At 47.8% G+C, this 51,411-nt stretch overlaps 3 protein-coding genes across 7 annotated transcripts in view; 2 read left to right on the forward strand and 1 right to left on the reverse strand.

Moving 5' to 3' along the window:
• Positions 1-1,083, reverse strand: part of LOC138635689 (dedicator of cytokinesis protein 9-like) — a 41,524-nt gene extending 40,441 nt beyond the window's left edge. For all 5 annotated transcript variants that reach the window (XM_069723288.1, XM_069723287.1, XM_069723286.1 and 2 more), the window contains exon 1: positions 887-1,083. In XM_069723288.1, coding sequence (XP_069579389.1) covers positions 887-1,057 — 171 coding nt within the window. In that variant the 5' untranslated portion in view covers positions 1,058-1,083. The remainder of the gene's footprint in view (positions 1-886) is intronic.
• Positions 1,084-11,352: 10,269 nt separating this feature from the next.
• On the forward strand, positions 11,353-41,787 carry LOC138635692 (bone morphogenetic protein receptor type-2-like). The gene is made up of 13 exons (XM_069723297.1): positions 11,353-11,471; positions 23,973-24,158; positions 24,832-25,011; positions 28,570-28,677; positions 28,930-29,021; positions 31,627-31,857; positions 33,583-33,697; positions 34,801-34,961; positions 36,275-36,422; positions 36,592-36,728; positions 37,679-37,851; positions 37,970-39,279; positions 40,514-41,787. The coding sequence occupies exons 1-13, from the start codon at positions 11,393-11,395 to the stop codon at positions 40,756-40,758; spliced, it is 3,165 nt and encodes a 1,054-aa protein (XP_069579398.1). The 5' UTR covers positions 11,353-11,392; the 3' UTR covers positions 40,759-41,787.
• Positions 41,788-44,180: 2,393 nt separating this feature from the next.
• On the forward strand, positions 44,181-51,170 carry fam117ba (family with sequence similarity 117 member Ba). The gene is made up of 8 exons (XM_069723303.1): positions 44,181-44,880; positions 47,450-47,676; positions 48,427-48,510; positions 48,672-48,782; positions 49,536-49,679; positions 49,815-50,025; positions 50,114-50,234; positions 50,893-51,170. Exons 2-8 carry the CDS (start codon positions 47,656-47,658, stop codon positions 51,116-51,118), a joined length of 918 nt encoding a protein of 305 aa, XP_069579404.1. The 5' UTR covers positions 44,181-44,880; positions 47,450-47,655; the 3' UTR covers positions 51,119-51,170.
• Positions 51,171-51,411: the final 241 nt, after the last annotated feature.

A 51,411-nucleotide genomic window follows, 5' to 3' on the forward strand; every position in this document is an offset into this window, starting at 1 on the left:
AAGTACGAAGAGATCAAAGTCAAACGACTTCTTTTTTTTCTCGATTCCCGGGGAAAGACAGAATTTGGATATTTATATTCAGCTGCCACCGTTTTATTTATTTTTTTTTTTTTTTTTTTTTAAGGTTTCAGGAGACCGACAGCGTCCGTCAGTGATAACGGCTCCGAGTCCACGTCCTCGACTTACACAACCCTATCCATTAATCCGCGTCAGTATCGATCGCCCATTAAACCTCTTCGACTTAACACCGGACGGGCCGAAGGCTAATGGAAGCAGAGACAACAAAATACATTAAAAACATTTTTTTTTTTTTCAAAATCACTTTCTACGTTCATTCGAGACTCGTCTTATTTTTTTTTTTTTTCTCGCGGCCAAATGTTAACCGTTTGAAGTTTTGTAAAGCTCGGCGGCGCTTCTGCACCGGGTTCCTCGGGGGAGTCTATTAGGAGAGGTTATTAGCCAAAATTCTGCTGATCTGTGCGGTGACTCCCGTCTCCGGGTGAATTATTCATTCTTTTTTTGCTTGTCTTTTTTTTTTTTTTTCGGTCCTCCGCCACCTCCCTCCTCGAGGAAAATATCACACGTTATAACGGAAAAATCTCAACTTCGACCTTCCAAGTTGGGAACCGAACCCATGTCTTTCTGTCGCGCCGCAACAGAAACGCCGGGCGGGTTGAGCTCGGAGATCCAAATGAAAGAGTGTGAACTTCCACGTACCTGCCGAGTTACGCACACGTTGGGTTGACGTTTAACTAAACACGCAACTTATTGCAAAAATAATTGGAGATGAAAACAAAACAAAAAAAAAGAAAAACAGCAGTGAGTGATGTGTGTGTTTTTTTTTTTTTTTTTTCTTTCCCGGTGGGTGGTGGTGGGGGGGCTTTACCAGAGCGGTGGTGGGCATCCAGAGCTGCGACCCCCTCAGACTCGCCGCCGCCTCCTCCTCCCCCTCCTCCTCCGGCGACCCCGGCTCCGGCGCCCCCTTGACGTAGCCACAGTTCCTCTCCAGGACGGAGCGCAGCCCCTCCAGCAGGACCACGCTGGCGGTGCCGCCCATGGCGGCGCCCGCCGAGGGGGGGGGGGGGGGGGTCGGATGCGGTGAAGTTGTGGGGTGGGGGTGGGTGGGGAGAAGGGGAGGGTGTGGGAGGGGTGGTGGGGGGGGGGGGGGGGTTCAAACTCTCCTCCACATCAATAAAAAAAATTCCCCCCCCCCCCAAAAAAAAAAAAAAATAAATCAGCTGCTTCTCTTCTTCCGAGGAGGATCGTTCCGCTTGAAAACTCGCCCGCTGGTGTTTTTTTTTTTTTTTTTTTTTTGTCTTTCCCTCCGGCTGCCGAGTCGGATCCTCCCGATGAAGCCGCTCTCGTTCGGTTCGGAGCAGGGCGTCGACTCTCAGACTCCTCTTCCTTTCCTTCCTTCTGCTCGGAGAGGATGAGGATGCTCGGGCGCTCTTCTTCTCTCCTCGTCCTCCTCCTCCTTCTCTTCCTCCTCCTCCTCCTCCTTCTTCCCTCTCTCTCTCTCTTTCCTCTTCCTCCGGTTTCTCACTCGTTGCCACTCTCTCCTCTTCCTCCCCTTCACACTCGCGAGCTTAGTCATTTCTCTGACTCGGCATGCCGCCGTCAACACACACACACACACACACACGCGCACACACACACACACACACACACACACACACACACACACACACACACACACACAGTCTTTCCCTCCTTTTTTTTTCTCTCTCTCTTTCACCCACAGATGGTGAAATCTCGTCTGATGTCATTTAAATGCTTCTTGAGGACATTTAAAAAAATAAATAAAAAATAAAAATAATAAATAAATAAATGAGGAACGATTAAACTTCCCTCGACCCGGTGTTTCCGCGTCGCCGGGCCGGTCCGTCCTTGACGGGCCGCGAATCGCCGCACGAATTGGCATCTCCGGCGTCCTCACTTTGGAAACGAGGACGTCGAGCCGGAGTCGTTCACGCGAGAGCGATCTAAGCGCACGCGCGAAAAAAAAACCGATCTGCCGACGGCTTCGCTCTGCCGTGAATATTTCATCGGCGGCCGACGCGCTCGCCTACTTTCAGGCGCGCGACGCGGCGAAACGAGGAACAGAGCCGGCGAGTCGTTAAAATACAGAAGAGATGTCCGTGAATCGCGGGAACGGTGACACGCGAAGTCTTGTTACTTCGCAAGGTTTCGCGTTAACTCGCAATATATTTTGTGTTACCTCGAGAGACAAAGACAAATCTTTGCAGCTGACCTACAACAACGAGAGAACGTATTGGTAAAAAAAAAAAAAAAAAAAATGTTCGTAGCTTCCGCGTCTGAAAAATGAGGCCCGGTGCAGGACATGCCTTAAACTGCAATACCACCGAGGGCCACTAGGGGCCGGCTCCGTTAAAAAAAAACTCCGTTGACTCACGTTCAACTTCTCGAATTGGAAACGAAGCCTCAAATAGCGGTTTGTTTGGGGGCGTGTCTATTTGATTGACAGGCCTGCGGTGCAGTCAGGTTTCCAAGTATGGGTGGGCGCGGCGCGGCGCCCCTCTGGGGTTTCCCACCAGATCCGAGTCGCAGGCCCGCTCGCTCGCTCGCCCAAATATGGTCACGTCCGGCTCGAAAACCGCGTCAAAACCCGCGGGCTGCCGGCTTGTCCGCGATCTTAACTCCCACGTCGTACTTTAAGAAGCTCCCTTCAGAACCGCGGAGGATTTTCACGTCTAAAATTGTCGCGTCGGTCAGAGAAAGCCTCAGCAGCATTCTGCCAACGGCGTCATCAGATCGGTCCGTTGCTCGGAGGATCCATTAATCGAATGAAATCAAACTGCGCCCTATAATGCACCCGACGACCTTTAGATGTCCGCGAACCGAAGGAGCCGCCGCACCGTCGGAACCAACAGGAGTCTTTTATTCTGAAAAACCGAGGCCACGGTTAAATACGAGAGATGGGGTTAAGCCTGGTCGCCCGGCAACGAGACCCTGTATTCAGTAAAGCTGGGAGAATTATTATTATTTTTGTTTTTGTATTGTCAGGCCAATGCATGTTTTTCTCATCACACAAGAGGCATAAACCGAATAAATCAAAACAGACTCGTAGCTGTATGAAAGTAAACGATGTTTGAGGTCAAACTATTTCAAAATAAAACCAATAAAGCACACACACACACGATAAACTCTTCTTCTGCAGTGATCTAAGAAAGTCTTTGTCTTTACATGTTTAAATTCCTGCAACAGGATTACGTCTAACTCCAGCAACCTCGCCGGCTGCCAAGACCCGACCACGATGCGTCACTGCTGCCCCCTACAGGCTGCTTCCAGCACTGCAGCAACACTGAGGCCTCCATGACTCACTGGAAAAAAAAAAAAAAAAAGAAAAGCCAGAAGATGTGCTTCTTCTTCTCATAGTTTTTCTAACAGATTCTGGAGAAAATAAATAAATCAAATAAAACTCCGTCTAGTGAGTTATTGCCAGGCACACTGCAAGCCCAAGCAAAAAAAAAAAAAAAAATAAAGACTTTTTTTGCAGACTAATATTTTGATGGATTTTGCCTTTTTTACGGGACCGGCAGCATCGCGTGATCGTAGTGATTGGAAAAAAAAAAAAAACACGTTTACTATTTAGTTAGAAAGAAGCCAAATTCTCAAGTTGATATTTTTCAATTTAAACTGTACACGAGAAGGATTATTAAACAAAAGAACAAAGTGAATTTTTTTTTTTTTTTACGACAGTTTTCATTGAACTTTAAGCATTCAGCTTGTTGTTGTTGTTTTTTAGCATAGTCGGCATTTTTAGTTTAGCACGTTAGCATAGTAGCTACTTGGTCACAAACCACAGAATGAGATAAACACATTTGATTTGATTTGGGTTTTTTTTTCAAACGCATAAAAGTAAAACTAAGAACTAACAGGAAGATAAACGCGGTAGAGTTACTGAATGAGTACGACGCACGGCGTTAAACTCCACCGGGGCTCGGGTGGCGTTGAGCGTAAATCGGATTTCCTTTCTTCACCGGCAAGTGTGCCAACGGTTTCATCGGGGGACCTAAATGGAGGCCGACGATAATGAACGCTTCAGTTGAATCTGGGTTAAGCTCATGATTTGGGGGGGGAGGGGTATCGAGTTTCTCGTGAAAGGCCTGCAGGTATTCATCTAATTTTAAAGACCACCCCCCCCAAAAAAAAAAAGAAAGGAAAAATTAGACACAGTTTCAGCACTTTTTAAAAAAATATATATATATATATATATATATATATATATATATATATATATTTTTTAAAATATATTTTATATATATATATAAATATATATATTTATATATATAAATATTTATATATATTTATATTTATATATAAATATATATATATATATATATATAAATATATATTTATAAAATATAAATAAAAATATAATATAATATAATATAATATAAATATATATTTATATATATAAATATATATATATTTATATATATATATATTTATATATATATATTTATATATATATATATATATATATATATATATATATATATATCTTAACCAACCGCTGGGGGAAAAAAAAACGGCTTCCCTACAGCAGCTTGCGTTTATCGAACTCTACTAACATGCTCTAATTCTACTTCTGTCCTAACTTTGGCTTGGAGGGATTCTCAGGCAGCCAAAAAATGCGTGAATGTTTTCCACACTAACCGCCTATTTTTTTTTTTTTTTTACACATGCTTACGCAGAGCTGGATTGTGCGACTGTGTCAACTGGGTCAGAGGAAATTTTCATGGTCGCTGCCCATTTTTTTTTTTTTTTTTTTTTTTTTTGCAGACCGAGCCCTGAGCAACGAGTAAAAAAAAAAATAACAAAACAAAAACAAAAACCCAACTGTTTTGTTAATCGTGTTTTTTCCATTGAGTGACACAGTTAAAGGATCATTCCACCAGTTTTACACACACACACACACACACACACACACACACACACACACACACACACACACACACACACACACACACACACACACGTTCGACTCAGCCAATGAAAACTGCTGTACAAAGACTACCGTGGCAAATCTTGAGGACGTAACCCTGATGATGTCATAGGGATTGGATGATGTCACGGGGGGAGAGGGGGTTATTTCGGCTTCAGGTGACTAGTAAAAAAAAAAAAAAAAAAAAAAAAAGAAGCAGCGATGAGAATAAGAAAGCTGTCTGAAACACGTGAATTTATCAGGCGACGAGGGGTCGAAACGAACACGCAGTGAGTTGCATCCTGGGTAACGTAGTTTCCAGTGTTTTTTTTTTATAATAACAGCCTCTGCTGTCAACTTAACCCTTTCAAAGGATTAGCTAACCGTAACGCAAGACGCTTTTACTAATACTAATGCTCGTTTCCATTCAGAGAATAGTTGTATTAGACTACGACTACTGATGCACGGCTAAACACGGGTTCAAATGCGAGGATTTAATATTCAGCTGAAGCCCACGTTGGTTTAGTGACGCTGTACGTACGTATGTAAAAAAAAAAAAAAAGCCGGATCCAAGGAGGGTCTTCGTCCCGGTCGTGAAATCTTTTACAGGCAGGTCCATGAAATCAAAATGATGGAAGACTTTTTTTTGTTGTTGTTGTTCCCCCCCCCCCCCGTTGGAAGTGAACGTGTGGTTTTTGGATGAACTAAAAATGTGGCCTTCGAGATCGACGGCAGCTCAAAACTTTTTATCTTCTGTATTTTATTTTGTTCGAGAGTCAGTTGACTTACTTGTGTGATTAGAAAACGTTGGAAACACCCGGTGGGAGAAGTTCTCCAGAGATTTTCCATCCAGTAGACAAAAGATAGCTGATAGCTGAACCCCCCCCCCCCCCATCCAACGTCACTTAAACCAACGCCGCGGGGCCGTGTAGGCAGCAACGGGAAAAACATGCACCGACGAGCCGACACTGAAAAATGATGCGCCGCTCGAACAAGAACAGGCTTCTTTTTTTTTCTCTCTTTTTTTCTTTCGCGAGGAGCAATCACGTCACGGAGAAGGAATTTTTGGATCGATGCAACGTCGGAAAAAAGTTCGCGATCAATCCCTAAAAGAAGGGAAGGAAAAAACAGTCTGCGGGGCCGTTGGACGGCGTTGGAAACCACACGGCTGGAAATAAACCGGAACGAGCGCTAAAGCATCTGCAGAAAAAAAAAAAAAAAAAAAAAAAAAAAAAGCTGCAGATTAACTCTGCCAGTTTTTTTTTTTTTAGTTTTTTTTTTTAATTTATGCTCTAATCAGACCAAATCCTCGGGAGTGGAGTTGAGAGTTCCGCTGGTTTGAACTAAATAAAACGTGGGAGGTGGTGTTTGGCTATTTTAGGAGCGAGGAGTTAGCCGGCCGACGCGAGACAAACAACCGGAGGCCCAAAAAAAAAAAGCGATATTGGACGGCCACCACGTTCGGGCTGCAATAAAAAACAAAAAACAGACGCGAATCTGGAGCGGAAATCGCTGCGTGGGCTCAGGAACCATCGTCCGAACCATCGTCCGTGTCCACGGTTGATCCACAGAGGTCAAATATATATATATATATATAAACACACATGTAGCTCGACGGACTGACTCCCGACTTTTTCTGGAAAATGGCAAAAGTCTCCAGTTTGGCATCTTCCAGGCTAAATAGGAGAGGGACCACCCGGCCTTTTATCGGCACGCGGTTTAAAAAGCCGGCATCCACGATGGTACAGGGATGCGTCACTGCGCGTGGCGTGGTCAGCTTGCGCATCTGGGAAGGCGCCATCAAATGCCGAGCGATACAAAGAAGGGTTTTCAACAAATTTGCCGCGTCGTGAGACGAAAAATACCACAAAAGAAGCCCCCCCTTCCCCCTCCGCCTCCTCCCTCTCCTCCCCCGAACTGTTGAGCAGCTGAAATCCGAGAACGGGACGACATTTCGCTTTCAAAACTCCACCAACTTCCGCTCCCTTCAGTTCCCTGACGTTCTACAAGAGAGTTGTTAAAAGCAGGAGGTCACTTTTTGTTCTTTTTTGTAACGTGTCAAATTCAATCTCTCCGTTTCTACATTTTTCATATTAAATACGTTTTTTTTTGTTTTTTTTTACGTGACTTGCAACACGTCGCGTTCCGTTTGCGATCGACGCGACATTTTTGGGGAAACGGTAAGAAACGAGCAAAGATAATCTCAGAAAAAAAGGGCAGGAGAGAAAAAAAAAAAGGATTAAAAACCTGGTAAGCGAGCGTTTCCCACAGTCGGAAGTGGTTGTTAAACCTGCAGGGTTTCAGTTTATTACTTTATTTACTTGTTTACTTATTTACTTCACTTCATTTCACTGCTCTGCCGCTAACCACGCGTCCGACCCGGGTCCCAGGAGCTCGGCCCTCGCTCCCCGAGCCCGGATGACTTCGTGGCGCGTATTCATAATTGATGGCCGCTTTTTAGCGTGACGCCGAGTCACGGCGGTGAAAGAGGGCACGTTTAAAAATAGCCAGGACAACCTGCCGTCGTCCCATCCATTATTTAAGACCACCCGGAGATCTGATCTGGCAGCCGTTATGCTCCACACACACACTGGGGGTGGGGGGTGGGGGGGCTCGGGCAGAATTAATGGGGCTACTGTGACATAATTACCAAGAGGTGAAGATTAAGGCTTAAATAATGGATTGTTTTCCATAAATATGGGTACGCTGTATTTACCGACTCCCGTTGTCTTCCGAAAAATGTTTACAAACTCATCGTCGGACGGTCGGTGGCTTGGACCCACATTTCAGCCGCAAGAAGCTCATTTCGAAAATCAATTCTGTGTATTAATATAATAACAATAATAATAATAATAACAAGCGGATGTGCTGGCGGAAAAACATGGGCCCTTAATTGACAGCCGAAGGCCATCAGCAGCCGACAAATTGCCGCAATCGATCACCATTACGCGACGGGACTGGACGCGGACGAGTCTCCGGGGGACGGGACTGGACGCGGACGAGTCTCCGGGGGACGGGACGGGACGTAAACCCGAACGACGGCGCGTCCTGATGAATCCACACGTTCCCACGTGCTGTCAAATTTGCACCTTTGTCACTACTCAGCTGTTTCTGTCCACCCTCATCAGGCCGCAAGGTGCACATGCCGTGGAGGGGGGGGGAGGGGGTCAGGTGACCTAATGTACTAAGAGGCATGCATTTGTATTCCCGTGCGTGTGGTCTTTCATCCCTTCAGAGCTGGCGGTGTACATTTCGGTTACCTGGCAACCCCCCCCCAGTCTCTCTTCTCCCCCCCCCCCCTTTGAGAAAGTTGTAACGGGAGTCTGCTGCAGGGAGCGACTGTACAAATGGACCGATGCTTTTTAACATTTCACGAAACAGAACCTGCTTCTTCAGGGCGGGTAGCTGCCCTCGAGCAAGGCGTTAAAAATGTCGACTTAAATTTTTTTTTTTGTGGCTGACCTCTGACCTCCTTCTGAAAAGCCTCTTTTAAAAAAAATTAAAAAAAACGGTTTTAAGATGTGGTGCAAAACAGATGAGTCGATTTTTTTTTGTTGTTGTTGTTGTTTTTTTTGTTGCTCCCTTACCATCAACACTGAGGTCCTCACGGCCTCGGACACGCTCCGCCTCGCCTCCGCGGCGGTGCCCGGCTTGTTGAGCCCCCTCGTGAACTTCCTCGCCTCAGGTGGAGCAGAAGCCATAGCGTGGCGCACCTTTTCATCAGACGGCCAGGTTACCGGAGAAGGAAAGAACAACAAACAACAACAACAAAAAATAATTTAAAAAAATATAAATAAAAGCAACGCGCGCGGTGATTCTCTCGGCTGTCCGACGTGCGTAAAAGGTTCAACTTTGACACCCACCCAGCTCCGTCACCGACTACCAGGACACCCGACGAGGACTTCCCGAGCCGGAGAGCAACATCCAGAAAGTGCTGCTCGCGGTCTTGTCCCATCAGCGGCTCCCCCCCCTTTGCGCAAACTGACACGCCCCCCTCCATCTCCCCTCCTCGCCCATTGGGACAACACTGCCAACTAATTCAGCCATCATATTCAGAGCCAATAAGCTCTACTTTATATACCATGACGGCATTATTATTATATATATATATATATATATATTTTTTTTTAAGTATACGCTGTATGGGACACTTTAACTTGATTTTATTTGTATTTTTATTTTGCTTCCATAACAGATTCCGTTATATTTAAACGAATTTATAAAGCAATTTATGTCGTTATTGTTGTAAAAAAACAACAACAACAACCCAGGATGCATAAAGCAACTGAGCACCGCACTAAGTCGTATTTTTGCAGGTTATATAACCACAAACCTGCACACCGTCCCTGACACGCGCCTCGGGCTGACGTCGCCCCCTGCTGGACGCGTTGTAGCGCTGCAACTTACACAGCGTGTGCTTTTTTTATTTTATTTTTTTTTTTTTTTCTAGGGCTTTGAAGCCATCTGACCGCACAGAGGCAGTGCAGTAACGCTAATAATTATTGATGCGTTTAATGCCAGTAGGAAATATTAATTGGGCCCTTATAAGTAGCCTGGATGAGTAAAAATAAATAAATAAATAAATAACGGGAAGTATGGTAAAGAAATAAAGATGCATGTTAATTACGGTGGGTTATGACGCAACAGTTTTGTCAGTGGAAAATTAACATAAACAATACGAATCACTCTTATTGCTGAATGAGCAGAAAATGTCGATCACTTTAATGGGAGCCTGCGGGTCAGCAATGCAAGAGGAGTTATACCAACGCTCAATCACCTTCACTCACGGTGCCACGTTTGTCCTTTCACAACAACAACAACAACAACAACAACTGTACAGCTCTAGAAACACCGTATAATTAGTGTGAGGACCAGTAGCGACGGTCGGCTGCTGTTTGGCCACATAACATCATGTATTATACGTATATTACGTGGTGTCGTACACAGTTGTACGTAAACGAAAACACATTAGGGCTCAGTGCATGCTGGGAAATTCCATTCCCCTTTTCCCCCCAACTCACTACAGCGGTATTTCTTGTAGATAATTACCAACCGTGTCTCTTGCTCTTTGCTATAATAATGTCATTAATGGGATGATTATTATTATTATTATTATTATTCATGATGTGAATGCGGGTGGATACACCAACTAAACCACATCGCGTGTCTTTGAACGCAGCAGCGTGTTTTCCAGGCTGCTGTATCCACAGTCTGCGGCACAGCGGCGCTGCACCCCCCCCCTCGGCCCCCCTCCCTCCCTCCCTCCCTCCATGGCTGTGTAGGACTGGTCCTCCTCCTCCTCCCCACCAACACCAACCCCACAACAGCAACCTGATACCGGAGACGAGCGGTCCAGACAAGCCTGCGGGGGAAAAAAAAAAACTAAAAGCGCCGAGGCGTTCCCAGCCGCCCCGGATCACCGACAGATATCCATCTCTTCCTCCCCCTCCGCTGCGCTCCGCTCCGCCGCCGGTCTGTGAAGCGCGACCCCCCGGGGGAGGAACGATCCTCCCGTCTGACGATCGCCCGAGGAGAGGAGCTGACTTGTGAATTATTTCTCGGGTGTGTGTGTGTTTTTTTTTTTTTCTTCTTCTTCTTCCCTGCCCCTCTCCGCGACGACGCGGTCGCGGAATGAGACCGGACCCCGGGACGACTCCCGGGCTAAGCGTCGTGTTCGCTCCCATCGCGGAGGTGGACGGGGGGGGGGGGGGTGAGCGGAGCTAACCCCGAGCTAGTCGGCTAAAACCGCTTTTTATACGCCCGAAATTCTCCGGCTGCGATGTCGAAAGAGGGGACGTCCTTACAAACCGTGCGGCTGAAAACGGTTCGTGTGTAGGCGGGGGAGGGGGGGAAAGAGCTTCTTCAAGCCGCGTTTGGACTCTTCTTTTGGGGAAGTTTTTTTTTTTTTTTTTTTTTTCTTTCGGTAGTGCCAGACGGCAGCTAGCGATGCTAGGCTAGGCTAGCAGACATGGACGCTGTCCGCTGGCTGAGACGGAGCTGGAAGACCCGCCGAACAAGTTAGCTGCTCCGGCGGCGGAGCCCGGAGACCTCGGGCCGAAACTTGGGAACTTTTGTTGTTGGTTTTTTTTTTTTTTTCCTTCTTCTTTTTTTTTTTTTTTTAAATAAATAAATAAATCGGAGCTCGTTAATGTTAGTTTACCGAAATCACGTCCCCCCCCTCTTTTGGTTTTCTTCGTGTGTGTTGGTGGTTGTGGTTTTTTTTTTTTTGCATCGTTTTCTCCGACGCCTGCGAGAGCAGTTCAGGTTACCGAGCTGACGTGAGGAGGAAGAAGGGGACAGATTACGTGTGGAAGCTGCAGGAGAAAAAAAAAAAAAAAAAAAACACTAGTTTTTTTTTTGTGTGTGTTTTTTTTGGAGGAGCTCCAACAACAAGACCTCCTGCCTCACCCCCCCCACCCCCCAATAAAAAAAGAAAACGCTGTCATGGCTGGGGGTCGCATCACGATGAAATCCCTCGCTAAATTCGGGTTTTGCCTGGCGATCCTCCTGACTTCAGTGGCCGGTGAGTTGGTCCTTATTATTATTATTATTATTATTATTATTAATTTATTTGGAGAGAGAATATGTGCTTGTCATTCAACATGTGATGCTTTCCCTCATCTTCTGCTTGATTTCCGTGCTCACTTTTTTTTTTTTTTTTTTTGGGTGGGGGGGTGGGGGTGTTTGCAGATGTTGTCTCTCCTCATTTTCTTTAAGTGTGTTGTGTTTATGGTTTATGTCCCCTCCCCCCCCCCAATCGTTGTCGATGTGTCATTATCTCTGGACTGGATCTGAGGAGTTAAAAGTCGGAGCATCACATGTTTTTTTTGTTTTTTTTTAAATCATTCTGTGTACAAAAGGCCTGGAAAAACACAAGCCAAACATACCGCAGTCCTTGTCTGCCAAGTTGTGTGTGTGTGTGTGTGTGTGTGTGTGTGTGTGTGCGTGCATCCCCACCACCACCACCACCACCACCACCACCACCACCCTTCTGTTCGAGACTTTCTGGGCCTCGGCCAGGCTTCTGGGAGACCTTGGGCACGATAAGATAGTAAAAGCCGAAGGGGAGGAAGGAGGGCAGGTGGAATGTGTGGGAAGACCGGGACGGTATTTTTACAAGACCGGGGGTAGTTTTCTCATCGCCAGAAGTTCAGGTCTCGTTTTACAGCCCGGTTGTTGTTGTTGTTGTTGTTTTTTTTTGCGAATGCGTGTATAAACAGCTTAATAACAACGTATTATCGTTTCTCCTCCGCCCATTCACAGGAAGGGGGGAAAAAAAAAATAAGAAGCCCCGAATAATGAGAACTGCCGTCATTTGAATACACAGCGTTCGTGGTTGTACCGCTTTGCATTTATATTTGAATGTATAACAGACGAGCGGCGGACCGCCCAGCGTTGTTTGTTTTGAATTCTTACTTTGTGAGTACGAAGCCGGTACGTGACCCGAGTCGAGGAGGAACTTTGAATCGGGCGGCGGCGGAGGCCGATGACGCGTTCACGGAACGGGACGAAATGTCCGATTGGGACTTTGTTGTTGGGTTTGTTTTACCGTTGATCGCCACCTTGTGGCCGCAAAACCAATCGCGAGCGGCGACGAGGTCGACACGGCGGATAAAGGTTTGCCCCGCTGGTGGTACGTAGCGACGGGCGTTTCAAGAGAAAGTAAAAAAATAAATAGAAAATATTAATCAAATATGCCTTTTATCTTCTCTTTATGTTGTTTCAATGGCGCATTACCGCCACCTTCAGACAGGAGTAAGTCATGACAACTACGGGAAATAAGGAAGAACGATAGTACGCATACATTTTTTATTTTTATTTATAATCTCGTGCTGACGTCCATCGCCGCTGTCCCTCGAGGCTCGCCGTGAGCTACCACAGGCTACCGTTAGTCGAGCCACCGTAGCCAGCCCGGCTAGCTGTTATCAGAAATTTAGACCGAACCGCACGTGTGAATTTTTTTTTTTTGGGGGGGGGGGGGGGGCGTTTTAACCTTCTATTCAACGGCACGTCGTGGAGCATTAGCGAGGCGTACGTACGGCAGTCGGAACATGAAAAGATGTAAAGTCGGACATAAGACCTTCTAGCGCGAGTCGCTGTTCGGAAATAGGAATAAAAGGCCAGGTGGGACGGTCGTATAGTCCTCCAGACGCTTCCACGATCTCGGCGTCTTTTTAAACATAAGAAATAAAAATCCGTCTTCTTACCGGACTGTTTTGCCGTTGGCGGCCATCCCGTCGGAAAAATGAGACGTTAAAGCGTCCCGTTGGTTTGTCGAGTGTCCATTAAACCTTCAAACCGGAAGAAGAAGAAGACGCGACAACGATGCGGAAACCCGACCGTTGTCGCGCAAAAATTGTCCGCGGGCAGCTTAAATCATCGCGATCACGGGGTTATGTAATAACTGTGGTGGTGGTGGGACGGGGTAAAGGGGGGGGGGGGCGCTTCACATCACCATGAATTATTTGCGCCTCCGTTAGCGATCGCCGCCGAGACGATCGGCCCGATGGGCGATCAATCGACGCTCGATTTTTTTAAAAAAAATGTAAAAAAATAAATGAATGAATGAGGGCGGCAGTCAGACTTTGTTTTGGCGTAACGACTGCAAAGAGACGGGAGACAAAGCGTCTCTCTGTCTCTGTCTCGGTGCTGCTGCCGCCGCCGCCGCTCTCGTGAATGCAAAGCAGAAGAGATCCCGGTGCCTCGGGATCGTACTCGCAACGTCGAGGCGGAGCGGAGGAGCCTAATAGCCTGAGGTGGTGTCGGGGGGAGGAGGGGAAGGGGGGGGGGTAGCTAGTCATCTTCTCTGACCCAGCGTCCCCCCCCCCCGCCCCCACACACACACTTTAATGTCGCCCCTATTGCAACCCGACTCCACCTCTGGCTTTCAAATATTATTATTATTTTATTTATTTTTTTGCCCGGTTTTCCCACCCGCCGCGCCGTTTAACCCGTTTTTGCAGCCGGGCCGCCCGTCCGTAACCAGGGCGACCGATCGGCGGCGCGTCCGCGCGTTTAAAAACGCCTGCCGCTTCGAAATCTGGAGCGGGATAACACGGATCCGGAGACTCCACCTGGCAGGTGTTCTGCTCGTGTCGGCGTATTTAGTCAAGCCCCCATCCCACCCTCACCCCCTCCCTTTTGTTTTGGTGGTGGTGGTGGTGGGGGCGGTGGAGGGGGGGGGGTGTTCCCAAAGAAGGATTAAGGGGCAGCGGTTGTATACGAAAGCGTAAGAAAAAAAGGGGGCGAGCTCATTCGCTACGCTCATCCAAAACCCCTGAAACTGTCCCCCTGACAGACCTTACTGCCCCCCCCCCCACCACCACCACCCACCCAACCACCACGCCACTTTTTTACGCGAGATTACGACGTCTGAATGTCTTACGAAGTCACACAACAACAACAAAAAACTCCTCCCCCTCCCCCCCCCTTTTAATGGCACGTTTTAGTCGGAAGGAACGAACTCGCCAAACGGGAACTTCTTAAATGCCACGTTCGGAGGGGAAATGCCGCCTCGGTGACACATGCGCGCACAAATTGCAGCCGAGACAATTTTTTTTGGGGGGGGGTAAACAAAAGGCAGAAGGAGTCTCGGGGCGAGTTTTTAGTCGCACCGCAGGATGCCACGCTGAAATATTTTTGCGAGTAGTAATACGTGGGGGAGGGAAACTCCACCAACATGACGCGTTAAAGCGCTTTCTTCAGTCATTCATTCTGTCTCGGAACGGAGGAAGTAAAAAAAAAAAAAAAACCTCAAGTTTTAGGATTCCAGACGCTTCAGACGAAGAAAAACTTTCGATATGTTTGCTTAAGAAGTGACGGAAAGAATTAAGAAATGTCGGCGCCTCCACCGATTATATTCTATCGGCCGTATTGGTATATACGTTGGCCGATACGATGACTTTCAGCCGGTCGTAATGCAGAAACCGATAACCCTCGTAAGATGTACTTCTTTTACATACGTTTCGTCGCAAGAAACATATATAAGTATCTTTACTTCCTCGTATCGGTTCCAAAAATCCAGTGTCGGTCTACAATATGCCGTGTATAAATACTCGTGACACCAGTATTGGGGCGGCGCGGTGGTTGGCACTGTCGCCTCGCAGCAAAAAGGTTCCGGGTTCGAATCCGGTCCTGGGCCCCTTCCGTGCGGAGTTTGCAGGTTCTCCCTGCGCTTGCGTGGGTTCTCTCCGGGTTCTCCGTCTTCCTCCCATCACCCAAAAACATGCACCTCAGGTTGGTTGGTTGGCGCCGCGGTCGTGGCAGCCTGCTGCAGCAGCTCCCCCTCGGGGATTAATAGAGTACAATAAAATTATTAATAATCGGCCCCAAACTCCAGTATCGGTCGGGCTCGAATATATACTGCGTATAAATATTTGGAATTTCAAACCACATATCGACTCCCCGTTACGGTATCGGCATTTGACCGGGGGGGGGGGTCCAGTATCGTTCCGAGTTCGACGAAATATTTTCTGCAAAATTTTCTTCAGATTGATCGTTTCATTCTTTTACAATTTGAATCTCACCGGACGTCCCCACCGCGAGATGAGCGAAGTCTCGAATTGGAGAGCGGCGCGACGACACGCGGCAGCCGTTTTTATTTGGGGCCGGAGATGTGAAACCGCTGCAGCCCCGCTTTGATTCCATGACATCTGGCACGCCGTCCGCATCATTATTTTCGGTGGGAAGAGAAAGACACCGGGCTGCAGATAGAAACAGACCAATGGAGGCGCGAGGCCCTTTTCTTTTTTTTCTTTTTATAACTGTTCAGATGAAATGAGCATGTTTCTTTACTACATTTTTTTTTTTTTTTAGTTTCTGAATCGGAGGTAAAAGCAAAAAAAAAAAAACATCTGACACAATAGAACAGTGTTCAGCCAACCTACCGGTTTGGCCAAAAAAAAAAAAAAAAAAAAGGAGAAATTAGTGGATGTTTGGGGAAAACAAAAGGTGCAGCCTTGAGATGGTAACTCGGAGTGACAGCGTATGATTAGCACGAAGCGTTCTCCTTGACCGGCAGAGACAATAAGTCTAGAGCGCGCAAAAAATGTTGGACGAGCTGGGGTTTTTATTTTATTTTTTTTTGCTTTGTTTTGGTTTTTGTATCCGAATGGACAGAAGCTTTAAAAAAAAAAAAAAAAAAAGGCAGCTACTTGTCTTTTTAGGGAGTCTTGTTTATTTCTCGCTGCTGCTCCATTATCCCACAAGTGTCATATAGCAGTGAATAAAAGAGTGTTAACGGTGCAGAGACTAGATAATATGTGCTTTATGTATCACTGATGGTAAATTATAACAATGATAATTAAAGGCAGAATGATACTGGATTTTTTTTTTTTTTTTTTTTTTTTTGGGGGGGGGGGCGATTACAGAAAGAAAAAAAATATTGGTGGATTATTTTTTTTTCAAAGTATCGTGAGACAAAAACACATTTTTGTCTTTGCAACGGCCCCTCAAAAGTGGTTATTGAATACTTTTGACACTTGACGGGATATTTTTCCGTTTCCTGTCCACGCTGACGTCCAACTGCCGATATTTAAAAAAAAAAAAAAGGAGATCAATTTTCGGTTTTCTTTTGTTCTGTTTTCTTGACTTGTCTGTAAAATATCGAATCTAAAAAAATAAAAAAAAAACGTGACGGAAAAAAAGAAAAACAGCTGGAAAAATTTGAATTTTACTGTTTACTAATTATTATTTTTTTTTAAATAGAAACAAAAAGAATCAAATCTATGGATTATCTAGATGTTTCAGCTCTACGCTTGTGTGTGTGTGTGTGTGTTTTTTTTTTTAAATAAGCGACAACATGCCCGCATAGCTCTCTCAGAGTAGAACCAAACCACAGGCCCCTACCGGCGGAACGGCCGGATGCCCCCCCCCCCCACCCACCCACCCCACGGTCGAGTCGAGCCTGAACTTGCCGCAAGTCCGACGAGCGAAACGACGTCGTCGCTGAACTAAGACTCAAATTTGGACGGGAGCCTAAAACCGAACTTTAAACTCGTTCCATAAATAATCCTGGATTATACCCCCCCCCCCCCCCCCCGCCGTGCCGTGGCAAACACCATTTATTTATTTTTTTTAGTCGTACCCGTGTTTTCACGACATATTCGGGAAAGTTAAGGTATACATGGGGGGAGGTGGAAACGGGGGGGGGGGGGGATTTTGGTATAAATGCACGGTGGTCAATAATGGAGGCCTCTAAAGCTTTGAGGGTAGTATATAAGCTCCCCCCGCCCCCCCAACCCAGGATCCAGGATTAGCATAACTGTACCAGACCCAGACAGACACAGGCTTGAGTGGTGGTCATGATGGTGTTTTTGAGGGGGGCGGGGCGGGGGGGGGGGGTCAACAGATGGGACAGATTAAAGAACACCAACACCACCCACCTCCATCCTTAAACTCAACCCCGAGGCGGGGGGGGGGGGGGGGCTTTGGGGAAAATTGGGGGTGTCAGCAAATCCCACCGGTCCTACCTCAGCAACAAGCGTCGCACCCAAACAAACAAACAACAGCAGCAGGTAGGAGGCGGGCGCCGCTGACGACTGTCGCCGTGGCGACGAGAGATAAAAAAAATAAATAAAGCCCGCGATCACCTGCGTGGAGACGGGATTGCGTCTTTGCATTTCAAAGGCATTTTTTTCCCGTAAAGCACGACGACCCGCCGGACGACGGCGCCTTCGGTTACAGAAGAGCCACCTTTGCTTCTTTTCGTTTCAGTCCCCCCCCCCCCCCCCTCACACACACACACACACACCTCCTCCCCCATTCCCTCCCCTTTGCTGTAGTTTTTCTGTCTCTAATCTCGGACGTGAACTCTCGGAGCGGTGGGGGGGGGGGGGGGGGGGGGGAGACAGCGGCTCGGGGGTCGACTTTTAATCAAGTCTCAGAAAGAAAAGGAACGAAGGGCCCCGTGCCTCGCGTCGCTCCCTTCGGGCCTTGGCGGCAGGAGAAGGAGAGAGAGACAGATTAGATCGCTGTTGTGTTTTAGCAGCGAGGCTCAGAGAGGGGAGGAGGAGGAGGAGGGAGGGTGCACCGAAGGCCAGTTGGGGGAGGAGGTTTTTTTTGGATGGAGGAGGAGGAGGAGGGGAGATTAGCAAATAACTGGGCCATGGGTAAACACTCAGCGGTGCCCGCCATCATCCAATGGAGAGGCTCGGAGCAGCAAAACTACTCCGGAGCCTTTTGATATGACTCGCCCCTCTCTCTCTCTCTCTCTCTCTCTCTCTCTCTCTCTCTCGCTCGCTCCACTGGCCTTGCCTGCGTACTCTGACCCACAATCCAATACTGCAGGAGAAGCCAAGATTACATAGCGAGCGCCGCAAGAGCGGAGCGGCGTGCGGAGCCTGCAGCGGCCAATCAGAGAGCGAAGAAAAACAACACCAGAGATTTGGCATCCAACCAGAAATGCCAAAGGAATATACAAGTCAACGGAACCAACTTTGCCTCCATCTGACCGGAAACCCGACGATGCTACGTCCCCGCCCACCGGTAGCCGTAACCTGACTGCACCGCGGGCCTGTCAATCAAACAAGACACGCCTCCCCCGTTGTATAAACTCCCGGTTCAGTTTAACATCTAAACTTCCTTGTGTGCTCCCGATTCCTTTTATATATATATATATATATATATATATATATATATATATATATATATATATATACATATATTTCGAGTGCCAATTGGATTTCTGCATTTCAGCTGTCGCCGAAAGAAAAAGTTCTTTGAGTGCAGTTCTGTAATACAAAGCAAAGACCAATGCTTCTTATGATCACCACTAAGTGTGGTGGTGGGGGGTGGGGGGGATTATCAAGTTTCCAGACGCTAATGTACGTTAAGAGCTCCGTGCCCCTTTTTTTTTTTTTTTTTTTTTTTTAACCCTCGTCCCGCCAAGAAACATGCCTACACAGTGCTGCTGTAAACCCCCCCCCCCCCCACGCCTGACTGCAACCCCGTGACCGGCTGTCTTTGACTGAAATAACATTGTGACACGGCGGCTGACGCGCGACACGTTAAATAGTTTCATTGTGCGCATAACAAGCGCCGGCGCCAGATCAAGAGAGAGCGCCGCCTGATCGCATCACAAGAGGCTCCTTTTTATAATTCCTTCTCACCTCCGGCGTCTTGAGACCAAAACGGGGGGTGGAGGGGGAGGTGGGGGGGGCCCCTATTATTCACGCTCCGTAAGTATGGCGTTCAGGATTTAGTGGCTTGATATTTGAAAAGAAAAGAAGACAGGACAGGGATGCAGTTTCGCGGTAAAGCGGCGAACCCCTACGTACTCGTAGAACTGAAGTTACGTCCCGGTAACCTACCAAACTAGCCAAGATGGCGACGGCCAAAGAAAACCCAAAGACCATTTGGTCTCCCGCTTGGTCGTAACGCTCGTTTGTAACTTTCGCGGTGAAGCACATTCATAACAACAATTGATAACCAAACGTTTGCACCGTTGGAGTGTCCAAGGTCACTTAGGCGTGCGGACCGGGGGGAGGAGGAATCGGGGATCGAACCAACAACCCTCCCGACTAGTAGGCGACCGACATCGGTCCCTTATTTTTTTTTGTTTTTTTGGGGGGGGGCGCTATGAATCTTTAAAAGAAATGAAATACCGGGACACCTCCGAGCTACAACTTTTCGGAAACACGTACCCGCAAAAAACACGTGCGCCGTATTCCGAAGACGAGGACGAAGCCTCGCGCGTTGTCCTGGAAACGCAGACGGGCTTTTTAATTTGAAAAAGGGAAAACGGGAGGTTGCGGCATTTCGACCCGGCCGATGGCGTCCGCTCGCTCACTCAAGTCGGTGAAGTGGCCGGAGGGGCGTTCATACACGTGATGTTGCCGTCAAGCAAAAAAAGCCCCCAAAAAAAACGGTCCATCTGCCGAGCTTTTATTTTGAAACGGCTATACAGGAAGTGCCACGTTTTGTCTCGTATTCGGCTGATAACGCCGATTTTTTTTTCTTTTTTACTGTAACTTGTGGATAAAGGCCCCGCAAAAAAATTATTTCTAGGTTAATTCTCAGGCCGCAACCCCCCCCCCCCACCTCTTCCCCCCCACACTCCTCCTCCACACCCAAGAGATCTAGCATCCTTACGGCGGATTCATTTTCATAAGCTTCGAACTTTAGAAGGAAAAAAAAAGAATGAATAATTAATGCGGGTGAGCGGTTTATCTATCCCGGCTATTTTTATTTATTTATTTTTTGCCGGAGAGACGAGGAGATGCTCGGCTCGGCGGGTTTCTACTTCCTGCCGGCGCTGGCGTGCGAGGTCGCCGTTTGTCCGGCCGTCTGTGGGTGTTGTCTCAGGCTCCGCAATTCCTGCCATTGTTCCTTTATGTTTTCTCCACTTGATGCGAGAGTTCCTCCTGTACAGTAAGTGTCGTCCCTTTCCACCCCCCCGCCAACGCCCCCCCCCCCTCCCCCCCCACCACCACCACCACCTCATCGCCGGGTTTTTAGGGCGAGTATTGAGAACGGAGAAACAAAACGCATTCGAGACTGAAAGGATACGTTTGTATGCGCCTCGGCCTTGCGCCTTTCTTTTTCTTTTTCTTTTCCCATCAAGCTGCTCAGGCTGCTATCAACTAAACACAAGCATCGAGTCTTTTCACTCAACCAGAGAACGTCGGGACTGAAAAACACAAGACTTCTTTTCAAAAGTTGAAGCTTTTTAAACGGATCTTGAAGAGTTTTCTTGTATAATTTTGTACATTTTGCAGTCGGCGGTGACCGTGGCTTCTTCAGAAAGAAGAGAAAGACTAAATCAGGATTCCAGCAGTCGCCGCTTTCTTTTGTGCCGCGGCGACAGCCGTTCGCCGGCTCGCTATTGGAGCCGACGTTAGCTTCGAGACTCGGACGAAAGCTCTCGTTTCCGACGCGCTCCACGTTTGGAGAGCCGACTCGTGAACGGGGGGTCATCAGCTGACGAGTCCCAAAGCACGAAGTCCACAAACAAGAAACAACATGGTTCCTTTACAGAATACAAGATTAGTCCGTTTGTTTGACAATAACGTCATCAGCTACTTAACTTACATACTTCGATTGATAGAGAGAGAGATAGAGATAATAGATATATATAATAGATAGATATAGATAATAGATAGATATAATAGATAGATATAGATAATAGATATAGATAGGTAGATATAGATAATAGATGTAGATAATAGATAGATGTAGATAATAGATAGATATAGATAGGTAGATATAGATAATAGATAGATATAGATAATAGATAGATATAGATAGGTAGATATAGATAATAGATAGACATAGATAGGTAGATATAGATAATAGATAGATATAGATAATAGATAGATATAGATAGGTAGATATAGATAATAGATAGACATAGATAGGTAGATATAGATAATAGAGATAGATAATAGATAGATATAGATAATAGATAGATATAGATATATAGATAGATAGATATAGATAATAGGTAGATATAGATAATAGATAGATGTAGATAGGTAGATATAGATAATAGATAGATATAGATAATAGATATAGATAATAGGTAGATATAGATATTGATAATAGATAGATATAGATAATAGATAGATATAGATAATAGATAGATATAGATAGGTAGATATAGATATTGATAATAGATAGATATAGATAATAGATAGATGTAGATAGGTAGATATAGATAATAGATAGATATAGATAATAGATATAGATAATAGATAGATGTAGATGATAGATAGATAGATAGATAGATAGATAGATAGATAGATAGATAGATAGATAGATAGATAGATAGATAGAGATAGATATAGATAATAGATAGATAGATAGACTTTTTAGTCATCAAGTCACTGTAACTTGTGAATCATTTTGCTGTCTAGCCTCCCCCCCCCCCCAACAATGGGTCGGCGGCCAAATGTATTTCACGTGTTACTACGCACAACAACGACAACCCCCCCCAAAAAAAATCCATAACGGTCTAGGTGCACGCTATATTTAGATATATATTTTTTTCCTCGTGCTTCGCCTCGCGGTCACGCAGGTCTTCTCTTCTCCGAACGGGGAGCAGAGCCGTTGTAGCGGCGCTCTCTTCAAAGCCACCAGACTCCCTTGACAAAAGCAGCAATTCTCTTGAACTCACCGCCTCACACAGGGAAGCCAAAAGCTCCCGCCTTACATTGTGTTCACGTAGAAAGTGTTGTTGTTTTCTTTTTAAGATCAACTCTGTTGTCATTTTAATCATTTTAGTTTAACGGTTCACTTTAAACTCATTATATATTTTAAACAAATAAATTAAAAAAAACACGCCTGTGAACGCAACAAATTTACAGCTAAAAACCAGAGATGACCTACGGTTCAATACCGTCCCTGAAGTAGACAGACACACACACACACACACACACACACACACACGCTGTGCAACCGATAGCCGGACACACCTTCCATACCTAGTCACGGTTGCTAAGCGACAATCAGACAATCGCTCATCTCGGTGAAAGGTTACCGGGGCCGTCCCCCGCTCACGTCTGCGGTTCCTTTTTACTTATTGATTGATTTATTTTTTATTTGTTTTCATTCTGAGTCGGCTGAATTAATTCCATCTTCTTTTTTAGTTCAATATTAATTTCCTGTCCTCCACGTAGAAAAGAAAACACTCGGTCTTCGACAGCGTGTCGAGAAAATAAAAGCTCTGCAGATAAGCCACTTATTCTTGTCAAGTAATGAAATGAGAAACTGTCGCGCACTCACAATGAGGCTCGTTCATATTTTGACAAAACGGAAGAATAAATGGAAACGTGGCCTTTTTTTTTTTTTTTTTTAAGGGTGTCTTTTTTTCTTCTTTTTTTTTTACACTGAAGCGGTTGGTAAAAAAAAACAACAACAAAAAAAAACAACGTGAATTTTGACATCCACCATCATCTGGATGGAGTTATAGCACCGTGGTCACGTGTGTGTGTGTGTGGGGGAGGGGGGGAGGGAGGAGGTTGATAGCTTTATCTGCTGGATGGGAGCAGAGGAGGAGAAGTTGGCTGCGTGCCCGAGTGGAGCTAGCACTCCCCCTCCTCCCCCCCTCCCCCGGGGACCGCCCTCTTGCCCACACGGGCTCACTTGACCTTGGGCAGGGCACGGCCACCCTCCCCTGCCCTCTCCTCCCCTGCCCTCTCCTCCCCTGCCGGATGGAGGAAAGGGAGGAGCTGTGCGAGTGAGGGGTGGGGAGGCGGGAGGGGGGGGGGGGGGGCGGAAACAAACTGGCACATCATGTTTTTTTCCACCTTATCTGAAATTACCCATAATTCCCGGCTGTGTACACAAACACGCGCCCTCTTGGACATTCCAGGCGATTTCCCTCCGCAAAGTGAGCGAGTCACACTCACACACACACACACACACACACACACACACACACACACACACACACACATTTTCTGCATGCCAGGCTACAAATCAAATGACTTTCACGAAGGTGGGAGCTTTAATTCGTGCACTGAGCAATCTGACATCCCCCCCCCCACACACACACACACACCCCAACACGCTTCTTTCTTTTTGTTTATGTTTTTTTAATTAAAGCCATTTGGAGTCCCCACGCCCTCTCGTGACCCCCCCACCCACACACACACACACACACACACACACACACACACACACACACACTCCTCCGTGCCCTTCAGGCTGCAGTTTAAATGTTCTCACGTGTGGATTCTTCCTGTATTGACGCGGATGCGACCGGCGGCGTCAATCGGCCTCGGTTGGCTGGTTGTGTGTGTGTGTGTGTGTGTGTGTGTGTGTGTGTGTGTGTGTGTGTGTGTGTGTGTGTGTGTGTGTGTGTGTGTGTGTGTGTGTTTTTTTCCATCATCATAAACCTCAGTTGTTGTTTTTTTATTTGCTCGGGAAAAAAATGCGGTGCGATTTACCGTGTGTGTGTGTGTGTGTATATGTGTGTGTTTTTTCCATCATCATAAACCTCAGTTGTTGTTTTTTTTATTTGCTCGGAAAAAAAAAATGCAGCGCGATTTACCGTGTGTGTGTGTGTGTGTGTGTGTCTCTGCAGCGGCGCAGGGCGAGGAGAGGGAGTGCGCCTTCACGGACCAGCAGCAGCAATGGGAGGTGGAGCGGGTGGCGGGCGGCGAGGGCCGCGTCTCCCCGGAGAACACCACCATCCGATGCGCCAAGGGCAGCCACTGCTTCGGCCTGTGGGAGAAGAGCCCGCCGGGCGAAGTGCGGCTGGTCAAGCAAGGTAAACCTCCCCCCCCACCACCCGCCCGTTGGCGCTCTCTTGGGTATCGCCGTGACGACGCGTTTCGGGTACAAAGGAAACGCCGGTTTTTTTTTGTTGTTGTTGTTTTCTTCCGTTTAATCCTTCGCTCGGCTGAGGTTACATTTTCTGAACCGGGAGGGGTTTCCACGGTAACCTAAAGTTCTCTCTCCGACGTCACCAGACTGCGGCGAGATAAATTTGAATAAAAAAAAAAAAAAAAAAGAATTCAAAAATTAGGACTGCGAATCGGAAAATAGGAACTCGAGGTTTCGTAATGTTTTTTTTTTTTTTATAAACAAACCAACGGGTGACGTAACTGCTGGTTGCCAAATCACCCCCCCCCCCCCCCCAAAAAAAAAAAATCTCTAAAGAGCTGAGCTGGATGCCTTATTGCAGACATCCACGTCTTCATCAAAACTTGACAGCATTTTTGGTTGCCGTGGCGATGGGTGATCGCCATTGTCCCCCCTCACTCCCCCGAATCACTCGGCCGATGAACGGGTTTTTTCTACGATCCTTCAACTCGTGGACTTTTCCCCCGCGAGTGACGAACACTGACCCCCACCACCCCCCCTCCCCTCTCCACCCCAACATTCAAGGTCTTTTTTTTTGTTTTTGTTTTTTAACTCCGCCCCCTTTCCCCGCCCCTCAGGTTGCTGGACTCACCTCGGCGACAACCAGGGCTGCAAGGACGACCGCTGCGTGGTGACCAACCTGCCGCCGCAGATCCAGAACGGCACGTACCACTTCTGCTGCTGCGGCAGCGACATGTGCAACGTCAACTTCACCGAGGACTTCCCGCCGCCGAGCCCCACCACGGCGCAGCCCCTCTGTAAGGACGACAAACAAACAAACAAACGATTACGTTCAACACCGAAAATGTCTCGCAACCGGCTCTCGGCCCACCCGCGGTTTTAATACTCGACTTTCACGTCGTAGACGGAGAAAGAAAAAATCAGTGCGGACGCCTGTTTCAGACGAAATAGATCAACTCTGGGTTAATACAGAAACAAAAAGAAGGAAGGGAAAGACTAATAAAGACAAAGCGGCGAAGTGTGAAAGGCTCCAGATGATCCCAACACCTACGCGGATCTTCCTTCTCCGCCGCGAGAAAATAAGACCCGATCTTCCTGAATGGCGTCTATGAAGAACCTCGACAAGCTGCCGAGATGAATCGGTTTTCTGTCCGGTCATCATCAGCTGGGTTTTTTTTTGGTGTTTTTTTTTTTTTGTCCCTCGTAAGCCGGCGATAGATTACAAAGAGCGAGTTGTCGGGTTTGTTCTCGTGAAAAGGTGGTTTCGTCCCCCCCCCCCCCCCCCCTCTAGGTTTTTCTTTTCTTTTTCCTTTCGGCTGTGAGTCAAGGCGGCGGCGGCGGCGTTTGACAGCTCGTCACGTCTCCTCGCCCACGCGTTAAAAAAAAATGAAACGCGCCGTCGTCGCTCCGCATTCCGCGGATTACGCGCCGTCTCCGTCTCCGTCCCCGAGACAAAAGACGAGGAGGCTCGGATTTAATTGGTGCCGATTCCAGTCGTTCATTCCCGAACGTGCCCGGGCGGGTTTTGTTTGTTTTTCGTGGGATTGCGACACCCGAGCCGACGCGACGGAAGCGGAGTGAAAAGTAGTGGAGAGCAACTTAAAGGTCCTGCGTTCAATACTATATTTGAAAATAATCATAAGAATTCGCTTAAAAGTACTCGTCGTGCGGGACGACCCATTTCCAGGGAATATCAGGGAATTTTAAATGCTCTTTTACTCAGACTGCAGAATTTTAAATGCTCTTTTCTAAACAGGGAAATTCAGAGACTTTGGTCTTTTTTTTTTTTTTTTAGGCCTAATCCTGCAATATTAAATATTTTTTTTCCAAACAGTAAAATTCAGACATTTTGGTCATTTTTTTTAGGCCTAATCCTGGAATATCAGGGAATTTTGTTTGCGTGTTTACATTTTTGTTGCAATTTCTGTTGCGGCCCTTAAATACGATTATTCTACCACACCTAACGTGCATAATATCACATTAATAACAGGGATGAAACGGTTAATTGATCAAGAAGAAAATGAGTTTGACAACTATTTTTGACATTGTATTTATTTTAAATCAAACACTATTTGACAATTAGCTTCTTTTTTTTTTTTTTTCACCGTCCGGGAACTTTGAACCATTTTATAAGACTTAAGAAAAACAAATGGGACCGGTCGTCATCAAAAGCAGTGAGAAGCTGCCGCTTTAATTCCTAAGATCAAGTTGTATACAAAGCTCTGAAGTTCGGAGGAGTTAAAACCGGAAATACCCTCGATTGGATTTTTTTCTTAATTTGCCTGGTTGCTTCCCGTTGCCGGGGGTTTCGTGGTCCTTTTGATTGGGACGTGTCGGCGATACAACGGCAGCGGACGCTGTCGGACACGTTATGGAGATTTTAAACGGCCTCCTGGTGTGTGCGTCTGCGTTTTGTCAGATAGCCTCCTGTGCAACCCTCTTGTTGATTGGGAACTCGGTGACCTTGGCATTGGAGGGGAGCCTTGTGTCAGCCCGCGCGCGCGCGTGTGTGTGCGCGAGTGTGTGTGTGTGTGCGCGCGTGTGTGTGTGTGTGTGTGTGCGTGCGTGTTCATGGTAGCATGTCAGTCAAAGCCTGCCCTTAAGCTCTCTCGGAGCCATCAATTATTGATGAAGCTCGGCAGCAGCACCGCTGCGTTTCTGGACCTCTATACTTCTATCTGGTGTGTGTGTGTGTGTGTGTGTGTGTGTGTGTGTGTGTGTGTGTGTGTGTGTGTGTGTGTGTGTGTGTGTGTGTGTGTGTGTGTGTGTGTTTAATTCAGCTAACTGCTTCTACCTGACATCCATCCCAGACATTCATGACCTGCTGCTTTCTGAAGGAAAAAATTGAAACTACTCCGAAATCTTGCGGCGAAAAAAAAAGAAAAAGAGTTTGATGGACCGTTCGACTGCAGAGCGCCGCCGGAATAGTTATTTTTTTTTTTACCTGAGCAGCAGTGATTTCTTTTTGATAAAGCTGAAGCCCAGTTCGGCCTTGAAAAATGCGAGAAGCTCTCTGCAGTGTTATTTAAGACTGACGCAGACGTCGGGGGGGAAAAAAAACCCTCAAACGACACTAAATCAAACGGTAAGAAGGTGCAGAAAACACTCCATGATGTCTAGCAAGTGTATTGAATGGATTTGGTTATTAATAATAACCCCTGGATGACATTTCCAAAGCTGATTTCTTTAAAAAAAAAAAAAAAAATTACAAAAAAAATCGCAATGCGCAATGAAGCCAGAAATGAAGCGATCGATAGTAAAAGAAAAACTCGACCTCGAAGTGCTAAAAAAAAAAAAAAAAAAAAATACCAGACCAGAATATCAGCTTCTTCTTTTTTTTTTTTTTTTTTTTTAAACTCTCCCGAAAGTGGTGCTACTACGATACCAAGTCGTACGTACTGACTGGCCCACAGGCCTGTCAATCAAATAGACACGCCCCTAAAAAAAAAACACGGCTTCATTAACGACGGGGTTATTTTCAGACGGACCGCCCGAAGACTAGAGGAGCGACTTTAGCTGGCGACGCAGAGAAATGTTAATGACTACGAATTACCGGTTGAACGGGAGCCTATGGAGGCTTTTTGTTTGGAGCCGACCCTCTGGTGGCACTCGGCGGTACTGCAGCGTAAGACGTTTTTCAGGCCAGGGGACGCTGCGAACACTTTTTATACCCTGTTTGTCTGTGGGAGAGAACGCTGTTTACGATACAAACGCTCATAAAAACAAGGCAAGAAATTCTCCAGGGCGCCTTTAAAAAAATAAATAAATAAATCACATTTCAGCAGCAGAATTACTACAAATTCCTTTGAAGTTGTGGTTTTTTGTTTTCTTGTATGAGAACGTGTAAACTAAACAAGACGCTGTTCGTGGACGGAGAGGGGTGGGGGGGGGGGGACAAAAACACTCCAGAGAAATCTGTGTGAAATGAAATCCTCCCTCCGAAAAATCTCCTGCGTAGGTTGTTGTTGTTGTTGTTTTTTTCTATTGTGTTTACTCGCCCGAGCGGCGCGACAGTGAAAAAAAGGATAAATCGTGTGTTATCGCGCTGCCGGCTCGTCGGCGTGCATCTCAATTCGCCAATTATCCCGCCCCGTTTGCATGGGCTTTGTGGTGTCCGCCGGCGCTCTCTCTCTCTCTCTCTCTCTCTCTCTCTCTCTCTCTCTCTCCAGATGTTCATGAATACTAGGCGACGTCGACCCGACAACATCTGCTGCGATGGGCGGTGTCGGGGCGGTTTTAGGTGTACCTAATAAACCGACCCCCTGCGCGCACACACGCACACATATAAAAAGGTCACCGTTTAATTTGTACCTTTTGTTTTTTTTTGATTGCCCCCCCCCCCCTCCGCTTTGCAGACACTGGCACGCTGCGCCACGAAGAGACGGTAATTATCACCCTGGCAACCGTCTCCGTGCTGGCCGTGGTCGCCGTAGCAGCCTTCTTTGGTTACCGCATGATGCACGGTGAGTTACCATGGCGCCACGCTGCGAGGGGAAGAGCGGAGGAGCGTTCATTATTCAAGGCCGTTTAAAAAAAAAAAATGTTTCGTTTGTTGTTTTTTTTGGAGGAGGAGGAAGTGGAAATTTCAAATTCGTCTTTAATAAATAGAATCCATAAGGTTCTTCTCTCCACCCCCCCCTCCTCCCCCTCCCCCCGCTTTTGTGGAAGCGCGTCGACACGTTTTACAGCGTGACGTCTTGTCTCTGTGTCCACAGGAGACGGCAAGCAGGGCCTCCACAACCTGAACATGATGGAGGCCGCCGGGTCGGAGAGCTCCCTGGACCTCGACAATCTGAAGCTGCTGGAGGTCGGTTCACATGATATGCACCATAATGTTGTTTTTACTTGTTACGGGTCTTTTAATTGGGACCTTGGGATCCTTTTTTTTTTTTTTTTTTTTTGGTCCCGTGCCGTAACGCCACGGATAGCCGAGCACTTCAACTCCCGGCGGCGGCGGTGGCGGCTAGCTGGACCGCTTTTTAACAGGCGACGCGGCGTGCGTCGATATTTCCCCCCCCCCCCCCCGGCGGATACCTTCATCACAACCAGACTGAGCGAGCTGAGCAGTTTAGTGTTTCCACGTTTTGTATTTATTCGGTTGGAGAAACCAAACAACAAAAGGCAATGACAACCGTCTGGGTCTCATCGCCGTTGCTAAGGGGTCGTTGCTAAGGGGCTCGGCCCGCTGCCTGCGGCGGCAAACCTCGCGTGAGGTCGCGCGAGAGTCTACGACCGATCGTTTTCCGGTCGTTGGTCATTACCCTCCCCTTCACCCCCACCCCGGGTGTGTCGCCGTGGAAACGGAGCTCGCGCTAAACCAAAAAAAAAAAAAGGTTTCGTATTTAGAGAGCGAATCGCCTCCGCGATACACGACGGAAAAAAAAAAAGCAACATTTCGTAACTCGTCGCGTAATTACGCGACATCACACTCGAGGGCGACGCTTTAAACGCCCCCCACCTCCCCCTCCACGCCTCCCTCCTTCTCTATCGCTTAGCTAAACCCTCGCCTGTTCATTAGAGTCCGTTTTGTTTTCCCGGGGAAGGAGCCAGACTATTTAGTGCGGCGGCCATCGTGTGCCAGCTTCCACACAACTCTCAGCAGCCAGACGAGCCGATTGGGGAAAAAAAAAAAAAGGGGGGGGGGGGGTGCAGCTGTGAAAGTGTTTGACGGCAATTTGAATAATCAGGATTCACATTACCGCCACGGCTCCACGTCCGTGTGCTATTCCGGGTTCTTTTAGCGGCAGCCGGGGATGTACGTGGAATAAAAAAAATACATAAATAAATAAAATAATCCCTCTCCACAACTACATCTTGTATTCCTCTAAATCCTGCAGATTTACAGCCGCCCCGGTTTTCTAGCCGACGAGAGCTCTTGATTCATCGGTTGAGACGTGCGAGCGCTTCCAGCGGGGACGAGAAACCCGAAGACATAACAATAAATAAATGAATAAATAAATAAGGCCCAAAAATACATCGAGGTTTACGGTTACGTTTGCCGTTTCTTTTTCTTCTTCTTCTTCCCCAATGTGACTTTTATCATCCGATCGCGGCAGGATGCAGGAATGCAGGGAGTTCGCTTCCAGCGACACCGGATCCTGAAACCCCCCCCCCCCCCAAAAAAAAAAAAAACAACCACGTCGATGACGGGAAATCGATGCGACGGGAAGACGACGCTCGGATTTCCGCCCGGCTTTTATTTCCGGTCCGTTTACGAGGCCGGTTCGCGAAAGGAAAAACTTTGCATCGACGTGGACCGGTCGGTGTTTTCGCCGATGCTGATGTCCGACCGAAAAGACGGCGACACGTGCGCAAAGTGACGCATCCGAATAGAGCGTGAAACGACGTAGCCCCCCCCCACCTCCATCTCAGCGCCGGTGACCTTGCGGAGCCGCACGGGCGTCGCGAGGTGGACGGAGCTCATTAGAAAGTCCTTCTCTATTTACATGGAGAAGGGCGCAAATGATGACTCGCCTCACATCCAACCCCGGACGTCATCCCGGCTGACGCGCCTTTCTGTTCGAGCCGCTTCGCTGAGTCATCGTTTCCAAACAACAAAAACAAAGCCGGCTCTACGGGCGTCAGGAAAAAAAAGAAGAAAAGAAAGAAAAAGAAAAAACGACAACGACCCCACTCCGCTTCGACACGTGTCATCCTTAAAATACGGCCGGGTGCTCCGTTTCGTCGAGCGGAACGAGTCGAGCAGCTTTTTTTTTTTTTTTTTTTTAATTTTTGTTTTGGTATCAAACGAGTCCCTGCAGGTCACTTATCGCGCGACGAAGAGGCGATTAAAAAAAAACAAAAAAAAAAACAAGAAACATGTGTCCCGTGGCAACATGTCCCCCGGGAGACGAGCCGGCCAATCGGCGCCGAGCGTCGCCCTTACGGTGTTTCTGAGCCCGAGCCCCCCCCCCCCCCCTCCTCCCGCCCCGCCCCGACGTCGAGAGGGTGTCGTTTTCCGCGGGAGGCCGACCTTGGGCCTTATCGAACGCGGCCAAAAGGTCGTCGTTGGTTTGGTTTGTTTTGTCGCCCCCCCCCTCCCCTCCCTCCTCGGTGCCCATGTGGGCCGACGAGACAAAACAGGGAGCTTTTTGTTTACCGCCGTGTGTTTTATGGCCGGAGATAAACGTTGTCCGGGACGGGCGGGCGGGAGTTGTTTTTTTGTTTCGTTTTTTTTAACATGGGAATCCACCCGGTAACTCGTGTTTGAGGACGTCTGACGGCGCGGCGGCTAACTCGGGACGCTAATTGAACGATTGTGAACTCTTTTATTTCCTGTCCGTCGTTTGTACGTCTCTTCTTTCTGTTTTTCTTGTTTTTTTTTTGTTTCTTTTAAGACGCTAAAGAGTTTCAAAGAAAAGTCTTCTGACCTCCTCCTCCCCCACTCCCCCCCCCTGCCCCCCCACCCCTAGCTGATCGGGCGCGGCCGCTACGGCTCGGTGTACTGCGGCTCCCTGGACGAGCGGCCCGTCGCCGTGAAGGTGTTCACCGCCGCCAACCGGCAGAACTTCCTCAACGAGTGCTCCATCTACCGGCTGCCGCTGCTGGAGCACGACAACATCGCGCGCTTCGTGGCCGCCGACGAGCGCACCGGGCCGGAGGGGCGCACCGAGTACCTGCTGGTCATGGACTACTACCCACATGTGAGTCGTCCCGCGAGGAGGAAGGAGGAGGATGTTGCTGTTGTTGTTTTTTTAATTCATAATTTTTTATTTTTTTTAAGATCGCTGTCGCTTGAAATGTTCCGACCGAGTTCGGAAAAAACACGTGTTTAATTTATGACCGGGATTCGGAGGGAGCGCAGCCGAGCCGCCTCGCGGTGTGTGTGTGTGTGTGTGTTTTTTTTAATAAGGAACTGGGTTCGATAATAACTGCGGCCGTGATCTGATTTCACGGCGGGCCGAGTCGACCGGCCCGGTTCGCCTTCGCCGCGAGAAGTTGGAAAGTGATGAAGATGATTTCTTCACGTTTGTCACTGTCACCGAGCGTCCAATCGCATTGAGGGGGGAGGGGCAACCACCGACACCGGTCGCTGATCGGCGCCGGCACGAGCCGAGGTTCCTACAGGTTCATTGGCGGCGAGGAAATACAGCTCGGCCCGAGCGGCCAATCGGAGGGCGGCATCTGCTCCGCCGAGCAAAGTTCAATTCGTTCGTGGGATGGAAACATTTTCGTTATCAACTGCTTTTTAAGACGATTCGCCTGCCAAACCCGCGAATCTTTTCGGGTACTTCGACCCGTAAACTGTCGGATAATAGCGGTGGGGAGGGGGGGCGGTCTTCCCGACTTTTCTCGGAGCCCCGAGGTGACATTTGATTCACGGTGGTATAAAACGAGAGGAAGCGTTCGCGTTAAATCGCAGGAATCGGGATTTTAAAAAAAGATCTCAGCCACCTACTTCTTTCTTCTTTTTTTTTTCCTTTCTCCAAATTAGCATGCAGCTGGAGTTCGTGAATAAAAAATAAAAAACGGGGAAAAGAAAATGCCTCCAGGATACTCTTCAATATTAATGCGAATGTACCTTGAAAGCTAATTACAAGTCAGGCGACCTCCGTCCGGCGCTGTGAGAGGAGCCCGTGATGCAAGCGTAATTTATTAGCCCCTAATACCTGTCGTCGTGGCAACGCAGCGCAAGCCGGGACGAGCAGACCGGGACAACAGAACGCATTCAAGTGAATGATAATACGATTTATTGAAAGTCGAACGGACCTAATGTAATTTAGCGACGAATTACCTTGTGATTGATTATGAGAGCAAAAAAAAAAAAAAAAAAATTGAAGTGTGTTTGTTTTTTGTGTGTGTGTTTGTGCGCCACGGCAACAGCCACTGATGGATTATCAAGACCGAAGGGAGGATAATTGAGGAAGGAAATTATTAATATTCAGTGTAATTTCTGGTAAACATCGTTTTCAGGGAGTTGCTGCCGATGCTCGTCGTAAGACTTCGTCGCTTCATGACTCCCCTCCGGGAAATCGCGGTCATCGATAATAAAACGCGCGCGTCGCGATGAAATAAGCGGGAGCGTGAAATATTTACAAAAAAATTCCCGTGATCTTTTCTGTCGGCAGAAGCCGTGCCGAAAGTTATTCAGGTCGTCTTTTCGGACAAAAAAAAAAACCCAACCCTGACTTTATTAATGATTATATAACTCCTCATTTACTATCACAAAGTGGGTTTTTTTTTCTTCTCGGCAACAGATGAAAAAGGGAAAAAAACAACAACTTCAAAATGACATTTCCGCGGACGTTAGATGAGCGGTGACGTTTGGAGACGGTGAAATCATCCGATTTCCGCATTTTACGAGGACTTGTTTGATTCGTCTCTAAACCGCCCTCCCCCCCCCCCCCCACACTTCCCTTCCCTCCTAGGGTTCGCTGAGTCGCTACCTGGGCGTCCAGACCAGCGACTGGGTCAGCAGCTGCCGGCTGGCTCACTCCGTCACCCGGGGCCTGGCGTACCTGCACACCGAGCTCTTCAAGGGAGGTGAGCTGGAGGGGAAGACACACACACACACACACACACACACACACACACACACACACACACGCACACACACACTCTGGGTTAATCACATAACCGCTCACAGGCTCAAGTTCCAAGGAATTGCGGTGTAAAATGTCCGGTGTTAGTTTCGATTATTTACTTTCAGATAATGTGCGCGTGTGTTTCTGCTGCAGCTCCACGTGGGTCCTGTTTGTCTTGGAGCGCTTTGCATCCCTGCAGTTTTTGTGGTTATTTTTTTTTTTTTTTTTGGAGGGGGCGGGGGGGACGATCACACACGCGTAGCCGAGGGTATTAATAGTCTGGCCTCGTAGAAAAAAAAAAAAAGGGATTCCAGATGACGCTCGGACGAAAATCGGCCCAGAGAGGCGGAACTTGACGAGTGAACCGAGGCTAAACTCTCGGACGGGCACACACACACACACACACACACACACACACACACACACACACACACACACACACACACACACACACACACACACACACACACACACACACACACACACACATCAAACCGGCTCAGAAGTTCACGAGCAGTCGCGTGTGTGAAGTCAAAAGACTGCTGAAGGAAAAGAAGTTGCAGTAAATGGGAGCTGAAGTGACAAGAGCTCTGGGGCTTTCAGCACACACACACACACACACACACACACACACACACACACACACACACACACACACACACACACACCGACACTCGTCCTGAAACCTCAGATCGCTTCCTGCCGGCCCCTCTCGGCCTCAACTGCGCCCTCTGCTGGACAGTAATATGCCGCAGGCCCCTGATCCCATTGTTGTAGATTAGATTAGAGGGTTTAGGAGGCTGTTGGCAGTGCAGCTCGCCTTTGGTGAACAATGACGGGGAGGGAAAAAGAAAAAGCTACACGAAGGGATTCTCCGGATGTTACATTCATGAGCAAAATACCACAAACGCTGCTTGAGCACATTGTTGTCGGAGAGTTTAGGCCGAGCGCTTCCTTTTTTTTTTTTTTCTTATAATGGGAAATTAGCTTTTGTCGTCCCCTAAACCGTCTCTTTATTTGTAATTCTCCTCTTTTTTTCTTTTTTTCCCCCCCTCCCTCAAGATTTGTACAAGCCGGCGGTTTCCCACCGCGACCTGAACAGCCGCAACATCCTCGTCAAGGCCGACGGCGCGTGCGTCATCATCGATTTCGGCCTGTCCATGAAGCTGACGGGAAACAGGCCGGCGCGCCACGGCGAGGAGGAGAACGCCGCCATAAGCGAGGTGAGCGTTCACGTCGTTTCCACCAACGCTCGTGTTGAAAGGCTGCTGTGGCCGCGAGGGGGGAGGTTTGACTTCGGGAGGTTCCTTCCTACTGTTGGAGGTTTTACTTCCTGTTTAAAGGGAGTTTTTCCTTCCTACTGTTGGAGGTTTTACTTCCTGTTTAAAGGGAGTTTTTCCTTCCTGCTGTTGGAGGTTTTACTTCCTGTTTAAAGGGAGTTTTTCCTTCCTGCTGTTGGAGGTTTTACTTCCTGTTTAAAGGGAGTTTTTCCTTCATGCTGTTGGGGGTTTTACTTCCTGTTTAAAGGGAGTTTTTCCTTCCTGCTGTTGGAGGTTTTACTTCCTGTTTAAAATGAGTTTTTCCTTCCTACTGTTGGAGGTTTTACTTCCTGTTTAAAGGGAGTTTTTCCCTTCCTGCTGTTGGAGGTTTTACTTCCTGTTTAAAGTTTTTCCTTCCTGCTGGGAGTTTTTCCTTCCTGCTGTTGGAGGTTTTACTTCCTGTTTAAAGGGAGTTTTTCCTTCCTGCTGTTGGAGGTTTTACTTCCTGTTTAAAGGGAGTTTTTCCTTCCTGTTGGGGGTTTTGCTGTTGGGGGTTTTACTTCCTGTTTAAAGGGAGTTTTTCCTTCCTGCTGTTGGAGGTTTTACTTCCTGTTTAAAATGAGTTTTTCCTTCCTACTGTTGGAGGTTTTACTTCCTGTTTAAAGGGAGTTTTTCCTTCATGCTGTTGGGGGTTTTACTTCCTGTTTAAAGGGAGTTTTTCCTTCCTGCTGTTGGAGGTTTTACTTCCTGTTTAAAGGGAGTTTTTCCTTCATGCTGTTGGGGGTTTTACTTCCTGTTTAAAGGGAGTTTTTCCTTCCTGCTGTTGGAGGTTTTACTTCCTGTTTAAAGAGAGTTTTTCCTTCCTGCTGTTGGAGGTTTTCCTTCCTGTTTAAAGGGATTTTTCCCTTCCTGCTGTTGGAGGTTTTACTTCCTGTTTAAAGAGAGTTTTTCCTTCCTGCTGTTGGAAGTTTTACTTCCTGTTTAAAGGGATTTTTTTTTTTCCCCTGCTAGCTTATGTGGGAATTGTTGAATTGTTGGCTTCCTCTGTATAATGTTGTAAAGACTTTAATGTTAAGTGACGCTATATAAATAATTACGTTACGTTAGTGCTTATTATGTTCAAGTCAAAAAGTCATGATTGGCTCACGCAGCCTTCCTGATAATCATTTATGAGGAGGGTCTTGTGATCTGACACAGATATTAGATTATAAAAACATAGATTATTCATCGAGGTGGGTAAAAAAAACAAAAAACAAACGTCCATTTCTACCTGCCAGGTGGGGACGATCCGCTACATGGCTCCGGAGGTGCTGGAGGGCGCGGTGAACCTGAGGGACTGCGAGTCGGCGCTGAAGCAGGTGGACATGTACGCCCTGGGCCTCGTCTACTGGGAGACCTTCATGAGATGCACCGACCTTTTCCCCGGTGAGACGGGGGGAGAAAAAAAAAAAAAAAAAGACGCGAAGGCGCAGATGAGCGAGCTGCTGTCGTGTTTCTAAATAAATAGCTGTTGTACCGCGATAGAAATGGGAAGTGCGTTCGCGACGTGACTCACGTCCTTCCTCTCGTCCGTCCCTTCGCCCACCTTCTCCAGGCGAGTCGGTGCCAGAGTACCAGATGGCCTTCCAGGCGGAGGCAGGGAACCACCCGACGTTCGAGGACATGCAGGTCCTGGTGTCCAGGGAGAAGCAGCGGCCCAAATTCCCCGAGGCCTGGAAAGAGAACAGTCTGGTAAGGGGGTGTGTGTGTGTGTGTGTGTGTGTGTGTGTGTGTGTGTGTGTGCGTGTGTGTGTGTGTGTGTGTGTGTGGGGAGCAGCGCCAGAGTTGTAACGCTGATAATGTTATCGCAATATAACAAAAGATCCCAAACCGAGATTTCTGCCCGCAAAGATGGATAACGATCCGGATTAGGCCTCGGGAACGTATGAAAAACATTCAAATTGTTCGTCTTGATTAAAGGAACAAGCCCTCAGGAACCCAAAACATCATTTTGACACTTCGGTTTTGGAACAAATGAAATTTAGAGGTCCTTTAGATGATTACATTACAACTCAATGTGTTGCCGTTTGACTTTGGCGCTGAAGTCGCTGCTTCTTAGTGGTTTTGTGGAGGTCCATCTGAAAATAATCCCTCATTCATTATAAAAAAAAAGAAATCTCCAAAAGATGTGTGTTTTGGGGGAGGGGTCTGTTTGATTGACAGGCCTGTGGTGCTAGGTTACGGCTATCGGTGGGCGGGGTCGTAGTATCGTCGGGTTTCCAATCAGATCGAGTCAGATCCGCCGCTAGCTCCCCCCCCCCCCCCTCCCTCCCTAGCTCGTCCAAATATGGTCACTTCCTGCTCCGAACCAGCCAACATGGCGCCGACGCGAATCCGAACTCGTGGCTTCATAACGTCCGTTCACAAACTGACGGGTGACGTCACCAGAAGACGCTTTCTTTTTTTTTCTTCCATCCATCAGCTGAAGAAGAAACGTTTTTTTCCGAGCTCACAGTTTTGTGACGTCATAACTCCCCACCTCCCCCACCACCACCACCAAAAAAAAAGATGTTATATTCTCCGTGAATGTGCCGATACGGCGAGTCTTTATTACAGGGGTCCAATTTCAAATTTTGTTTCATGTTTTTAAGAGAAACTGATGTTGTTGTTGTTGTTGTTGTTGACTTCCTGTTTCTTTGCAGGCGGTTCGCTCCCTCAAAGAGACGATGGAGGACTGCTGGGATCAGGACGCGGAGGCCCGCCTCACGGCCCAGTGCGCCGAGGAGCGTCTGGCGGAGCTGCTCCTCATATGGGACCGCTCCAAGTCCGTCAGCCCGACGCTCAACCCGATGTCCACCACGCTGCACAACGAGAGGTGCGTTTCCGAAAAACACCCACCTCCCCCTCCGTCGTCGCGGAAACCGGTTTTCGAAAAATCGTCTCCCGTAACATTTCTTTTTTTTTTTTTTTTTTTTTGCTCTTCCGCGTTTCAGAAATCGCATGACGCCGAAGTCGGGCCCGTACGCGGACCACCCCTCCGGCTACATCGAGGAGCACGACGGCGTGGCCAAGAACGCGCAGGCGGACGCGGCGAACTCGGCGAACCCGGGCCGGGTCGTCCTCGGCGCCGGGGAGAGGAACCGGAACTCCATCAACCAGGAGCGCCAGCAGCAGGCCAACGCCCGTCTGCCGAGCCCCGAGGGCAGCAGCGCCAGCGCGGGCCTCCGGGGCAGCCCGTCGGCCTCCACCACCACCACCACCCTCGTCTCCGAGTCCGAGGGCTCCGTCGGCGCGGCGACGGTGCCGGTCTGCCTGCACCTGACCCAGGAGGACCTGGAGACCACCAAGCTGGACCCGAAAGAGGTGGACAAGAACCTGAAGGAGAGCTCGGACGAGAACCTGATGGAGCACTCGCAGAAGCAGTTCTGCTCGCCGGACCCGCTGAGCCCCGGCAGCTCCAGCCTCCTGTACCCGCTCATCAAGATGGCCAGCGAGGCTTCGGGCGCGTCGGACCCGGCCGCCGCCGCCATGCCCGCCGCCATCTTCCCGTTGCCCAAGCAGCAGAACCTGCCCAAGAGGCCGTCCAGCCTGCCGCTGCGCAACAAGCCCGCCAAGAAGGAGTCGTCGTCCTCGTCGCTCCGGTTCAAGTTCGGACGCTCGGGGAAGTCCAACCTGCGGCAGGTGGAGGGCACGAAGATGAACATTGGCGCGGCGGCGGGCGCCAACCCGGCCGCCGAGGCCCACCGGGCCGCCGGCACCAACAACGTACCCGCCCTGCGGGACGCGCGCGCCAACGGGGGCGCCGGCGGCGCGGCTAACGGCCACGCCGGCGGCGGGATCTCGTCCGCGGCGGCGGCGACGGGTTTCGGGGGAGCCGGCGGCGGGGCTCAGAACGGGCCGGGGGCGCCGAGGTCGGACGACGGAGGCCGGCTGAGCCTCGGGGTCATCACGGCGAGCCCCGACGAGCACGAGCCGCTGCTGAGCCGCGAGGACGCGTCGTCGCTGCGCTCGGCCCGGCCCAACGCAAACAACAACAACAGCAACACCGGGCACGGCCGCGGCGACGGCGAGAGCGGCGGGGAGAGCGACGGCGGCGGCGAGGAGGAGGGGGGGGGGAGCGGGGAGACGGCGACGCCCCCCGGGGCGAGCTCGGGGTCGGCGGCGGCGGCGGCGGCGGCCCCGCGGGCCGACGCTCCGGTCACCATGAGAGGGGAGGCGCTGCTCCGGCAGCCCAGGGCCCGCCGGCCCGAGAGACCCAACTCCCTGGACCTCTCCTTCACCACGCAGGACTTCGCCTCGCTAGGTGACTGCAGTCCTACTTTCATTCCTCCCAACAACTTCTAGTCCGCTGGCATTCGCTTGTTTTTGGTCGTCGACAAAATCCGACGAGACCAAAAAAAATGTGTCGCGCCAAATAGACATTTTTAAAACCAACTCGCAGATATTTAGTTCCTCCGGTTTTAAAAAAAAAAAACGGATGGCATTCATTGGTCGGCGGATTCGGCGGTTTGAGAGCGTCCCCCGACTTCTTTCAGCCCTTTGAAGGGTTTCAGTTGAAAATGCCCGATCGTCACGTTTGTGAAGCGGGAACCCCAAAACATGTTTCACGTTTTGCTCATTTGGATAAATCCCTTTAAAATGATTTTAGTAGCTCGTCAAAGTTCGGTTTACTCGTAACGGAAGAACTATTTTTACGAGCGTGACGGCTTCCGTGACTTTAGAGGAGCTTCGTGGAATATGAGCCGATGACGCCGTAGTGATGTCATCGGCCTGCTTGTCGGGAATTTAAAAACCAAGTCTGCGATACAAAACCCGGAGGGGGTAGAGGGGGGGTTAGGATGGTTAAAAAGACGTGGTGCATTATGGGAAATGTATGTTTAATAGACTGAACGCGAAATCAGGATATTTCTTCCTCCGCTGCTTTTGATTTTCTTTTCTTTTTTTTCAAATCAGTCTCCCGTGACTCTTTTTTTTTTCTGTTTTTTTTTTTTTCGAGCCGCAGCGTTCGCTGATTGACAGAAAATTAATTAGCGACTATTTTTGATCATGTTTCCGTCTGGTTTCAGCCTCTCAGGTGGGAAGATTTGTCTTTTTGTCTCCCGGGAGAGCGAAACCGAATCTCGGCCAGATGAAAGGCTTTGAGAAATTGTGATTCGTGTTTTTTTTTGTTTTTTTTTTTTTTTTTTTAAATCGCCTTATTTGGAACATTTTAGTGCTTAAATTTCAAATCTAGCGATTCAACGAATAATGAAGGAATTGCAGATAATAAAAATCATGATCAGTTGCCTGAGAGTACCTTTTAAAAGCTGTGTTCAGACTGCCAGACAAAATCAGATTGTTTTCATTCCCAGACTGATTTTTTTTTTTTTTAAAGTCTGAACAGTACGCGGTTGCCATAGCAACCCCGGACACACCAAAAATCCAGGCGGTCCGTCCTAAAGATCCGATTTGATGGTAAGGAGGTCCTCCGTCGGGACCCGCCGGTGTTTGATATTGTCGAGCGAGGGTACTGACGGTGGTTCTGTCCCGTTTCCCAGGCGAGGGCCCGGTCCAGCCGGACGGCGCCTTCGGGACGGGCGAGAAGATCAAGAAGCGCGTCAAGACGCCGTACTCGCTGAAGAAGTGGCGCCCGACCACGTGGGTCATCTCCAGCGACGCCCGGGGCCCCGAGGTCAACAACAACGGGTCGGCCCGGGCCCGGGCTCACAGCCAGAACCGGCCCAAGTCCAGCTCGGCCATCTACCTGCGGGGGGGCGGCGAGCCCAGCGACACGCACGTGTGAACTCTGACCCCCCCCCCTCTCTCTTCTCTCCCCCCTCCCCCTCCCTTTTTTTTTTTTTTTTTTTTTTCCTGACAAAGACTGGAATTAAAAAACAAGAACAAACAAGAGAGCGGCTGGTTTTCTGCGCGTCGATGCTCTCGGCTCCCGAATCAGCAAGAGGAAGCTAACGGAGCGGACGAACAAAGCCGAGTCCGACCCTGTACAGTAAATTAGGTCCGTCTCGCTCCCGTGTGTCTTTCCGATGGCATTGCTTTAAATGGACTCCAGCTATGCAGCATACGCTTTTCTTTTTTTTTATTATTATTATTATTTTTTTTAATTAATCTCCCCTTTCTTTTCGTGTTTCGTCCTCCCTCACGAGCATAGCAATGTTTTGAATGGAATTCTGTTTTTATTTTTGTATGTGCACTTTGAACCGGTTAAAATCAGTGTTGTTGTTGGGTTTTTTTTGTTTGTTTTTTTTAAAGTCCTGTCTGTTGCAACCACCACCACACACACAAAAAAAAACGGGGGTAAAAAAAAAAACGTGGTCTCTAAATTTAAAAAAAAAGAAGAAAATAGGCGACGAAAAACAATCAACACTTTTGGAGCGTTTCCTTCTTCGCTGTATCAAGCGAGCGGCTCCAGTAAAAGAATTGACGGTCTTAAAAGACAGAACAAACTTTTATTTTTTTGTTATTTCGTTGATTTGTATGCAATACTGATTCTTTTTTTGACTATGTATCCCATTTTTTTTGTATTTTTTTTTTTTTTGTATCATACTTTTCTTTTTTTTTTGATCGTGCAATAGGATTGTAGCTTTTAGACGCTTTTTCGATGTTTTTTTTTTTTGTGGGGGGGTTTTTAATCGCTTCTGTTATTTTTATTTTATTTTTTGATACGTTAATCTCTGTTGCACTCATGAATAGTCACAATCGTTTCGTAAGCAATCGACAAACAAGCTATCAACTCCTCCGCCGATACAAGAGGAGAAAATGGACGACAATCCTCCTCTCTCTCTTTTTTTTGTCCTTCCCTCTGGACGATCATTCGGGGGTGGGGGGTGGGGGTGGGGGGACGCTAACACGTAACAATCAAACTCACGGAAAAGTGTTGTTGTTGTTTTTTTCTCGGAGAGTTCTCTTGCTTGCACAACTTAACGTCTGGGAGGGGAGGGGGTCTTTTAATGGCACAATCGCCTGGATCAAACCTTAGGTGGGGGGGGGATAGAGAGGGGGGTTAGCGGTGTTACCATCAGCTCTCACCTGACCTCACTGCGGACTCTGTAAAGACCAGAAACACAGAAGAAGAAGAAAAAACGCCCCGATTCGGCTCTTCAAACACGAAAAACAACAACAACAACAACAAACAACCAAATCCCACTGAAGCACGCTGGATATTATTTCCGCTTCATCATTTCTTTGACGGTCGAATGATTTCCGTACGCGCGAGTGTGGCACGTGTTGCGTTTCTTTACGTCGAAGCATTAAGAGGTTGGGGGGGGGGGGGTTGGTTATGGGGGGTCGGGGCCTAGCGCTGCACAGGCGTGCCGAAAATGTCATCGTACTCCTTCTGTAACTTTCAGCGCTGCTTCAGGGGCATACTGTATGGAAAAGATATGTTTTTGTTTTTTGTAATCTGTAATTTGTATGAAAAAAAAAAACAAAAACAAAAACAATACCCCACATGTACGTGTATTTGCATTAATATTTTGCATCGTTTTTATGGACATTTACGTTCTGCATTCGATGGACACGGCCTTTCGGTTTCCGTTGCTATGCGTCTGCTTGGTACAGTTTCTGTAAAACATTTTCGAGTCGTTATGGAAGAAATAAATCTCAATAAATGTATGAAATAATTGTCGGGTATATATATATATATATATATAAATATATATATATACACAGGTGTTATTGACATGTCTCATTTTGGGGGATTCAGAGCTTTTATTTTGAAGGGTTGTACGAGGAAATATATCAAGACTACCTTTTAGAGTAAAAGATCAGAAATTGGGTATTTCTCGGCTCAAATGTAAAATAAAAACACACCTACCGCCACCTATAAACCTCACTTATGAATTTTATACATATATTTGTTTTCTATTTATTGTGTAAAAAAGACCTAGTTGTAAAAATGTTTTTTTTGTTTGTTTTTTTTTTACACCAAACTTTTCCCTTAAAAACACGCAAATTAGGTAATTCTTGGCTCAAATGTAAAATAAAAACACACCTACCACCTGACTTATGAATATTATACCTATATGTGTTGTTTATTTAATGTTTTTTTACACCAAACTTTTCCCTTTTCAGCTTAATTTGAATTAACTTGAAGAAGTGACGTACCTTTCCTTCCCACTTTTTGGGGGAGCCATGTTTGTTTTCGCCGGTCCCGCGACGAGCCGCGGCTCCGCGCTTCTTTAACTGTGAATTAGATTAATTCAATTACGTGTTTAATAAAAAAAAAAAAAACGATTAAAAACGTTCACCTGTCCACTTCAGCGCCCTGCTTCTCCCAGAACAAGTCGCAGGAGCCGCCACACGGGGGAGACATTTCCCTCCCGCCGCCCTTGTTTACCTCCTTCCCCTCTCGCTCTCCGCCGTCTGCTCCACGCGCCCTAGCAACTGCAGCATCAGCGCGAGCGGCGCGGCGTCGGGTACGCTACGTCACAGCTCGCTCGGTCCGGCTGCGTCAAGTTAGACAGGAAGAGCCCGCGGGGACCACGCCGGAAGTGGGCCGACTCGCGTTCAAATTAAAAGCTGCGGTTAATTTACCCGAACTGTGGTTTACGTTTAATGTATTTTGCGACGGACGTTATGTCACGCGTGCTTTTTATGACCTTATTTACTTGTTTGTCACCGATTTTTTTTTTTTTTTTTTTTTTTTTTTTTAACACATGAAGGTCAGTTTATTACTCATGTGAGCACAATTTTAAATATGTAAAAAAAAAATTAAAAAAAAAATTACGTGATAGAATAATACTAAGCTACCTGGTCCTACATCTGTTGCAGAGTAAAATTAATAAATGCATTAAATTAAATATATGCAACATATATATATAGATAGGTAGATAGATAGATGCATTTTTTTGTTAGAGCAGCAAGGAAGATACGGCAAAAGCAATAAAACGTGCAGAATAAAAATAGAGGTAGTAAAAGTATAAATATTTTTTTTTTTTTTTTAAATGCCAAGTATTAAAAAAAAAAAAATAGAATAAGATAAAAATGTCATTAAATAAAAAAAAAAAAAAAAACAGTGCAACGCTGCAATACACATCTGACATATTTCTAATCTTCCTACTGGATTGTTAACACAAGTCAAAAAGTGTTTTCAAGATGAGATATTGTGGTTTCAGAGGCGTTATTATCGAAGCGGGACCCCCGCCAACGTAAAGATTTTACTTTGAAAGCGACAACCGGAAATGCCATTGTTTATCCCCGTTGCTCACTTCACACTGGTCCCCCTTCTCCCGTCGTGTCAGCCGAGGCTAGCCCAGCATCACCGCCTTCTTCTTTCTTACCCCCTTCTGTATTTTCTCTCCCTTCTTGTTATTTTTAATTTATTTTCCCGACACTGCACGAGCTCCGCCGGCTTGCACGAGCGCAATCTTTTTGCGTTTGTTCTCATTTTATATATTTTATTTTTTTTTACCCTCGACCAGAGAGCGTTTTTTTTTTTTTTTTTTTTTTTTTTTTTTTTTAAATGTGTGTGTAGGGGAGCCGGCTCGAGCTGTCGTGTGTGTGTGTGTGAGAGTGTGTGTGAGTGTGTGTGTGTGTGTGTGTGTGTCGCATCAAAACCGGTGGGGGGGGGGGGGGTTGAAAGAGAAAAACATCCATCCACGACGAGAACGAGGAGGAAGGAGGGAGCAGGAGCAGGAGGAGGAGGAGGAGGAGGCACGGTGCGACCACAGCAACGCCCATTCTGACACCTTCTGTGTCGGCCACGAAGACGGTTTCGTGTCCGTGTTCTCGCGTCTCGGAGGGCTTTTCCTCACCTGGAGCCTCCAACGCTGCCTTTTGGTTTTTTTTGTTTTGTTCCCACCTCCTCTTTCCAGCATCTCCTTGCAGCCCCCCCCCCCCTCCCCCTGCAGCCGGGCTGCCGAGGAGCTCCATGCACCTTTGCATGCAGCGCACCTAGATCCTGCAGGTGAGTGTGTGTGTGTGTGTGTGTGTTTCTTTCACACAACAACCTATAAACGATCCTTTTCTTGTAGTATCGAGGAGGATTTTATTCCCAGCGTGGGGTTTGTTTTGACGGGTGATTGTATGCTCGTCTCCCGGTAAACCAAATCGGCCCACAGCTTCTTTTTTTTTTTTTTCCTGCATGTAGAGCTGACCTTAGTTCCCATTTTTTACATGATTGAATGCGTTATTTATGAATGTGCACGTAGGAATTCCCTGGTTTCCGAATTGTGGTATTTTTATACGTTGCTTTTGGCTTGATCCCTTGTGGTTTTTGGGGGTTTTTTTTGGAACAAAAACAAACAGTATGCATTTAATATTCACGTATAAGACGGGCAGGACTGAATCTAGGAAGTTGTGTCAGAAAGAGCTTGTAGTATTTTTTATATTATTTTACTACATAGTGTGGATTTTTAATTGTACAAGGAGTAGCTCCGACTCCAGAGATCTGATTGGTCAACTGGACATTTGGAACAAATCAGCATAACAGCTGCTCATCACTAGAAAATATCACTCCGTCTCCTCGACGGGAACAGATAGTAGGATTGAATTCCATATTATATGCAATATAAGTTTGTTTTTACTCGTGACAGGTCTATTAAATGTGACCCAAAAAAAAAAAAAAAGTTAACAAAAATCCTAGATTAGGTTGATGCGTTTTGGCGTCAACACGACACAGAATCTTAAAAAACACGCCAGTCCGTCGACATCTTTTTTGCAGCCGATATCTTACTTACAACATGATTGAGCTAGCTGAGCAGTTCAGTGCTTCTACGTTTTGTATTTATTCAGTTTGAGAAACGAACTCTAGAAGGCGATAAAAAAATAAAAAAAAACGGACCGGCGCCCGTCTCTGTTGCTAGGGGTCGTTGCTAAGGAGTCGGCCCACTTCCTGGAGTGGTAAACATCGCGCACGTTACGTTCGCGTCACCTGACGCGACTCGGTTGTTTCGACCTGGAACACACTTGGCGCGTGCGTTTACCTGTTGCTGTGGTGGCGTCCATGTTAATGAATGGGAGCGTAGCCGCACACGTGCGTTCTCAGCTGCGTCTGACGTCTCTCGCGCGTCGCGCCGCGTCAACAGAGCACGGCGCCTCGGAGACGCGCGAGGCTCCCATCTGAAATCCACACAGGGGAAACGACCCGTGGTCACGTTTGCGCTGTAGCGCGTGTGCGCATGCGCAGACCGAGACGGGAGAAACAGCGGCAGTCAAAGTGAAGCAGCTGTTGATGCTTCCGTTCACACACACACACACACACACACACACACACACACACACACACACACACACACACACACACACACACACACACACACACACACACACAGTGCTGCTGTGTGTCAGTGAACATCAGTCGGTCGGCCGTTCCCTAGCAACAGCAATGTACGCTGGTCAAGACACCCCTCCCCCCCAGGACCCGCGCTGCTGTCAGTCGAAGTTGTGTTTTGAGTGCACGTGGTGCGTTCAGGTACCATCAGGAGCGTGGAAAAATAAAAAATAGCACCGTTTTCAGCTGCAATAACACGATATTTAGGTAATAAAACCCTCAATTTCCATATATATTTTTTTGCCTCAATTTGATTATTTAACAATTTATTACATCCCTCAATGAAAAACGATTGCAGATCAAAATAGGCTGTGACACCTTCAATCCATCACCACACATATAATCTCCACTGGGATGATTTGAAACACATTGTTCTGGGATTCACAACGAAACGTTGAATTCATTCACACAACGCAAAAAAGGAATTTTGCACAATTATAGAGGAGGAACCCCAACAAGTACCACGAGGGAAAAAACAACATCCACACAACCAGGGCTCGGAGGTGGGCGGCCATCCTCCTCCACCGGTTTAGATGAGGGGGGGGGGGAGCAGAGAGAGAAAAGAACAGCATAGAGAAATAATACACAATTTGTTTTTGGGACTCAAAATTTGTACCAAGTGTCATTTTTAGGGTTATTAATTTGTAACATAAAACAATATCTAAAACTATCATCTCAATTTATTATTTTTTTTTATTTTATTAAAATAACTCTACAATGACATTAAAGCAAAATCTCCTCTTCTAAATAAATGCACATTTTCTGCAATTAAGCAACTATTAAATATTAAAATTTAAATTAGCTGAGGCTGCAAAAAAAACACATTACTGCTGCAGCTTTGAATCCGGGTCAGACAGACAGGGGCTACCTGCCCTCGGTGCCCCCCCCCCTCCTCCATCGAGCTGTTTTTAATGCCATTAACCAGAGGGCTAGAGGGGTGACTCGGGGGGTGGGGGGGGGGACATCCGCTCTGCACCGCATGGGACGGGACAGATTAACATCAATCTGGAAACACACACACACACACAAACCTAGACAGACAAGTGCAAAGGCAGTCGGGGGGAGGGGGCTTATCCCTGCAAACCAGCTGTGTCTGTTGATTTGTTTACCGCGTTGTTGACAAACAATCTTGTTTACATCCAGCGAGGCGGATCCCAAAAGTCAAGTCATCTTTTCCGTTTTGCCTCTTCTTCTTCTTCTACAGATTGCATCCGTGGCCTTAACCTCCCAAGCATCCTCTCTCCGCCGCCGCCACCACCTCCCCCCCTCCCCTCCCCTCTCCCCCACCTCGTTCTCCTCTCGGGCCCGCGCTGCCGCGTCCAGCTGTGGCCCTCGCAGGGCGCGGTCGCTGGCGCTCACCTGACAGGTCCCCGGCCTCAGGACGACGGCCAGCAACAGCACGTTCCTTACATGAGGGACAAAGCGACGCAGGTGAGTGTGGTTAGCGCGTAGCATCGGGCGCGAGAAAAAAATGCATTACGTCAATGCGTGTCCCCACAAGGACACTGAAACACGTGTGTGTGTGTGTGTGTGTGTGTGTGTGTGTGTGTGTGTGTGTGTGTGTGTGTGTGTGTGTGTGTGTGTGTGTGTGTGTGTGTGTGTGTGCTTGTTTTTCCCGGCGTGGACTTTTAACTTGAACGCATAGTAAACTAACGTCACCATGGCGACCGAAACAGAGGGTTACCATGAGAGGAGTCTCCTTTCCGGAGGGTTAGCATTTAGCATCAGGGGCTAGGGCATGCGTTGTCAATGAGGGTCCCCACAAGGATACTGAAACGTGTGTGTGTGTGTGGTGATGATGATTTTGTAGTTGTTGTTTTTTTATGTATTTTTTCAAAAAGCTCAAACAGCAGTTGTTTAAAATGTGCTTAAAGGATTATGAAATATTCTTATTTTCCTACTTTGAATGGTATAAATGGTAAAATAAATAAATAAATAAAAGTACATATTTGGAAAAAGGTTTGTAAAATAAACCGTTAGAAGTTTCCAGGATTTAAAGGAGCCAGGGAGGTGCAGTGATTCGCTGATTCGCTCATGACTAAGAAGAAGCTTAGTCAGCTGGTTTTCGGGTGGCGCTCAGCTATGTGAATAAATGTCTCACGTTTGATGTCGTATGTAGGAGTCTAACAAGTGTGTGTGTGTGTGTGTGTGTGTGTGTGTGTGTGTGTGTGTGTGTCTCAGACCCCCAGGGCCTGGGCAGATGAGAGGAGGCGGGGCTCTCACAAACGCTCGGCCTCCTGTGGGAGCACCGACCAGCTCAAGGAGGTGACGCTCTTCCCTCAAATGTTTTTATTTTTTATTTTTCCATCTCCCCGATTAAAACGGAACAGAAACGCTCTGTTTCCGTCGTACGTTTGTCGTTGACGTCCGATTTTTTTTTTTTTAAATCGTGTTTTTGTTGTTGTTGTTGTTGTTTTCTTCTCCAGATTGCCAAATTGCGTCAGCAGCTTCAGCGTAGCAAACGCAGCAGCCGCCATCGGAGGGACAAAGAGCGCAAGTCGCCGTTCAATGGCAGCCACACCATCATCCAGTCGCAGGTAATGGAGAGAGAGAGTGTGTGTGTGTGTGTGTGTGTGTGTGTGTGTGTGTGTGTGTGTGTGTGTGTGTGTGTGTGTGAGGAGAGAGAGATCTGGGTTACCTCCCTGATCTGGAGACTTTTTGAGGGCGTCCCACTTTTTTTCCTCGCGTCCCCGTTTAGCTCTGCCGTGTGTCCCGTGACGCTTCCTGTGACACACACACACACACACACACACACACACACACACACACACACACACACACACACACACACACACACACGGTGACGGCAGCAGGGCGTACCTTCTTCGCTCCCTGTGGAGTCTCTGTTTTTTTTCTGGGCCTCCGTGAGACAAAGAGAACCAAAGATTTCAGGCAGCTTTACCCACAATGCATCTCATTGACATAAACCAACAGGAACACGCTGACGTGAACCACGACAACGAAGAGTTTACTTCCCCTTTCTAAAATGTGACATCCAGTGAGCGTAAACAACAAACAAGAGCTTTTTTCTTTTCTTTTTTTTTTAAAGAAGTGGTAGACTTCTTTTATTTTGAAGGATTCATATGCCACCTGACTGCACTTCATCTTCGATGGTTTTTCAAACAACCACGAGTTCAAACAGTCATTTCTCTCGTGTGGGCGGAGCCAGACGCCCAGAAACATGAAGCATATTTATGTCTTCTTTTTTTTTTTAGTTGAATTTTTTTAATTTAGTTTTTAACCACTTTGACTACCGTGTTTACGTTTTACGTGTTTTGTATCTTTCCCAGTCGCCGATGCCCAAAACCATCCTGATACCCATCCCGATATCCAAGTCGTCGGCGCCGCGGTTCCGCAACAGCGTTGAAGGCCTCAACCAGGAGATCGAACGCATCATCATCCGAGACACCCCCGAGAAGGACGAGACCATCGTGGTAACTGTCCCACCCCCCCTTAAAAAAAACACGTTTTTTGTCACTTCCTAATACAACGTAATACTGACCTCGTGTGTGTGTGTGTGTGTGTGTGTGTGTGTGTGTGTGTGTGTGTGTGTGTGTGCCGGGCGGCAGCCACAGGACGTCCCAGATGGACACCGCGCGCCGCCGCCCGTGCCCCCGCGGCGCAGCAGCAGCACCCGCAGCATCGACACGCAGACCCCCTCGGGGGGCGGCCTGAGCGGTAGCCATAGCAACTGCAGCAGCCGCCCCGACTCCATCTCGCCGTCCTACCTCACCGTCCTCAACGACATGGGCGGCGGCGGCAGCCCCTACGAGGACAAAGGTGACGAAGGCGCGCGCACCCGCACACACACACACACTGAGCGGTTGCTAACCTATCTCCCCCCCCCTCCTCCTCCTCATCCCCCCAGAGCTGGGCCCCTGCTCCCCGCTGCCCAAATACGCCGCCTCCCCCCGACCCAACAACAGCTACATGTTCAAGCGGGAGCCTCCGGAGGGCTGCGAGAAGGTCAAAGTGTTCGAGGAGTCCATGTGAGTAGGAAAAATGGCGTCCGAGAGAAGTCGATATTCGGATGCGTTCCCATGGAAACGCACCGCGAGGTCAGACCGTTTTAGCCGCTAAAGATGCCGGTTGGATGTTTTTTTTTCTCCAGCAGCTGGAGGAGACCAAAAATGTTTTCATTGTTTGACTTCATGAACTTGGGACGTCCGGCATCTTTGCAAAGTGTAAAGAACAAGCCCGGTGACATTTGTCAGGCCCCGAGCGCCGAATGTCTTTGTCGAGGAATTCCTTTTTTTCTTTTTCCTCGTTCCTTATTTTTTTTTCCCAAAATGACGTATTTTAGTGGTGTTTGCGAGTGGGCGTGGCCAAATGGCTCACTAGTTTTCCTGCTGTCAAAGTTTTGTGTGTGTGTGTGTGTGTGTGTGTGGGCAACAAACATTAAAAACACATCAGGGAAGTCACACTGTCAGTAAAAAAAAAAAAAAATTCAGCAAATGTGGATTCATCCGCCACAGAAAATAGTCCACCGTTAAATGACACTACTTCCTGCCTTTTGTACAGATTTGAATCCTCAGCAGGAAGTTAAAATCTTCACACAAAAAATATAGGCGGACATCAGCTTTTAAAATATGTTCCTGCAAATAATAATAAAAATTGTTTGTCGCCAACCTGTCTCGTGTCTTCCAGGCCCAAACCTCTGCAGGACATCCCGCCCTTCCTGTGTCCCGACCGCAACAAGGTCAACTTCATCCCCAACAGCGGCTCCGCCTTCTGCCTCGTCAGCATCCTCAAGCCCCTGCTGCCCGCCCCGGACCTCAGCTTCCGCCCCGGCGTGGGCCTCCGCAGCCTCTCCCCGGCCCTGGTGCCTCTGTCCACCCAGCCCTGCCTCCTGGAGGAGCCCGAGAGCTTCTGAAGTCCACAAGCCCCTCCCCCTAATTTCCCCTCCCTTTGCCGCCGCCCCCCCACCCCACAAAAAAAACCAACAACCACCAATCAGAAAACATTTAAGGAAAAACAGCCCTTCTTCTTCTTCTTCTTGCTCCAACGAAAAAAGAAAAAAAACACAAAAAAACCACCTTCAGCATGCCAGCTCAGCTCTCCGATGTCCTTATCTTGTTGAAAAAGCGCTTCCCACTGCCTCCTCCTCCTCCTCCTCTTCGTCCTCCTTCACCGACGACGACGACGATCTCCGACAACGAGCGGGGG

Source organism: Brachyistius frenatus, unplaced genomic scaffold (assembly GCF_029030835.1).
Source record: "Brachyistius frenatus isolate BFR_SWC_R1_liver_20210118 unplaced genomic scaffold, ASM2903083v1 Contig_323, whole genome shotgun sequence".
Classification (NCBI taxonomy): Eukaryota; Metazoa; Chordata; class Actinopteri; family Embiotocidae; genus Brachyistius; species Brachyistius frenatus.

Coding starts and splice junctions, on each gene's coding strand:
- LOC138635692 (XM_069723297.1), top strand. CDS start 11,393: ATGGCTGGGGGTCGCATCACGATGAAATCCCTCGCTAAATTCGGGTTT. Junction 11,472..23,972: donor CCTCCTGACTTCAGTGGCCG/GTGAGTTGGTCC, acceptor GTGTCTCTGCAG/CGGCGCAGGGCGAGGAGAGG. Junction 33,698..34,800: donor CACCGAGCTCTTCAAGGGAG/GTGAGCTGGAGG, acceptor CCCTCCCTCAAG/ATTTGTACAAGCCGGCGGTT.
- fam117ba (XM_069723303.1), top strand. CDS start 47,656: ATGAGGGACAAAGCGACGCAG. Junction 50,026..50,113: donor CAGCCCCTACGAGGACAAAG/GTGACGAAGGCG, acceptor TCATCCCCCCAG/AGCTGGGCCCCTGCTCCCCG. Junction 50,235..50,892: donor AAAGTGTTCGAGGAGTCCAT/GTGAGTAGGAAA, acceptor CGTGTCTTCCAG/GCCCAAACCTCTGCAGGACA.